The sequence below is a fragment of the Eulemur rufifrons genome, chromosome 7 (assembly GCF_041146395.1).
Source record: "Eulemur rufifrons isolate Redbay chromosome 7, OSU_ERuf_1, whole genome shotgun sequence".
Lineage (NCBI taxonomy): Eukaryota > Metazoa > Chordata > Mammalia > Primates > Lemuridae > Eulemur > Eulemur rufifrons.
Genome location: NC_090989.1, coordinates 99607793 through 99679881, shown reverse-complemented (window position 1 = coordinate 99679881; position 72089 = coordinate 99607793).

Genomic DNA, 72089 nt, shown 5'->3' with positions numbered 1-72089 from the left:
TGGCCAATGAGATAAACTCAGGGAGATAAGGCCATACCTTAAGGCAAGTGGTATGTATCAGGGAGATTAGGGCAGGGCCAGGAGACTAAAACATAAGACGAAGTGGCTATGGTCAGGGGCAAAAAGGGGGACAGGTGACACGGTCATGGGGGTAAGCCGGAATGCACGTCATCCACAGATAAGGCCAATGGAAAAAGATCATGGGAATGAGACCCCAACCAGTGGTCAGGGAGCTAAGGCCAAGGCGCTGAAGTCAGGGGATTTGGCCAGTGGGACAGGGAAAGGGGCATATGGCCATTGGCCTAAGGTTAGCTGATAAGGACAATGGGATATGGGCAGGGGATAAGGGCAACGGGATTGGGTCAAGGGGACACGGCCAATGGGCTAAGGGTTCATAATAAGACCACGGGGAACATGGTCAGGGGGATATCGCTGATGAGATAGGATTAGCGATAAGGCCAATGCAATAGGGTCATGGGGTAAGAGTAATGCAATGAGCCCGTGAGTATACGGCCTATGGGATACTGTCAGCTAGATGGCCAACGCCAGTCTGCTAATAGGAGGGGACAAATACAACGGGAGATGGGCAGGCAGTTAAAGCCAGGACATAACACATGGGGTTAAGGAAAGGAAAAGAAGTGCCTGAGGTAATGGCAATGACATAGGGTCAGGGGATAAGGCATGGGGAGCTAAACATATTGGGATAAGGCCAAAAGTTAAGGTCAATGGAATAGGGCCAGAAGGATTAGGCATGGGGACAATAAGGAGAGGGGCATAGGTCATGAGCAAAGGCCGCTGGTGTATGGTCAAGGGAAAGGCCACCGGGGTTAAGGGCAAGGGGATGGGGCCAAAAGTTAATGTCAATGGTATATTGTCAGGGGGATAAGGCCGATAAAATACGTTCAGGGGGGATATATCCAATGGGCTGAGGGAAAGGGATAAGGCCGTGGGATAGGGTCAGGGGATGTGGCCGACGGGGTAAGGGTAGGCAATGAAGCCAATGCGATGAAATCAGGGGGATGAGTGTAATGGGATATGGTCAGGTCAATGTCAATCCAATAGGATCATGGGCACAGAGCCTTTAGGATACCGTGGGGTGGAAAATAGCAATGGTATATGGTCAGGGGGATAAGGGCGATCGGATACCATCAGGGGATAATGCCATTGCAATACGGTCACGGGGAAAGGAACGATGGAATGAGGTCATGGGGATAACGTCTACGGGATATTGCCAGCAAGACTGCTGAGGCCAAAGGGCTAATGGGACAGGACAAGGCCAATGGGAGATGGGCAGGGAGCTAAGGCCAGGGCATAACACATGGGGGATAAGGGCAGGCAAAAAGGGAAGTGGTTAGGGTAACCAGATACAGTCAGAAGATAAGGAATGGGGAGGTATAAATATGGGGATGAGGCCAAAAGTCAAGGCCAGTGGGATAGGGTCACGGGCATTAAGCATGGGGCAATAATGACAAGGCCCTAAAGCCATAAGTTAAGGCCAGTGGGACACGGTCCAGGGAAGAGCCACGGGGATAGCGGTAAGGGGATGGGGCCAGAAGTTAACATCAAAGGGATATGGCCAAGTTGATAAGGCCAATGAAATATGGTCACGGTGATTGATATGTCCAGTGGGCTGAGGGAAGTGGATAAGGCCATGAGATATGGTCATTGGGATAAGGCAAACAGCATAACGCCAAGGGATGTGGCCAATGAGATAAACTCAGGGAGATAAGGCCATACCTTAAGGCAAGTGGTATGTATCAGGGAGATTAGGGCAGGGCCAGGAGACTAAAACATAAGACGAAGTGGCTATGGTCAGGGGCAAAAAGGGGGACAGGTGACACGGTCATGGGGGTAAGCCGGAATGCACGTCATCCACAGATAAGGCCAATGGAAAAAGATCATGGGAATGAGACCCCAACCAGTGGTCAGGGAGCTAAGGCCAAGGCGCTGAAGTCAGGGGATTTGGCCAGTGGGACAGGGAAAGGGGCATATGGCCATTGGCCTAAGGTTAGCTGATAAGGACAATGGGATATGGGCAGGGGATAAGGGCAACGGGATTGGGTCAAGGGGACACGGCGAATGGGCTAAGGGTTCATAATAAGACCACGGGGAACATGGTCAGGGGGATATCGCTGATGAGATAGGATTAGCGATAAGGCCAATGCAATAGGGTCATGGGGTAAGAGTAATGCAATGAGCCCGTGAGTATACGGCGTATGGGATACTGTCAGCTAGATGGCCAACGCCAGTCTGCTAATAGGAGGGGACAAATACAACGGGAGATGGGCAGGCAGTTAAAGCCAGGACATAACACATGGGGTTAAGGAAAGGAAAAGAAGTGCCTGAGGTAATGGCAATGACATAGGGTCAGGGGATAAGGCATGGGGAGCTAAACATATTGGGATAAGGCCAAAAGTTAAGGTCAATGGAATAGGGCCAGAAGGATTAGGCATGGGGACAATAAGGACAGGGGCATAGGTCATGAGCAAAGGCCGGTGGTGTATGGTCAAGGGAAAGGCCACCGGGGTTAAGGGCAAGGGGATGGGGCCAAAAGTTAATGTCAATGGTATATTGTCAGGGGGATAAGGCCGATAAAATACGTTCGGGGGGGATATATCCAATGGGCTGAGGGAAAGGGATAAGGCCGTGGGATATGGTCATTGGGATAAGGTCAAGGGATGTGGCCCATGAGACAAACTCAGGGAGATAGGGACATACGTTACGGCAAGTGGCGTATATCATGGGGATGAGGACAGGGCCATTAGACTAAAACGTAAGGCGAACCGGACACAGTCAGTGGGATGAGGCCAATGGGACACGGTCAGGGGAATAATGCCAACGCATGTCATCCACAGATAAGGCCAAAGGAAAAGAGTCATAGGGTTAGGACCACAGAAAATTGTCAGAGAGGTAAGGCCAAGGAGCTCAAGTCAAGGGATTTGGCCAATGGGACTGGGAAAGGGGCATTCGGCCATTGGCCTAAGGTTAGCTGGTAAGGACAACGGGATATGGTCAGGGGATAAGGCCAATGGGATTGGGTCAAGGGGACACGGCCAAGGGGCTAACGGTTGTTAATAAGGCCACTGGGACATGGTCAGGGGGATGTGGCTGATGGGGTATGGTTAGGAATAAGGCCAATGCAATAGGGTCATGAGGTAAGACTAATGGAATGAGCCCATGGGTATACGGCCTATGGGCTAGTGTTAGCAAGATGGACAAGGCCAGTCGGCTAAAGGGAGGGGACAAATCCAATGCGAGATGAGCAGGCAGCTAAAGCCAGGGCATAATACGTGGGTTTAGGACTGGGAAAGCAGGGCCTGAGGTAAGGGCAATGACATAGGGTCCGGGGATAGGGCATGGAGAGCTAAACTTACTGGCACGAGGCCAAAAGGTAAAGTCGTAGGGATAGGGTCAGAGGGATTAGGCACGGGAGCATGAAGGCCAGGGGCATAGGCCATAAGCGAAGGCCAGTGGGATACGGTCAAGGGAAAAGCCGTGGAGGTTAAGAGCAAGGGGATGAGGCCAAAAGTTAATGTCAATGGATTATGGTCAGGGGGATAAGGCTAATGAAACATGGTGAACGGGATATGTCCAACGGGCTGAGGGAATGGGATAAGTCAGTGGGATATGGTCTATGGGATAAGGCCAACGGCATAAGGCCAAGGGATGTGGCCAATGAGATAAACTCAAGGAGATATGGCCATACGTTAAGGCAAGCGGTGTATATCAGGGGGATGAGGCCAGGGCCATGAGACTAAAATGGAAGGCCAAACGGACTCTGTCAGAGGAATGAGGCCAATGGGACATAGAGGGATAAGGCCAATGTATGTCATCAAATGATAAGGCCAATTGGAAAGGGTCATGAGAATTAGGTTCAAAGGGAATGTCAGGGAGGTAAGGCCAATGAGCTCAGTTGAGGGGATAAGTACAGTGGGATAGGCACAGGGGCATATGTCCAATCGGCTAAACTTTGGGGATAAAGACAATGGGATATGCTCAGGGGATAAGGCCAGTGGGATAGGGTCAGGGGATATGGCCAACGGGGTAAGGGTAGGCAATGAAGCCAATGCGATGAAATCAGGGGGATGAGTGTAATGGGATATGGTCAGGTCAATGTCAATCCAATAGGATCATGGGCACAGAGCCTTTAGGACACCGTGGGGTGGAAAATAGCAATGGTATATGGTCAGGGGGATAAGGGCGATCGGATACCATCAGGGGATAATGCCATTGCAATACGGTCACGGGGAAAGGAACGATGGAATGAGGTCATGGGGATAACGTCTACGGGATATTGCCAGCAAGACTGCTGAGGCCAAAGGGCTAATGGGACAGGACAAGGCCAATGGGAGATGGGCAGGGAGCTAAGGCCAGGGCATAACACATGGGGGATAAGGGCAGGCAAAAAGGGAAGTGGTTAGGGTAACCAGATACGGTCAGAAGATAAGGAATGGGGAGGTATAAATATGGGGATGAGGCCAAAAGTCAAGGCCAGAGGGATAGGGTCACGGGCATTAAGCATGGGGCAATAATGACAAGGCCCTAAAGCCATAAGTTAAGGCCAGTGGGACACGGTCCAGGGAAGAGCCACGGGGATAGCGGTAAGGGGATGGGGCCAGAAGTTAACATCAAAGGGATATGGCCAAGTTGATAAGGCCAATGAAATATGGTCACGGTGATTGATATGTCCAGTGGGCTGAGGGAAGTGGATAAGGCCATGAGATATGGTCATTGGGATAAGGCAAACAGCATAACGCCAAGGGATGTGGCCAATGAGATAAACTCAGGGAGATAAGGCCATACCTTAAGGCAAGTGGTATGTATCAGGGAGATTAGGGCAGGGCCAGGAGACTAAAACATAAGACGAAGTGGCTATGGTCAGGGGCAAAAAGGGGGACAGGTGACACGGTCATGGGGGTAAGCCGGAATGCACGTCATCCACAGATAAGGCCAATGGAAAAAGATCATGGGAATGAGACCCCAACCAGTGGTCAGGGAGCTAAGGCCAAGGCGCTGAAGTCAGGGGATTTGGCCAGTGGGACAGGGAAAGGGGCATATGGCCATTGGCCTAAGGTTAGCTGATAAGGACAATGGGATATGGGCAGGGGATAAGGGCAACGGGATTGGGTCAAGGGGACACGGCCAATGGGCTAAGGGTTCATAATAAGACCACGGGGAACATGGTCAGGGGGATATCGCTGATGAGATAGGATTAGCGATAAGGCCAATGCAATAGGGTCATGGGGTAAGAGTAATGCAATGAGCCCGTGAGTATACGGCCTATGGGATACTGTCAGCTAGATGGCCAACGCCAGTCTGCTAATAGGAGGGGACAAATACAACGGGAGATGGGCAGGCAGTTAAAGCCAGGACATAACACATGGGGTTAAGGAAAGGAAAAGAAGTGCCTGAGGTAATGGCAATGACATAGGGTCAGGGGATAAGGCATGGGGAGCTAAACATATTGGGATAAGGCCAAAAGTTAAGGTCAATGGAATAGGGCCAGAAGGATTAGGCATGGGGACAATAAGGACAGGGGCATAGGTCATGAGCAAAGGCCGGTGGTGTATGGTCAAGGGAAAGGCCACCGGGGTTAAGGGCAAGGGGATGGGGCCAAAAGTTAATGTCAATGGTATATTGTCAGGGGGATAAGGCCGATAAAATACGTTCAGGGGGGATATATCCAATGGGCTGAGGGAAAGGGATAAGGCCGTGGGATAGGGTCAGGGGATGTGGCCGACGGGGTAAGGGTAGGCAATGAAGCCAATGCGATGAAATCAGGGGGATGAGTGTAATGGGATATGGTCAGGTCAATGTCAATCCAATAGGATCATGGGCACAGAGCCTTTAGGATACCGTGGGGTGGAAAATAGCAATGGTATATGGTCAGGGGGATAAGGGCGATCGGATACCATCAGGGGATAATGCCATTGCAATACGGTCACGGGGAAAGGAACGATGGAATGAGGTCATGGGGATAACGTCTACGGGATATTGCCAGCAAGACTGCTGAGGCCAAAGGGCTAATGGGACAGGACAAGGCCAATGGGAGATGGGCAGGGAGCTAAGGCCAGGGCATAACACATGGGGGATAAGGGCAGGCAAAAAGGGAAGTGGTTAGGGTAACCAGATACGGTCAGAAGATAAGGAATGGGGAGGTATAAATATGGGGATGAGGCCAAAAGTCAAGGCCAGTGGGATAGGGTCACGGGCATTAAGCATGGGGCAATAATGACAAGGCCCTAAAGCCATAAGTTAAGGCCAGTGGGACACGGTCCAGGGAAGAGCCACGGGGATAGCGGTAAGGGGATGGGGCCAGAAGTTAACATCAAAGGGATATGGCCAAGTTGATAAGGCCAATGAAATATGGTCACGGTGATTGATATGTCCAGTGGGCTGAGGGAAGTGGATAAGGCCATGAGATATGGTCATTGGGATAAGGCAAACAGCATAACGCCAAGGGATGTGGCCAATGAGATAAACTCAGGGAGATAAGGCCATACCTTAAGGCAAGTGGTATGTATCAGGGAGATTAGGGCAGGGCCAGGAGACTAAAACATAAGACGAAGTGGCTATGGTCAGGGGCAAAAAGGGGGACAGGTGACACGGTCATGGGGGTAAGCCGGAATGCACGTCATCCACAGATAAGGCCAATGGAAAAAGATCATGGGAATGAGACCCCAACCAGTGGTCAGGGAGCTAAGGCCAAGGCGCTGAAGTCAGGGGATTTGGCCAGTGGGACAGGGAAAGGGGCATATGGCCATTGGCCTAAGGTTAGCTGATAAGGACAATGGGATATGGGCAGGGGATAAGGGCAACGGGATTGGGTCAAGGGGACACGGCCAATGGGCTAAGGGTTCATAATAAGACCACGGGGAACATGGTCAGGGGGATATCGCTGATGAGATAGGATTAGCGATAAGGCCAATGCAATAGGGTCAAGGGGTAAGAGTAATGCAATGAGCCCGTGAGTATACGGCCTATGGGATACTGTCAGCTAGATGGCCAACGCCAGTCTGCTAATAGGAGGGGACAAATACAACGGGAGATGGGCAGGCAGTTAAAGCCAGGACATAACACATGGGGTTAAGGAAAGGAAAAGAAGTGCCTGAGGTAATGGCAATGACATAGGGTCAGGGGATAAGGCATGGGGAGCTAAACATATTGGGATAAGGCCAAAAGTTAAGGTCAATGGAATAGGGCCAGAAGGATTAGGCATGGGGACAATAAGGACAGGGGCATAGGTCATGAGCAAAGGCCGGTGGTGTATGGTCAAGGGAAAGGCCACCGGGGTTAAGGGCAAGGGGATGGGGCCAAAAGTTAATGTCAATGGTATATTGTCAGGGGGATAAGGCCGATAAAATACGTTCGGGGGGGATATATCCAATGGGCTGAGGGAAAGGGATAAGGCCGTGGGATATGGTCATTGGGATAAGGTCAAGGGATGTGGCCCATGAGACAAACTCAGGGAGATAGGGACATACGTTACGGCAAGTGGCGTATATCATGGGGATGAGGACAGGGCCATTAGACTAAAACGTAAGGCGAACCGGACACAGTCAGTGGGATGAGGCCAATGGGACACGGTCAGGGGAATAATGCCAACGCATGTCATCCACAGATAAGGCCAAAGGAAAAGAGTCATAGGGTTAGGACCACAGAAAATTGTCAGAGAGGTAAGGCCAAGGAGCTCAAGTCAAGGGATTTGGCCAATGGGACTGGGAAAGGGGCATTCGGCCATTGGCCTAAGGTTAGCTGGTAAGGACAACGGGATATGGTCAGGGGATAAGGCCAATGGGATTGGGTCAAGGGGACACGGCCAAGGGGCTAACGGTTGTTAATAAGGCCACTGGGACATGGTCAGGGGGATGTGGCTGATGGGGTATGGTTAGGAATAAGGCCAATGCAATAGGGTCATGAGGTAAGACTAATGGAATGAGCCCATGGGTATACGGCCTATGGGCTAGTGTTAGCAAGATGGACAAGGCCAGTCGGCTAAAGGGAGGGGACAAATCCAATGCGAGATGAGCAGGCAGCTAAAGCCAGGGCATAATACGTGGGTTTAGGACTGGGAAAGCAGGGCCTGAGGTAAGGGCAATGACATAGGGTCCGGGGATAGGGCATGGAGAGCTAAACTTACTGGCACGAGGCCAAAAGGTAAAGTCGTAGGGATAGGGTCAGAGGGATTAGGCACGGGGGCATGAAGGCCAGGGGCATAGGCCATAAGCAAAGGCCAGTGGGATACGGTCAAGGGAAAAGCCGTGGAGGTTAAGAGCAAGGGGATGAGGCCAAAAGTTAATGTCAATGGATTATGGTCAGGGGGATAAGGCTAATGAAACATGGTGAACGGGATATGTCCAATGGGCTGAGGGAATGGGATAAGTCAGTGGGATATGGTCTATGGGATAAGGCCAACGGCATAAGGCCAAGGGATGTGGCCAATGAGATAAACTCAAGGAGATATGGCCATACGTTAAGGCAAGCGGTGTATATCAGGGGGATGAGGCCAGGGCCATGAGACTAAAATGGAAGGCCAAACGGACTCTGTCAGAGGAATGAGGCCAATGGGACATAGAGGGATAAGGCCAATGTATGTCATCAAATGATAAGGCCAATTGGAAAGGGTCATGAGAATTAGGTTCAAAGGGAATGTCAGGGAGGTAAGGCCAATGAGCTCAGTTGAGGGGATAAGTACAGTGGGATAGGCACAGGGGCATATGTCCAATCGGCTAAACTTTGGGGATAAAGACAATGGGATATGCTCAGGGGATAAGGCCAGTGGGATAGGGTCAGGGGATATGGCCGACGGGGTAAGGGTAGGCAATGAAGCCAATGCGATGAAATCAGGGGGATGAGTGTAATGGGATATGGTCAGGTCAATGTCAATCCAATAGGATCATGGGCACAGAGCCTTTAGGACACCGTGGGGTGGAAAATAGCAATGGTATATGGTCAGGGGGATAAGGGCGATCGGATACCATCAGGGGATAATGCCATTGCAATACGGTCACGGGGAAAGGAACGATGGAATGAGGTCATGGGGATAACGTCTACGGGATATTGCCAGCAAGACTGCTGAGGCCAAAGGGCTAATGGGACAGGACAAGGCCAATGGGAGATGGGCAGGGAGCTAAGGCCAGGGCATAACACATGGGGGATAAGGGCAGGCAAAAAGGGAAGTGGTTAGGGTAACCAGATACGGTCAGAAGATAAGGAATGGGGAGGTATAAATATGGGGATGAGGCCAAAAGTCAAGGCCAGTGGGATAGGGTCACGGGCATTAAGCATGGGGCAATAATGACAAGGCCCTAAAGCCATAAGTTAAGGCCAGTGGGACACGGTCCAGGGAAGAGCCACGGGGATAGCGGTAAGGGGATGGGGCCAGAAGTTAACATCAAAGGGATATGGCCAAGTTGATAAGGCCAATGAAATATGGTCACGGTGATTGATATGTCCAGTGGGCTGAGGGAAGTGGATAAGGCCATGAGATATGGTCATTGGGATAAGGCAAACAGCATAACGCCAAGGGATGTGGCCAATGAGATAAACTCAGGGAGATAAGGCCATACCTTAAGGCAAGTGGTATGTATCAGGGAGATTAGGGCAGGGCCAGGAGACTAAAACATAAGACGAAGTGGCTATGGTCAGGGGCAAAAAGGGGGACAGGTGACACGGTCATGGGGGTAAGCCGGAATGCACGTCATCCACAGATAAGGCCAATGGAAAAAGATCATGGGAATGAGACCCCAACCAGTGGTCAGGGAGCTAAGGCCAAGGCGCTGAAGTCAGGGGATTTGGCCAGTGGGACAGGGAAAGGGGCATATGGCCATTGGCCTAAGGTTAGCTGATAAGGACAATGGGATATGGGCAGGGGATAAGGGCAACGGGATTGGGTCAAGGGGACACGGCCAATGGGCTAAGGGTTCATAATAAGACCACGGGGAACATGGTCAGGGGGATATCGCTGATGAGATAGGATTAGCGATAAGGCCAATGCAATAGGGTCAAGGGGTAAGAGTAATGCAATGAGCCCGTGAGTATACGGCCTATGGGATACTGTCAGCTAGATGGCCAACGCCAGTCTGCTAATAGGAGGGGACAAATACAACGGGAGATGGGCAGGCAGTTAAAGCCAGGACATAACACATGGGGTTAAGGAAAGGAAAAGAAGTGCCTGAGGTAATGGCAATGACATAGGGTCAGGGGATAAGGCATGGGGAGCTAAACATATTGGGATAAGGCCAAAAGTTAAGGTCAATGGAATAGGGCCAGAAGGATTAGGCATGGGGACAATAAGGACAGGGGCATAGGTCATGAGCAAAGGCCGGTGGTGTATGGTCAAGGGAAAGGCCACCGGGGTTAAGGGCAAGGGGATGGGGCCAAAAGTTAATGTCAATGGTATATTGTCAGGGGGATAAGGCCGATAAAATACGTTCGGGGGGGATATATCCAATGGGCTGAGGGAAAGGGATAAGGCCGTGGGATATGGTCATTGGGATAAGGTCAAGGGATGTGGCCCATGAGACAAACTCAGGGAGATAGGGACATACGTTACGGCAAGTGGCGTATATCATGGGGATGAGGACAGGGCCATTAGACTAAAACGTAAGGCGAACCGGACACAGTCAGTGGGATGAGGCCAATGGGACACGGTCAGGGGAATAATGCCAACGCATGTCATCCACAGATAAGGCCAAAGGAAAAGAGTCATAGGGTTAGGACCACAGAAAATTGTCAGAGAGGTAAGGCCAAGGAGCTCAAGTCAAGGGATTTGGCCAATGGGACTGGGAAAGGGGCATTCGGCCATTGGCCTAAGGTTAGCTGGTAAGGACAACGGGATATGGTCAGGGGATAAGGCCAATGGGATTGGGTCAAGGGGACACGGCCAAGGGGCTAACGGTTGTTAATAAGGCCACTGGGACATGGTCAGGGGGATGTGGCTGATGGGGTATGGTTAGGAATAAGGCCAATGCAATAGGGTCATGAGGTAAGACTAATGGAATGAGCCCATGGGTATACGGCCTATGGGCTAGTGTTAGCAAGATGGACAAGGCCAGTCGGCTAAAGGGAGGGGACAAATCCAATGCGAGATGAGCAGGCAGCTAAAGCCAGGGCATAATACGTGGGTTTAGGACTGGGAAAGCAGGGCCTGAGGTAAGGGCAATGACATAGGGTCCGGGGATAGGGCATGGAGAGCTAAACTTACTGGCACGAGGCCAAAAGGTAAAGTCGTAGGGATAGGGTCAGAGGGATTAGGCACGGGGGCATGAAGGCCAGGGGCATAGGCCATAAGCAAAGGCCAGTGGGATACGGTCAAGGGAAAAGCCGTGGAGGTTAAGAGCAAGGGGATGAGGCCAAAAGTTAATGTCAATGGATTATGGTCAGGGGGATAAGGCTAATGAAACATGGTGAACGGGATATGTCCAATGGGCTGAGGGAATGGGATAAGTCAGTGGGATATGGTCTATGGGATAAGGCCAACGGCATAAGGCCAAGGGATGTGGCCAATGAGATAAACTCAAGGAGATATGGCCATACGTTAAGGCAAGCGGTGTATATCAGGGGGATGAGGCCAGGGCCATGAGACTAAAATGGAAGGCCAAACGGACTCTGTCAGAGGAATGAGGCCAATGGGACATAGAGGGATAAGGCCAATGTATGTCATCAAATGATAAGGCCAATTGGAAAGGGTCATGAGAATTAGGTTCAAAGGGAATGTCAGGGAGGTAAGGCCAATGAGCTCAGTTGAGGGGATAAGTACAGTGGGATAGGCACAGGGGCATATGTCCAATCGGCTAAACTTTGGGGATAAAGACAATGGGATATGCTCAGGGGATAAGGCCAGTGGGATAGGGTCAGGGGATATGGCCGACGGGGTAAGGGTAGGCAATGAAGCCAATGCGATGAAATCAGGGGGATGAGTGTAATGGGATATGGTCAGGTCAATGTCAATCCAATAGGATCATGGGCACAGAGCCTTTAGGACACCGTGGGGTGGAAAATAGCAATGGTATATGGTCAGGGGGATAAGGGCGATCGGATACCATCAGGGGATAATGCCATTGCAATACGGTCACGGGGAAAGGAACGATGGAATGAGGTCATGGGGATAACGTCTACGGGATATTGCCAGCAAGACTGCTGAGGCCAAAGGGCTAATGGGACAGGACAAGGCCAATGGGAGATGGGCAGGGAGCTAAGGCCAGGGCATAACACATGGGGGATAAGGGCAGGCAAAAAGGGAAGTGGTTAGGGTAACCAGATACGGTCAGAAGATAAGGAATGGGGAGGTATAAATATGGGGATGAGGCCAAAAGTCAAGGCCAGAGGGATAGGGTCACGGGCATTAAGCATGGGGCAATAATGACAAGGCCCTAAAGCCATAAGTTAAGGCCAGTGGGACACGGTCCAGGGAAGAGCCACGGGGATAGCGGTAAGGGGATGGGGCCAGAAGTTAACATCAAAGGGATATGGCCAAGTTGATAAGGCCAATGAAATATGGTCACGGTGATTGATATGTCCAGTGGGCTGAGGGAAGTGGATAAGGCCATGAGATATGGTCATTGGGATAAGGCAAACAGCATAACGCCAAGGGATGTGGCCAATGAGATAAACTCAGGGAGATAAGGCCATACCTTAAGGCAAGTGGTATGTATCAGGGAGATTAGGGCAGGGCCAGGAGACTAAAACATAAGACGAAGTGGCTATGGTCAGGGGCAAAAAGGGGGACAGGTGACACGGTCATGGGGGTAAGCCGGAATGCACGTCATCCACAGATAAGGCCAATGGAAAAAGATCATGGGAATGAGACCCCAACCAGTGGTCAGGGAGCTAAGGCCAAGGCGCTGAAGTCAGGGGATTTGGCCAGTGGGACAGGGAAAGGGGCATATGGCCATTGGCCTAAGGTTAGCTGATAAGGACAATGGGATATGGGCAGGGGATAAGGGCAACGGGATTGGGTCAAGGGGACACGGCGAATGGGCTAAGGGTTCATAATAAGACCACGGGGAACATGGTCAGGGGGATATCGCTGATGAGATAGGATTAGCGATAAGGCCAATGCAATAGGGTCATGGGGTAAGAGTAATGCAATGAGCCCGTGAGTATACGGCCTATGGGATACTGTCAGCTAGATGGCCAACGCCAGTCTGCTAATAGGAGGGGACAAATACAACGGGAGATGGGCAGGCAGTTAAAGCCAGGACATAACACATGGGGTTAAGGAAAGGAAAAGAAGTGCCTGAGGTAATGGCAATGACATAGGGTCAGGGGATAAGGCATGGGGAGCTAAACATATTGGGATAAGGCCAAAAGTTAAGGTCAATGGAATAGGGCCAGAAGGATTAGGCATGGGGACAATAAGGACAGGGGCATAGGTCATGAGCAAAGGCCGGTGGTGTATGGTCAAGGGAAAGGCCACCGGGGTTAAGGGCAAGGGGATGGGGCCAAAAGTTAATGTCAATGGTATATTGTCAGGGGGATAAGGCCGATAAAATACGTTCAGGGGGGATATATCCAATGGGCTGAGGGAAAGGGATAAGGCCGTGGGATAGGGTCAGGGGATGTGGCCGACGGGGTAAGGGTAGGCAATGAAGCCAATGCGATGAAATCAGGGGGATGAGTGTAATGGGATATGGTCAGGTCAATGTCAATCCAATAGGATCATGGGCACAGAGCCTTTAGGATACCGTGGGGTGGAAAATAGCAATGGTATATGGTCAGGGGGATAAGGGCGATCGGATACCATCAGGGGATAATGCCATTGCAATACGGTCACGGGGAAAGGAACGATGGAATGAGGTCATGGGGATAACGTCTACGGGATATTGCCAGCAAGACTGCTGAGGCCAAAGGGCTAATGGGACAGGACAAGGCCAATGGGAGATGGGCAGGGAGCTAAGGCCAGGGCATAACACATGGGGGATAAGGGCAGGCAAAAAGGGAAGTGGTTAGGGTAACCAGATACGGTCAGAAGATAAGGAATGGGGAGGTATAAATATGGGGATGAGGCCAAAAGTCAAGGCCAGTGGGATAGGGTCACGGGCATTAAGCATGGGGCAATAATGACAAGGCCCTAAAGCCATAAGTTAAGGCCAGTGGGACACGGTCCAGGGAAGAGCCACGGGGATAGCGGTAAGGGGATGGGGCCAGAAGTTAACATCAAAGGGATATGGCCAAGTTGATAAGGCCAATGAAATATGGTCACGGTGATTGATATGTCCAGTGGGCTGAGGGAAGTGGATAAGGCCATGAGATATGGTCATTGGGATAAGGCAAACAGCATAACGCCAAGGGATGTGGCCAATGAGATAAACTCAGGGAGATAAGGCCATACCTTAAGGCAAGTGGTATGTATCAGGGAGATTAGGGCAGGGCCAGGAGACTAAAACATAAGACGAAGTGGCTATGGTCAGGGGCAAAAAGGGGGACAGGTGACACGGTCATGGGGGTAAGCCGGAATGCACGTCATCCACAGATAAGGCCAATGGAAAAAGATCATGGGAATGAGACCCCAACCAGTGGTCAGGGAGCTAAGGCCAAGGCGCTGAAGTCAGGGGATTTGGCCAGTGGGACAGGGAAAGGGGCATATGGCCATTGGCCTAAGGTTAGCTGATAAGGACAATGGGATATGGGCAGGGGATAAGGGCAACGGGATTGGGTCAAGGGGACACGGCCAATGGGCTAAGGGTTCATAATAAGACCACGGGGAACATGGTCAGGGGGATATCGCTGATGAGATAGGATTAGCGATAAGGCCAATGCAATAGGGTCAAGGGGTAAGAGTAATGCAATGAGCCCGTGAGTATACGGCCTATGGGATACTGTCAGCTAGATGGCCAACGCCAGTCTGCTAATAGGAGGGGACAAATACAACGGGAGATGGGCAGGCAGTTAAAGCCAGGACATAACACATGGGGTTAAGGAAAGGAAAAGAAGTGCCTGAGGTAATGGCAATGACATAGGGTCAGGGGATAAGGCATGGGGAGCTAAACATATTGGGATAAGGCCAAAAGTTAAGGTCAATGGAATAGGGCCAGAAGGATTAGGCATGGGGACAATAAGGACAGGGGCATAGGTCATGAGCAAAGGCCGGTGGTGTATGGTCAAGGGAAAGGCCACCGGGGTTAAGGGCAAGGGGATGGGGCCAAAAGTTAATGTCAATGGTATATTGTCAGGGGGATAAGGCCGATAAAATACGTTCGGGGGGGATATATCCAATGGGCTGAGGGAAAGGGATAAGGCCGTGGGATATGGTCATTGGGATAAGGTCAAGGGATGTGGCCCATGAGACAAACTCAGGGAGATAGGGACATACGTTACGGCAAGTGGCGTATATCATGGGGATGAGGACAGGGCCATTAGACTAAAACGTAAGGCGAACCGGACACAGTCAGTGGGATGAGGCCAATGGGACACGGTCAGGGGAATAATGCCAACGCATGTCATCCACAGATAAGGCCAAAGGAAAAGAGTCATAGGGTTAGGACCACAGAAAATTGTCAGAGAGGTAAGGCCAAGGAGCTCAAGTCAAGGGATTTGGCCAATGGGACTGGGAAAGGGGCATTCGGCCATTGGCCTAAGGTTAGCTGGTAAGGACAACGGGATATGGTCAGGGGATAAGGCCAATGGGATTGGGTCAAGGGGACACGGCCAAGGGGCTAACGGTTGTTAATAAGGCCACTGGGACATGGTCAGGGGGATGTGGCTGATGGGGTATGGTTAGGAATAAGGCCAATGCAATAGGGTCATGAGGTAAGACTAATGGAATGAGCCCATGGGTATACGGCCTATGGGCTAGTGTTAGCAAGATGGACAAGGCCAGTCGGCTAAAGGGAGGGGACAAATCCAATGCGAGATGAGCAGGCAGCTAAAGCCAGGGCATAATACATGGGTTTAGGACTGGGAAAGCAGGGCCTGAGGTAAGGGCAATGACATAGGGTCCGGGGATAGGGCATGGAGAGCTAAACTTACTGGCACGAGGCCAAAAGGTAAAGTCGTAGGGATAGGGTCAGAGGGATTAGGCACGGGAGCATGAAGGCCAGGGGCATAGGCCATAAGCGAAGGCCAGTGGGATACGGTCAAGGGAAAAGCCGTGGAGGTTAAGAGCAAGGGGATGAGGCCAAAAGTTAATGTCAATGGATTATGGTCAGGGGGATAAGGCTAATGAAACATGGTGAACGGGATATGTCCAACGGGCTGAGGGAATGGGATAAGTCAGTGGGATATGGTCTATGGGATAAGGCCAACGGCATAAGGCCAAGGGATGTGGCCAATGAGATAAACTCAAGGAGATATGGCCATACGTTAAGGCAAGCGGTGTATATCAGGGGGATGAGGCCAGGGCCATGAGACTAAAATGGAAGGCCAAACGGACTCTGTCAGAGGAATGAGGCCAATGGGACATAGAGGGATAAGGCCAATGTATGTCATCAAATGATAAGGCCAATTGGAAAGGGTCATGAGAATTAGGTTCAAAGGGAATGTCAGGGAGGTAAGGCCAATGAGCTCAGTTGAGGGGATAAGTACAGTGGGATAGGCACAGGGGCATATGTCCAATCGGCTAAACTTTGGGGATAAAGACAATGGGATATGCTCAGGGGATAAGGCCAGTGGGATAGGGTCAGGGGATATGGCCGACGGGGTAAGGGTAGGCAATGAAGCCAATGCGATGAAATCAGGGGGATGAGTGTAATGGGATATGGTCAGGTCAATGTCAATCCAATAGGATCATGGGCACAGAGCCTTTAGGACACCGTGGGGTGGAAAATAGCAATGGTATATGGTCAGGGGGATAAGGGCGATCGGATACCATCAGGGGATAATGCCATTGCAATACGGTCACGGGGAAAGGAACGATGGAATGAGGTCATGGGGATAACGTCTACGGGATATTGCCAGCAAGACTGCTGAGGCCAAAGGGCTAATGGGACAGGACAAGGCCAATGGGAGATGGGCAGGGAGCTAAGGCCAGGGCATAACACATGGGGGATAAGGGCAGGCAAAAAGGGAAGTGGTTAGGGTAACCAGATACGGTCAGAAGATAAGGAATGGGGAGGTATAAATATGGGGATGAGGCCAAAAGTCAAGGCCAGTGGGATAGGGTCACGGGCATTAAGCATGGGGCAATAATGACAAGGCCCTAAAGCCATAAGTTAAGGCCAGTGGGACACGGTCCAGGGAAGAGCCACGGGGATAGCGGTAAGGGGATGGGGCCAGAAGTTAACATCAAAGGGATATGGCCAAGTTGATAAGGCCAATGAAATATGGTCACGGTGATTGATATGTCCAGTGGGCTGAGGGAAGTGGATAAGGCCATGAGATATGGTCATTGGGATAAGGCAAACAGCATAACGCCAAGGGATGTGGCCAATGAGATAAACTCAGGGAGATAAGGCCATACCTTAAGGCAAGTGGTATGTATCAGGGAGATTAGGGCAGGGCCAGGAGACTAAAACATAAGACGAAGTGGCTATGGTCAGGGGCAAAAAGGGGGACAGGTGACACGGTCATGGGGGTAAGCCGGAATGCACGTCATCCACAGATAAGGCCAATGGAAAAAGATCATGGGAATGAGACCCCAACCAGTGGTCAGGGAGCTAAGGCCAAGGCGCTGAAGTCAGGGGATTTGGCCAGTGGGACAGGGAAAGGGGCATATGGCCATTGGCCTAAGGTTAGCTGATAAGGACAATGGGATATGGGCAGGGGATAAGGGCAACGGGATTGGGTCAAGGGGACACGGCCAATGGGCTAAGGGTTCATAATAAGACCACGGGGAACATGGTCAGGGGGATATCGCTGATGAGATAGGATTAGCGATAAGGCCAATGCAATAGGGTCATGGGGTAAGAGTAATGCAATGAGCCCGTGAGTATACGGCCTATGGGATACTGTCAGCTAGATGGCCAACGCCAGTCTGCTAATAGGAGGGGACAAATACAACGGGAGATGGGCAGGCAGTTAAAGCCAGGACATAACACATGGGGTTAAGGAAAGGAAAAGAAGTGCCTGAGGTAATGGCAATGACATAGGGTCAGGGGATAAGGCATGGGGAGCTAAACATATTGGGATAAGGCCAAAAGTTAAGGTCAATGGAATAGGGCCAGAAGGATTAGGCATGGGGACAATAAGGAGAGGGGCATAGGTCATGAGCAGAGGCCGGTGGTGTATGGTCAAGGGAAAGGCCACCGGGGTTAAGGGCAAGGGGATGGGGCCAAAAGTTAATGTCAATGGTATATTGTCAGGGGGATAAGGCCGATAAAATACGCTCGGGGGGGATATATCCAATGGGCTGAGGGAAAGGGATAAGGCCGTGGGATAGGGTCAGGGGATGTGGCCGACGGGGTAAGGGTAGGCAATGAAGCCAATGCGATGAAATCAGGGGGATGAGTGTAATGGGATATGGTCAGGTCAATGTCAATCCAATAGGATCATGGGCACAGAGCCTTTAGGATACCGTGGGGTGGAAAATAGCAATGGTATATGGTCAGGGGGATAAGGGCGATCGGATACCATCAGGGGATAATGCCATTGCAATACGGTCACGGGGAAAGGAACGATGGAATGAGGTCATGGGGATAACGTCTACGGGATATTGCCAGCAAGACTGCTGAGGCCAAAGGGCTAATGGGACAGGACAAGGCCAATGGGAGATGGGCAGGGAGCTAAGGCCAGGGCATAACACATGGGGGATAAGGGCAGGCAAAAAGGGAAGTGGTTAGGGTAACCAGATACGGTCAGAAGATAAGGAATGGGGAGGTATAAATATGGGGATGAGGCCAAAAGTCAAGGCCAGTGGGATAGGGTCACGGGCATTAAGCATGGGGCAATAATGACAAGGCCCTAAAGCCATAAGTTAAGGCCAGTGGGACACGGTCCAGGGAAGAGCCACGGGGATAGCGGTAAGGGGATGGGGCCAGAAGTTAACATCAAAGGGATATGGCCAAGTTGATAAGGCCAATGAAATATGGTCACGGTGATTGATATGTCCAGTGGGCTGAGGGAAGTGGATAAGGCCATGAGATATGGTCATTGGGATAAGGCAAACAGCATAACGCCAAGGGATGTGGCCAATGAGATAAACTCAGGGAGATAAGGCCATACCTTAAGGCAAGTGGTATGTATCAGGGAGATTAGGGCAGGGCCAGGAGACTAAAACATAAGACGAAGTGGCTATGGTCAGGGGCAAAAAGGGGGACAGGTGACACGGTCATGGGGGTAAGCCGGAATGCACGTCATCCACAGATAAGGCCAATGGAAAAAGATCATGGGAATGAGACCCCAACCAGTGGTCAGGGAGCTAAGGCCAAGGCGCTGAAGTCAGGGGATTTGGCCAGTGGGACAGGGAAAGGGGCATATGGCCATTGGCCTAAGGTTAGCTGATAAGGACAATGGGATATGGGCAGGGGATAAGGGCAACGGGATTGGGTCAAGGGGACACGGCCAATGGGCTAAGGGTTCATAATAAGACCACGGGGAACATGGTCAGGGGGATATCGCTGATGAGATAGGATTAGCGATAAGGCCAATGCAATAGGGTCAAGGGGTAAGAGTAATGCAATGAGCCCGTGAGTATACGGCCTATGGGATACTGTCAGCTAGATGGCCAACGCCAGTCTGCTAATAGGAGGGGACAAATACAACGGGAGATGGGCAGGCAGTTAAAGCCAGGACATAACACATGGGGTTAAGGAAAGGAAAAGAAGTGCCTGAGGTAATGGCAATGACATAGGGTCAGGGGATAAGGCATGGGGAGCTAAACATATTGGGATAAGGCCAAAAGTTAAGGTCAATGGAATAGGGCCAGAAGGATTAGGCATGGGGACAATAAGGACAGGGGCATAGGTCATGAGCAAAGGCCGGTGGTGTATGGTCAAGGGAAAGGCCACCGGGGTTAAGGGCAAGGGGATGGGGCCAAAAGTTAATGTCAATGGTATATTGTCAGGGGGATAAGGCCGATAAAATACGTTCGGGGGGGATATATCCAATGGGCTGAGGGAAAGGGATAAGGCCGTGGGATATGGTCATTGGGATAAGGTCAAGGGATGTGGCCCATGAGACAAACTCAGGGAGATAGGGACATACGTTACGGCAAGTGGCGTATATCATGGGGATGAGGACAGGGCCATTAGACTAAAACGTAAGGCGAACCGGACACAGTCAGTGGGATGAGGCCAATGGGACACGGTCAGGGGAATAATGCCAACGCATGTCATCCACAGATAAGGCCAAAGGAAAAGAGTCATAGGGTTAGGACCACAGAAAATTGTCAGAGAGGTAAGGCCAAGGAGCTCAAGTCAAGGGATTTGGCCAATGGGACTGGGAAAGGGGCATTCGGCCATTGGCCTAAGGTTAGCTGGTAAGGACAACGGGATATGGTCAGGGGATAAGGCCAATGGGATTGGGTCAAGGGGACACGGCCAAGGGGCTAACGGTTGTTAATAAGGCCACTGGGACATGGTCAGGGGGATGTGGCTGATGGGGTATGGTTAGGAATAAGGCCAATGCAATAGGGTCATGAGGTAAGACTAATGGAATGAGCCCATGGGTATACGGCCTATGGGCTAGTGTTAGCAAGATGGACAAGGCCAGTCGGCTAAAGGGAGGGGACAAATCCAATGCGAGATGAGCAGGCAGCTAAAGCCAGGGCATAATACATGGGTTTAGGACTGGGAAAGCAGGGCCTGAGGTAAGGGCAATGACATAGGGTCCGGGGATAGGGCATGGAGAGCTAAACTTACTGGCACGAGGCCAAAAGGTAAAGTCGTAGGGATAGGGTCAGAGGGATTAGGCACGGGAGCATGAAGGCCAGGGGCATAGGCCATAAGCGAAGGCCAGTGGGATACGGTCAAGGGAAAAGCCGTGGAGGTTAAGAGCAAGGGGATGAGGCCAAAAGTTAATGTCAATGGATTATGGTCAGGGGGATAAGGCTAATGAAACATGGTGAACGGGATATGTCCAATGGGCTGAGGGAATGGGATAAGTCAGTGGGATATGGTCTATGGGATAAGGCCAACGGCATAAGGCCAAGGGATGTGGCCAATGAGATAAACTCAAGGAGATATGGCCATACGTTAAGGCAAGCGGTGTATATCAGGGGGATGAGGCCAGGGCCATGAGACTAAAATGGAAGGCCAAACGGACTCTGTCAGAGGAATGAGGCCAATGGGACATAGAGGGATAAGGCCAATGTATGTCATCAAATGATAAGGCCAATTGGAAAGGGTCATGAGAATTAGGTTCAAAGGGAATGTCAGGGAGGTAAGGCCAATGAGCTCAGTTGAGGGGATAAGTACAGTGGGATAGGCACAGGGGCATATGTCCAATCGGCTAAACTTTGGGGATAAAGACAATGGGATATGCTCAGGGGATAAGGCCAGTGGGATAGGGTCAGGGGATATGGCCGACGGGGTAAGGGTAGGCAATGAAGCCAATGCGATGAAATCAGGGGGATGAGTGTAATGGGATATGGTCAGGTCAATGTCAATCCAATAGGATCATGGGCACAGAGCCTTTAGGACACCGTGGGGTGGAAAATAGCAATGGTATATGGTCAGGGGGATAAGGGCGATCGGATACCATCAGGGGATAATGCCATTGCAATACGGTCACGGGGAAAGGAACGATGGAATGAGGTCATGGGGATAACGTCTACGGGATATTGCCAGCAAGACTGCTGAGGCCAAAGGGCTAATGGGACAGGACAAGGCCAATGGGAGATGGGCAGGGAGCTAAGGCCAGGGCATAACACATGGGGGATAAGGGCAGGCAAAAAGGGAAGTGGTTAGGGTAACCAGATACGGTCAGAAGATAAGGAATGGGGAGGTATAAATATGGGGATGAGGCCAAAAGTCAAGGCCAGAGGGATAGGGTCACGGGCATTAAGCATGGGGCAATAATGACAAGGCCCTAAAGCCATAAGTTAAGGCCAGTGGGACACGGTCCAGGGAAGAGCCACGGGGATAGCGGTAAGGGGATGGGGCCAGAAGTTAACATCAAAGGGATATGGCCAAGTTGATAAGGCCAATGAAATATGGTCACGGTGATTGATATGTCCAGTGGGCTGAGGGAAGTGGATAAGGCCATGAGATATGGTCATTGGGATAAGGCAAACAGCATAACGCCAAGGGATGTGGCCAATGAGATAAACTCAGGGAGATAAGGCCATACCTTAAGGCAAGTGGTATGTATCAGGGAGATTAGGGCAGGGCCAGGAGACTAAAACATAAGACGAAGTGGCTATGGTCAGGGGCAAAAAGGGGGACAGGTGACACGGTCATGGGGGTAAGCCGGAATGCACGTCATCCACAGATAAGGCCAATGGAAAAAGATCATGGGAATGAGACCCCAACCAGTGGTCAGGGAGCTAAGGCCAAGGCGCTGAAGTCAGGGGATTTGGCCAGTGGGACAGGGAAAGGGGCATATGGCCATTGGCCTAAGGTTAGCTGATAAGGACAATGGGATATGGGCAGGGGATAAGGGCAACGGGATTGGGTCAAGGGGACACGGCCAATGGGCTAAGGGTTCATAATAAGACCACGGGGAACATGGTCAGGGGGATATCGCTGATGAGATAGGATTAGCGATAAGGCCAATGCAATAGGGTCATGGGGTAAGAGTAATGCAATGAGCCCGTGAGTATACGGCCTATGGGATACTGTCAGCTAGATGGCCAACGCCAGTCTGCTAATAGGAGGGGACAAATACAACGGGAGATGGGCAGGCAGTTAAAGCCAGGACATAACACATGGGGTTAAGGAAAGGAAAAGAAGTGCCTGAGGTAATGGCAATGACATAGGGTCAGGGGATAAGGCATGGGGAGCTAAACATATTGGGATAAGGCCAAAAGTTAAGGTCAATGGAATAGGGCCAGAAGGATTAGGCATGGGGACAATAAGGACAGGGGCATAGGTCATGAGCAAAGGCCGGTGGTGTATGGTCAAGGGAAAGGCCACCGGGGTTAAGGGCAAGGGGATGGGGCCAAAAGTTAATGTCAATGGTATATTGTCAGGGGGATAAGGCCGATAAAATACGTTCAGGGGGGATATATCCAATGGGCTGAGGGAAAGGGATAAGGCCGTGGGATAGGGTCAGGGGATGTGGCCGACGGGGTAAGGGTAGGCAATGAAGCCAATGCGATGAAATCAGGGGGATGAGTGTAATGGGATATGGTCAGGTCAATGTCAATCCAATAGGATCATGGGCACAGAGCCTTTAGGATACCGTGGGGTGGAAAATAGCAATGGTATATGGTCAGGGGGATAAGGGCGATCGGATACCATCAGGGGATAATGCCATTGCAATACGGTCACGGGGAAAGGAACGATGGAATGAGGTCATGGGGATAACGTCTACGGGATATTGCCAGCAAGACTGCTGAGGCCAAAGGGCTAATGGGACAGGACAAGGCCAATGGGAGATGGGCAGGGAGCTAAGGCCAGGGCATAACACATGGGGGATAAGGGCAGGCAAAAAGGGAAGTGGTTAGGGTAACCAGATACGGTCAGAAGATAAGGAATGGGGAGGTATAAATATGGGGATGAGGCCAAAAGTCAAGGCCAGTGGGATAGGGTCACGGGCATTAAGCATGGGGCAATAATGACAAGGCCCTAAAGCCATAAGTTAAGGCCAGTGGGACACGGTCCAGGGAAGAGCCACGGGGATAGCGGTAAGGGGATGGGGCCAGAAGTTAACATCAAAGGGATATGGCCAAGTTGATAAGGCCAATGAAATATGGTCACGGTGATTGATATGTCCAGTGGGCTGAGGGAAGTGGATAAGGCCATGAGATATGGTCATTGGGATAAGGCAAACAGCATAACGCCAAGGGATGTGGCCAATGAGATAAACTCAGGGAGATAAGGCCATACCTTAAGGCAAGTGGTATGTATCAGGGAGATTAGGGCAGGGCCAGGAGACTAAAACATAAGACGAAGTGGCTATGGTCAGGGGCAAAAAGGGGGACAGGTGACACGGTCATGGGGGTAAGCCGGAATGCACGTCATCCACAGATAAGGCCAATGGAAAAAGATCATGGGAATGAGACCCCAACCAGTGGTCAGGGAGCTAAGGCCAAGGCGCTGAAGTCAGGGGATTTGGCCAGTGGGACAGGGAAAGGGGCATATGGCCATTGGCCTAAGGTTAGCTGATAAGGACAATGGGATATGGGCAGGGGATAAGGGCAACGGGATTGGGTCAAGGGGACACGGCCAATGGGCTAAGGGTTCATAATAAGACCACGGGGAACATGGTCAGGGGGATATCGCTGATGAGATAGGATTAGCGATAAGGCCAATGCAATAGGGTCAAGGGGTAAGAGTAATGCAATGAGCCCGTGAGTATACGGCCTATGGGATACTGTCAGCTAGATGGCCAACGCCAGTCTGCTAATAGGAGGGGACAAATACAACGGGAGATGGGCAGGCAGTTAAAGCCAGGACATAACACATGGGGTTAAGGAAAGGAAAAGAAGTGCCTGAGGTAATGGCAATGACATAGGGTCAGGGGATAAGGCATGGGGAGCTAAACATATTGGGATAAGGCCAAAAGTTAAGGTCAATGGAATAGGGCCAGAAGGATTAGGCATGGGGACAATAAGGACAGGGGCATAGGTCATGAGCAAAGGCCGGTGGTGTATGGTCAAGGGAAAGGCCACCGGGGTTAAGGGCAAGGGGATGGGGCCAAAAGTTAATGTCAATGGTATATTGTCAGGGGGATAAGGCCGATAAAATACGTTCGGGGGGGATATATCCAATGGGCTGAGGGAAAGGGATAAGGCCGTGGGATATGGTCATTGGGATAAGGTCAAGGGATGTGGCCCATGAGACAAACTCAGGGAGATAGGGACATACGTTACGGCAAGTGGCGTATATCATGGGGATGAGGACAGGGCCATTAGACTAAAACGTAAGGCGAACCGGACACAGTCAGTGGGATGAGGCCAATGGGACACGGTCAGGGGAATAATGCCAACGCATGTCATCCACAGATAAGGCCAAAGGAAAAGAGTCATAGGGTTAGGACCACAGAAAATTGTCAGAGAGGTAAGGCCAAGGAGCTCAAGTCAAGGGATTTGGCCAATGGGACTGGGAAAGGGGCATTCGGCCATTGGCCTAAGGTTAGCTGGTAAGGACAACGGGATATGGTCAGGGGATAAGGCCAATGGGATTGGGTCAAGGGGACACGGCCAAGGGGCTAACGGTTGTTAATAAGGCCACTGGGACATGGTCAGGGGGATGTGGCTGATGGGGTATGGTTAGGAATAAGGCCAATGCAATAGGGTCATGAGGTAAGACTAATGGAATGAGCCCATGGGTATACGGCCTATGGGCTAGTGTTAGCAAGATGGACAAGGCCAGTCGGCTAAAGGGAGGGGACAAATCCAATGCGAGATGAGCAGGCAGCTAAAGCCAGGGCATAATACATGGGTTTAGGACTGGGAAAGCAGGGCCTGAGGTAAGGGCAATGACATAGGGTCCGGGGATAGGGCATGGAGAGCTAAACTTACTGGCACGAGGCCAAAAGGTAAAGTCGTAGGGATAGGGTCAGAGGGATTAGGCACGGGAGCATGAAGGCCAGGGGCATAGGCCATAAGCGAAGGCCAGTGGGATACGGTCAAGGGAAAAGCCGTGGAGGTTAAGAGCAAGGGGATGAGGCCAAAAGTTAATGTCAATGGATTATGGTCAGGGGGATAAGGCTAATGAAACATGGTGAACGGGATATGTCCAACGGGCTGAGGGAATGGGATAAGTCAGTGGGATATGGTCTATGGGATAAGGCCAACGGCATAAGGCCAAGGGATGTGGCCAATGAGATAAACTCAAGGAGATATGGCCATACGTTAAGGCAAGCGGTGTATATCAGGGGGATGAGGCCAGGGCCATGAGACTAAAATGGAAGGCCAAACGGACTCTGTCAGAGGAATGAGGCCAATGGGACATAGAGGGATAAGGCCAATGTATGTCATCAAATGATAAGGCCAATTGGAAAGGGTCATGAGAATTAGGTTCAAAGGGAATGTCAGGGAGGTAAGGCCAATGAGCTCAGTTGAGGGGATAAGTACAGTGGGATAGGCACAGGGGCATATGTCCAATCGGCTAAACTTTGGGGATAAAGACAATGGGATATGCTCAGGGGATAAGGCCAGTGGGATAGGGTCAGGGGATATGGCCGACGGGGTAAGGGTAGGCAATGAAGCCAATGCGATGAAATCAGGGGGATGAGTGTAATGGGATATGGTCAGGTCAATGTCAATCCAATAGGATCATGGGCACAGAGCCTTTAGGACACCGTGGGGTGGAAAATAGCAATGGTATATGGTCAGGGGGATAAGGGCGATCGGATACCATCAGGGGATAATGCCATTGCAATACGGTCACGGGGAAAGGAACGATGGAATGAGGTCATGGGGATAACGTCTACGGGATATTGCCAGCAAGACTGCTGAGGCCAAAGGGCTAATGGGACAGGACAAGGCCAATGGGAGATGGGCAGGGAGCTAAGGCCAGGGCATAACACATGGGGGATAAGGGCAGGCAAAAAGGGAAGTGGTTAGGGTAACCAGATACGGTCAGAAGATAAGGAATGGGGAGGTATAAATATGGGGATGAGGCCAAAAGTCAAGGCCAGTGGGATAGGGTCACGGGCATTAAGCATGGGGCAATAATGACAAGGCCCTAAAGCCATAAGTTAAGGCCAGTGGGACACGGTCCAGGGAAGAGCCACGGGGATAGCGGTAAGGGGATGGGGCCAGAAGTTAACATCAAAGGGATATGGCCAAGTTGATAAGGCCAATGAAATATGGTCACGGTGATTGATATGTCCAGTGGGCTGAGGGAAGTGGATAAGGCCATGAGATATGGTCATTGGGATAAGGCAAACAGCATAACGCCAAGGGATGTGGCCAATGAGATAAACTCAGGGAGATAAGGCCATACCTTAAGGCAAGTGGTATGTATCAGGGAGATTAGGGCAGGGCCAGGAGACTAAAACATAAGACGAAGTGGCTATGGTCAGGGGCAAAAAGGGGGACAGGTGACACGGTCATGGGGGTAAGCCGGAATGCACGTCATCCACAGATAAGGCCAATGGAAAAAGATCATGGGAATGAGACCCCAACCAGTGGTCAGGGAGCTAAGGCCAAGGCGCTGAAGTCAGGGGATTTGGCCAGTGGGACAGGGAAAGGGGCATATGGCCATTGGCCTAAGGTTAGCTGATAAGGACAATGGGATATGGGCAGGGGATAAGGGCAACGGGATTGGGTCAAGGGGACACGGCCAATGGGCTAAGGGTTCATAATAAGACCACGGGGAACATGGTCAGGGGGATATCGCTGATGAGATAGGATTAGCGATAAGGCCAATGCAATAGGGTCAAGGGGTAAGAGTAATGCAATGAGCCCGTGAGTATACGGCCTATGGGATACTGTCAGCTAGATGGCCAACGCCAGTCTGCTAATAGGAGGGGACAAATACAACGGGAGATGGGCAGGCAGTTAAAGCCAGGACATAACACATGGGGTTAAGGAAAGGAAAAGAAGTGCCTGAGGTAATGGCAATGACATAGGGTCAGGGGATAAGGCATGGGGAGCTAAACATATTGGGATAAGGCCAAAAGTTAAGGTCAATGGAATAGGGCCAGAAGGATTAGGCATGGGGACAATAAGGACAGGGGCATAGGTCATGAGCAAAGGCCGGTGGTGTATGGTCAAGGGAAAGGCCACCGGGGTTAAGGGCAAGGGGATGGGGCCAAAAGTTAATGTCAATGGTATATTGTCAGGGGGATAAGGCCGATAAAATACGTTCGGGGGGGATATATCCAATGGGCTGAGGGAAAGGGATAAGGCCGTGGGATATGGTCATTGGGATAAGGTCAAGGGATGTGGCCCATGAGACAAACTCAGGGAGATAGGGACATACGTTACGGCAAGTGGCGTATATCATGGGGATGAGGACAGGGCCATTAGACTAAAACGTAAGGCGAACCGGACACAGTCAGTGGGATGAGGCCAATGGGACACGGTCAGGGGAATAATGCCAACGCATGTCATCCACAGATAAGGCCAAAGGAAAAGAGTCATAGGGTTAGGACCACAGAAAATTGTCAGAGAGGTAAGGCCAAGGAGCTCAAGTCAAGGGATTTGGCCAATGGGACTGGGAAAGGGGCATTCGGCCATTGGCCTAAGGTTAGCTGGTAAGGACAACGGGATATGGTCAGGGGATAAGGCCAATGGGATTGGGTCAAGGGGACACGGCCAAGGGGCTAACGGTTGTTAATAAGGCCACTGGGACATGGTCAGGGGGATGTGGCTGATGGGGTATGGTTAGGAATAAGGCCAATGCAATAGGGTCATGAGGTAAGACTAATGGAATGAGCCCATGGGTATACGGCCTATGGGCTAGTGTTAGCAAGATGGACAAGGCCAGTCGGCTAAAGGGAGGGGACAAATCCAATGCGAGATGAGCAGGCAGCTAAAGCCAGGGCATAATACATGGGTTTAGGACTGGGAAAGCAGGGCCTGAGGTAAGGGCAATGACATAGGGTCCGGGGATAGGGCATGGAGAGCTAAACTTACTGGCACGAGGCCAAAAGGTAAAGTCGTAGGGATAGGGTCAGAGGGATTAGGCACGGGAGCATGAAGGCCAGGGGCATAGGCCATAAGCGAAGGCCAGTGGGATACGGTCAAGGGAAAAGCCGTGGAGGTTAAGAGCAAGGGGATGAGGCCAAAAGTTAATGTCAATGGATTATGGTCAGGGGGATAAGGCTAATGAAACATGGTGAACGGGATATGTCCAATGGGCTGAGGGAATGGGATAAGTCAGTGGGATATGGTCTATGGGATAAGGCCAACGGCATAAGGCCAAGGGATGTGGCCAATGAGATAAACTCAAGGAGATATGGCCATACGTTAAGGCAAGCGGTGTATATCAGGGGGATGAGGCCAGGGCCATGAGACTAAAATGGAAGGCCAAACGGACTCTGTCAGAGGAATGAGGCCAATGGGACATAGAGGGATAAGGCCAATGTATGTCATCAAATGATAAGGCCAATTGGAAAGGGTCATGAGAATTAGGTTCAAAGGGAATGTCAGGGAGGTAAGGCCAATGAGCTCAGTTGAGGGGATAAGTACAGTGGGATAGGCACAGGGGCATATGTCCAATCGGCTAAACTTTGGGGATAAAGACAATGGGATATGCTCAGGGGATAAGGCCAGTGGGATAGGGTCAGGGGATATGGCCGACGGGGTAAGGGTAGGCAATGAAGCCAATGCGATGAAATCAGGGGGATGAGTGTAATGGGATATGGTCAGGTCAATGTCAATCCAATAGGATCATGGGCACAGAGCCTCTAGGACACCGTGGGGTGGAAAATAGCAATGGTATATGGTCAGGGGGATAAGGGCGATCGGATACCATCAGGGGATAATGCCATTGCAATACGGTCACGGGGAAAGGAACGATGGAATGAGGTCATGGGGATAACGTCTACGGGATATTGCCAGCAAGACTGCTGAGGCCAAAGGGCTAATGGGACAGGACAAGGCCAATGGGAGATGGGCAGGGAGCTAAGGCCAGGGCATAACACATGGGGGATAAGGGCAGGCAAAAAGGGAAGTGGTTAGGGTAACCAGATACGGTCAGAAGATAAGGAATGGGGAGGTATAAATATGGGGATGAGGCCAAAAGTCAAGGCCAGTGGGATAGGGTCACGGGCATTAAGCATGGGGCAATAATGACAAGGCCCTAAAGCCATAAGTTAAGGCCAGTGGGACACGGTCCAGGGAAGAGCCACGGGGATAGCGGTAAGGGGATGGGGCCAGAAGTTAACATCAAAGGGATATGGCCAAGTTGATAAGGCCAATGAAATATGGTCACGGTGATTGATATGTCCAGTGGGCTGAGGGAAGTGGATAAGGCCATGAGATATGGTCATTGGGATAAGGCAAACAGCATAACGCCAAGGGATGTGGCCAATGAGATAAACTCAGGGAGATAAGGCCATACCTTAAGGCAAGTGGTATGTATCAGGGAGATTAGGGCAGGGCCAGGAGACTAAAACATAAGACGAAGTGGCTATGGTCAGGGGCAAAAAGGGGGACAGGTGACACGGTCATGGGGGTAAGCCGGAATGCACGTCATCCACAGATAAGGCCAATGGAAAAAGATCATGGGAATGAGACCCCAACCAGTGGTCAGGGAGCTAAGGCCAAGGCGCTGAAGTCAGGGGATTTGGCCAGTGGGACAGGGAAAGGGGCATATGGCCATTGGCCTAAGGTTAGCTGATAAGGACAATGGGATATGGGCAGGGGATAAGGGCAACGGGATTGGGTCAAGGGGACACGGCCAATGGGCTAAGGGTTCATAATAAGACCACGGGGAACATGGTCAGGGGGACATCGCTGATGAGATAGGATTAGCGATAAGGCCAATGCAATAGGGTCAAGGGGTAAGAGTAATGCAATGAGCCCGTGAGTATACGGCCTATGGGATACTGTCAGCTAGATGGCCAACGCCAGTCTGCTAATAGGAGGGGACAAATACAACGGGAGATGGGCAGGCAGTTAAAGCCAGGACATAACACATGGGGTTAAGGAAAGGAAAAGAAGTGCCTGAGGTAATGGCAATGACATAGGGTCAGGGGATAAGGCATGGGGAGCTAAACATATTGGGATAAGGCCAAAAGTTAAGGTCAATGGAATAGGGCCAGAAGGATTAGGCATGGGGACAATAAGGACAGGGGCATAGGTCATGAGCAAAGGCCGGTGGTGTATGGTCAAGGGAAAGGCCACCGGGGTTAAGGGCAAGGGGATGGGGCCAAAAGTTAATGTCAATGGTATATTGTCAGGGGGATAAGGCCGATAAAATACGTTCAGGGGGGATATATCCAATAGGCTGAGGGAAAGGGATAAGGCCGTGGGATATGGTCATTGGGATAAGGTCAAGGGATGTGGCCCATGAGACAAACTCAGGGAGATAGGGACATACGTTACGGCAAGTGGCGTATATCATGGGGATGAGGACAGGGCCATTAGACTAAAACGTAAGGCGAACCGGACACAGTCAGTGGGATGAGGCCAATGGGACACGGTCAGGGGAATAATGCCAACGCATGTCATCCACAGATAAGGCCAAAGGAAAAGAGTCATAGGGTTAGGACCACAGAAAATTGTCAGAGAGGTAAGGCCAAGGAGCTCAAGTCAAGGGATTTGGCCAATGGGACTGGGAAAGGGGCATTCGGCCATTGGCCTAAGGTTAGCTGGTAAGGACAACGGGATATGGTCAGGGGATAAGGCCAATGGGATTGGGTCAAGGGGACACGGCCAAGGGGCTAACGGTTGTTAATAAGGCCACTGGGACATGGTCAGGGGGATGTGGCTGATGGGGTATGGTTAGGAATAAGGCCAATGCAATAGGGTCATGAGGTAAGACTAATGGAATGAGCCCATGGGTATACGGCCTATGGGCTAGTGTTAGCAAGATGGACAAGGCCAGTCGGCTAAAGGGAGGGGACAAATCCAATGCGAGATGAGCAGGCAGCTAAAGCCAGGGCATAATACATGGGTTTAGGACTGGGAAAGCAGGGCCTGAGGTAAGGGCAATGACATAGGGTCCGGGGATAGGGCATGGAGAGCTAAACTTACTGGCACGAGGCCAAAAGGTAAAGTCGTAGGGATAGGGTCAGAGGGATTAGGCATGGGGGCATGAAGGCCAGGGGCATAGGCCATAAGCGAAGGCCAGTGGGATACGGTCAAGGGAAAAGCCGTGGAGGTTAAGAGCAAGGGGATGAGGCCAAAAGTTAATGTCAATGGATTATGGTCAGGGGGATAAGGCTAATGAAACATGGTGAACGGGATATGTCCAATGGGCTGAGGGAATGGGATAAGTCAGTGGGATATGGTCTATGGGATAAGGCCAACGGCATAAGGCCAAGGGATGTGGCCAATGAGATAAACTCAAGGAGATATGGCCATACGTTAAGGCAAGCGGTGTATATCAGGGGGATGAGGCCAGGGCCATGAGACTAAAATGGAAGGCCAAACGGACTCTGTCAGAGGAATGAGGCCAATGGGACATAGAGGGATAAGGCCAATGTATGTCATCAAATGATAAGGCCAATTGGAAAGGGTCATGAGAATTAGGTTCAAAGGGAATGTCAGGGAGGTAAGGCCAATGAGCTCAGTTGAGGGGATAAGTACAGTGGGATAGGCACAGGGGCATATGTCCAATCGGCTAAACTTTGGGGATAAAGACAATGGGATATGCTCAGGGGATAAGGCCAGTGGGATAGGGTCAGGGGATATGGCCGACGGGGTAAGGGTAGGCAATGAAGCCAATGCGATGAAATCAGGGGGATGAGTGTAATGGGATATGGTCAGGTCAATGTCAATCCAATAGGATCATGGGCACAGAGCCTTTAGGACACCGTGGGGTGGAAAATAGCAATGGTATATGGTCAGGGGGATAAGGGCGATCGGATACCATCAGGGGATAATGCCATTGCAATACGGTCACGGGGAAAGGAACGATGGAATGAGGTCATGGGGATAACGTCTACGGGATATTGCCAGCAAGACTGCTGAGGCCAAAGGGCTAATGGGACAGGACAAGGCCAATGGGAGATGGGCAGGGAGCTAAGGCCAGGGCATAACACATGGGGGATAAGGGCAGGCAAAAAGGGAAGTGGTTAGGGTAACCAGATACGGTCAGAAGATAAGGAATGGGGAGGTATAAATATGGGGATGAGGCCAAAAGTCAAGGCCAGTGGGATAGGGTCACGGGCATTAAGCATGGGGCAATAATGACAAGGCCCTAAAGCCATAAGTTAAGGCCAGTGGGACACGGTCCAGGGAAGAGCCACGGGGATAGCGGTAAGGGGATGGGGCCAGAAGTTAACATCAAAGGGATATGGCCAAGTTGATAAGGCCAATGAAATATGGTCACGGTGATTGATATGTCCAGTGGGCTGAGGGAAGTGGATAAGGCCATGAGATATGGTCATTGGGATAAGGCAAACAGCATAACGCCAAGGGATGTGGCCAATGAGATAAACTCAGGGAGATAAGGCCATACCTTAAGGCAAGTGGTATGTATCAGGGAGATTAGGGCAGGGCCAGGAGACTAAAACATAAGACGAAGTGGCTATGGTCAGGGGCAAAAAGGGGGACAGGTGACACGGTCATGGGGGTAAGCCGGAATGCACGTCATCCACAGATAAGGCCAATGGAAAAAGATCATGGGAATGAGACCCCAACCAGTGGTCAGGGAGCTAAGGCCAAGGCGCTGAAGTCAGGGGATTTGGCCAGTGGGACAGGGAAAGGGGCATATGGCCATTGGCCTAAGGTTAGCTGATAAGGACAATGGGATATGGGCAGGGGATAAGGGCAACGGGATTGGGTCAAGGGGACACGGCCAATGGGCTAAGGGTTCATAATAAGACCACGGGGAACATGGTCAGGGGGACATCGCTGATGAGATAGGATTAGCGATAAGGCCAATGCAATAGGGTCAAGGGGTAAGAGTAATGCAATGAGCCCGTGAGTATACGGCCTATGGGATACTGTCAGCTAGATGGCCAACGCCAGTCTGCTAATAGGAGGGGACAAATACAACGGGAGATGGGCAGGCAGTTAAAGCCAGGACATAACACATGGGGTTAAGGAAAGGAAAAGAAGTGCCTGAGGTAATGGCAATGACATAGGGTCAGGGGATAAGGCATGGGGAGCTAAACATATTGGGATAAGGCCAAAAGTTAAGGTCAATGGAATAGGGCCAGAAGGATTAGGCATGGGGACAATAAGGACAGGGGCATAGGTCATGAGCAAAGGCCGGTGGTGTATGGTCAAGGGAAAGGCCACCGGGGTTAAGGGCAAGGGGATGGGGCCAAAAGTTAATGTCAATGGTATATTGTCAGGGGGATAAGGCCGATAAAATACGTTCGGGGGGGATATATCCAATGGGCTGAGGGAAAGGGATAAGGCCGTGGATATGGTCATTGGGATAAGGTCAAGGGATGTGGCCCATGAGACAAACTCAGGGAGATAGGGACATACGTTACGGCAAGTGGCGTATATCATGGGGATGAGGACAGGGCCATTAGACTAAAACGTAAGGCGAACCGGACACAGTCAGTGGGATGAGGCCAATGGGACACGGTCAGGGGAATAATGCCAACGCATGTCATCCACAGATAAGGCCAAAGGAAAAGAGTCATAGGGTTAGGACCACAGAAAATTGTCAGAGAGGTAAGGCCAAGGAGCTCAAGTCAAGGGATTTGGCCAATGGGACTGGGAAAGGGGCATTCGGCCATTGGCCTAAGGTTAGCTGGTAAGGACAACGGGATATGGTCAGGGGATAAGGCCAATGGGATTGGGTCAAGGGGACACGGCCAAGGGGCTAACGGTTGTTAATAAGGCCACTGGGACATGGTCAGGGGGATGTGGCTGATGGGGTATGGTTAGGAATAAGGCCAATGCAATAGGGTCATGAGGTAAGACTAATGGAATGAGCCCATGGGTATACGGCCTATGGGCTAGTGTTAGCAAGATGGACAAGGCCAGTCGGCTAAAGGGAGGGGACAAATCCAATGCGAGATGAGCAGGCAGCTAAAGCCAGGGCATAATACATGGGTTTAGGACTGGGAAAGCAGGGCCTGAGGTAAGGGCAATGACATAGGGTCCGGGGATAGGGCATGGAGAGCTAAACTTACTGGCACGAGGCCAAAAGGTAAAGTCGTAGGGATAGGGTCAGAGGGATTAGGCACGGGGGCATGAAGGCCAGGGGCATAGGCCATAAGCGAAGGCCAGTGGGATACGGTCAAGGGAAAAGCCGTGGAGGTTAAGAGCAAGGGGATGAGGCCAAAAGTTAATGTCAATGGATTATGGTCAGGGGGATAAGGCTAATGAAACATGGTGAACGGGATATGTCCAACGGGCTGAGGGAATGGGATAAGTCAGTGGGATATGGTCTATGGGATAAGGCCAACGGCATAAGGCCAAGGGATGTGGCCAATGAGATAAACTCAAGGAGATATGGCCATACGTTAAGGCAAGCGGTGTATATCAGGGGGATGAGGCCAGGGCCATGAGACTAAAATGGAAGGCCAAACGGACTCTGTCAGAGGAATGAGGCCAATGGGACATAGAGGGATAAGGCCAATGTATGTCATCAAATGATAAGGCCAATTGGAAAGGGTCATGAGAATTAGGTTCAAAGGGAATGTCAGGGAGGTAAGGCCAATGAGCTCAGTTGAGGGGATAAGTACAGTGGGATAGGCACAGGGGCATATGTCCAATCGGCTAAACTTTGGGGATAAAGACAATGGGATATGCTCAGGGGATAAGGCCAGTGGGATAGGGTCAGGGGATATGGCCGACGGGGTAAGGGTAGGCAATGAAGCCAATGCGATGAAATCAGGGGGATGAGTGTAATGGGATATGGTCAGGTCAATGTCAATCCAATAGGATCATGGGCACAGAGCCTTTAGGATACCGTGGGGTGGAAAATAGCAATGGTATATGGTCAGGGGGATAAGGGCGATCGGATACCATCAGGGGATAATGCCATTGCAATACGGTCACGGGGAAAGGAACGATGGAATGAGGTCATGGGGATAACGTCTACGGGATATTGCCAGCAAGACTGCTGAGGCCAAAGGGCTAATGGGACAGGACAAGGCCAATGGGAGATGGGCAGGGAGCTAAGGCCAGGGCATAACACATGGGGGATAAGGGCAGGCAAAAAGGGAAGTGGTTAGGGTAACCAGATACGGTCAGAAGATAAGGAATGGGGAGGTATAAATATGGGGATGAGGCCAAAAGTCAAGGCCAGTGGGATAGGGTCACGGGCATTAAGCATGGGGCAATAATGACAAGGCCCTAAAGCCATAAGTTAAGGCCAGTGGGACACGGTCCAGGGAAGAGCCACGGGGATAGCGGTAAGGGGATGGGGCCAGAAGTTAACATCAAAGGGATATGGCCAAGTTGATAAGGCCAATGAAATATGGTCACGGTGATTGATATGTCCAGTGGGCTGAGGGAAGTGGATAAGGCCATGAGATATGGTCATTGGGATAAGGCAAACAGCATAACGCCAAGGGATGTGGCCAATGAGATAAACTCAGGGAGATAAGGCCATACCTTAAGGCAAGTGGTATGTATCAGGGAGATTAGGGCAGGGCCAGGAGACTAAAACATAAGACGAAGTGGCTATGGTCAGGGGCAAAAAGGGGGACAGGTGACACGGTCATGGGGGTAAGCCGGAATGCACGTCATCCACAGATAAGGCCAATGGAAAAAGATCATGGGAATGAGACCCCAACCAGTGGTCAGGGAGCTAAGGCCAAGGCGCTGAAGTCAGGGGATTTGGCCAGTGGGACAGGGAAAGGGGCATATGGCCATTGGCCTAAGGTTAGCTGATAAGGACAATGGGATATGGGCAGGGGATAAGGGCAACGGGATTGGGTCAAGGGGACACGGCCAATGGGCTAAGGGTTCATAATAAGACCACGGGGAACATGGTCAGGGGGATATCGCTGATGAGATAGGATTAGCGATAAGGCCAATGCAATAGGGTCAAGGGGTAAGAGTAATGCAATGAGCCCGTGAGTATACGGCCTATGGGATACTGTCAGCTAGATGGCCAACGCCAGTCTGCTAATAGGAGGGGACAAATACAACGGGAGATGGGCAGGCAGTTAAAGCCAGGACATAACACATGGGGTTAAGGAAAGGAAAATAAGTGCCTGAGGTAATGGTAATGACATAGGGTCAGGGGATAAGGCATGGGGAGCTAAACATATTGGGATAAGGCCAAAAGTTAAGGTCAATGGAATAGGGCCAGAAGGATTAGGCATGGGGACAATAAGGACAGGGGCATAGGTCATGAGCAAAGGCCGGTGGTGTATGGTCAAGGGAAAGGCCACCGGGGTTAAGGGCAAGGGGATGGGGCCAAAAGTTAATGTCAATGGTATATTGTCAGGGGGATAAGGCCGATAAAATACGTTCAGGGGGGATATATCCAATGGGCTGAGGGAAAGGGATAAGGCCGTGGGATATGGTCATTGGGATAAGGTCAAGGGATGTGGCCCATGAGACAAACTCAGGGAGATAGGGACATACGTTACGGCAAGTGGCGTATATCATGGGGATGAGGACAGGGCCATTAGACTAAAACGTAAGGCGAACCGGACACAGTCAGTGGGATGAGGCCAATGGGACACGGTCAGGGGAATAATGCCAACGCATGTCATCCACAGATAAGGCCAAAGGAAAAGAGTCATAGGGTTAGGACCACAGAAAATTGTCAGAGAGGTAAGGCCAAGGAGCTCAAGTCAAGGGATTTGGCCAATGGGACTGGGAAAGGGGCATTCGGCCATTGGCCTAAGGTTAGCTGGTAAGGACAACGGGATATGGTCAGGGGATAAGGCCAATGGGATTGGGTCAAGGAGACACGGCCAAGGGGCTAACGGTTGTTAATAAGGCCACTGGGACATGGTCAGGGGGATGTGGCTGATGGGGTATGGTTAGGAATAAGGCCAATGCAATAGGGTCATGAGGTAAGACTAATGGAATGAGCCCATGGGTATACGGCCTATGGGCTAGTGTTAGCAAGATGGACAAGGCCAGTCGGCTAAAGGGAGGGAACAAATCCAATGCGAGATGAGCAGGCAGCTAAAGCCAGGGCATAATACGTGGGTTTAGGACTGGGAAAGCAGGGCCTGAGGTAAGGGCAATGACATAGGGTCCGGGGATAGGGCATGGAGAGCTAAACTTACTGGCACGAGGCCAAAAGGTAAAGTCGTAGGGATAGGGTCAGAGGGATTAGGCACGGGGGCATGAAGGCCAGGGGCATAGGCCATAAGCGAAGGCCAGTGGGATACGGTCAAGGGAAAAGCCGTGGAGGTTAAGAGCAAGGGGATGAGGCCAAAAGTTAATGTCAATGGATTATGGTCAGGGGGATAAGGCTAATGAAACATGGTGAACGGGATATGTCCAATGGGCTGAGGGAATGGGATAAGTCAGTGGGATATGGTCTATGGGATAAGGCCAACGGCATAAGGCCAAGGGATGTGGCCAATGAGATAAACTCAAGGAGATATGGCCATACGTTAAGGCAAGCGGTGTATATCAGGGGGATGAGGCCAGGGCCATGAGACTAAAATGGAAGGCCAAACGGACTCTGTCAGAGGAATGAGGCCAATGGGACATAGAGGGATAAGGCCAATGTATGTCATCAAATGATAAGGCCAATTGGAAAGGGTCATGAGAATTAGGTTCAAAGGGAATGTCAGGGAGGTAAGGCCAATGAGCTCAGTTGAGGGGATAAGTACAGTGGGATAGGCACAGGGGCATATGTCCAATCGGCTAAACTTTGGGGATAAAGACAATGGGATATGCTCAGGGGATAAGGCCAGTGGGATAGGGTCAGGGGATATGGCCGACGGGGTAAGGGTAGGCAATGAAGCCAATGCGATGAAATCAGGGGGATGAGTGTAATGGGATATGGTCAGGTCAATGTCAATCCAATAGGATCATGGGCACAGAGCCTTTAGGACACCGTGGGGTGGAAAATAGCAATGGTATATGGTCAGGGGGATAAGGGCGATCGGATACCATCAGGGGATAATGCCATTGCAATACGGTCACGGGGAAAGGAACGATGGAATGAGGTCATGGGGATAACGTCTACGGGATATTGCCAGCAAGACTGCTGAGGCCAAAGGGCTAATGGGACAGGACAAGGCCAATGGGAGATGGGCAGGGAGCTAAGGCCAGGGCATAACACATGGGGGATAAGGGCAGGCAAAAAGGGAAGTGGTTAGGGTAACCAGATACGGTCAGAAGATAAGGAATGGGGAGGTATAAATATGGGGATGAGGCCAAAAGTCAAGGCCAGAGGGATAGGGTCACGGGCATTAAGCATGGGGCAATAATGACAAGGCCCTAAAGCCATAAGTTAAGGCCAGTGGGACACGGTCCAGGGAAGAGCCACGGGGATAGCGGTAAGGGGATGGGGCCAGAAGTTAACATCAAAGGGATATGGCCAAGTTGATAAGGCCAATGAAATATGGTCACGGTGATTGATATGTCCAGTGGGCTGAGGGAAGTGGATAAGGCCATGAGATATGGTCATTGGGATAAGGCAAACAGCATAACGCCAAGGGATGTGGCCAATGAGATAAACTCAGGGAGATAAGGCCATACCTTAAGGCAAGTGGTATGTATCAGGGAGATTAGGGCAGGGCCAGGAGACTAAAACATAAGACGAAGTGGCTATGGTCAGGGGCAAAAAGGGGGACAGGTGACACGGTCATGGGGGTAAGCCGGAATGCACGTCATCCACAGATAAGGCCAATGGAAAAAGATCATGGGAATGAGACCCCAACCAGTGGTCAGGGAGCTAAGGCCAAGGCGCTGAAGTCAGGGGATTTGGCCAGTGGGACAGGGAAAGGGGCATATGGCCATTGGCCTAAGGTTAGCTGATAAGGACAATGGGATATGGGCAGGGGATAAGGGCAACGGGATTGGGTCAAGGGGACACGGCCAATGGGCTAAGGGTTCATAATAAGACCACGGGGAACATGGTCAGGGGGATATCGCTGATGAGATAGGATTAGCGATAAGGCCAATGCAATAGGGTCATGGGGTAAGAGTAATGCAATGAGCCCGTGAGTATACGGCCTATGGGATACTGTCAGCTAGATGGCCAACGCCAGTCTGCTAATAGGAGGGGACAAATACAACGGGAGATGGGCAGGCAGTTAAAGCCAGGACATAACACATGGGGTTAAGGAAAGGAAAAGAAGTGCCTGAGGTAATGGCAATGACATAGGGTCAGGGGATAAGGCATGGGGAGCTAAACATATTGGGATAAGGCCAAAAGTTAAGGTCAATGGAATAGGGCCAGAAGGATTAGGCATGGGGACAATAAGGACAGGGGCATAGGTCATGAGCAGAGGCCGGTGGTGTATGGTCAAGGGAAAGGCCACCGGGGTTAAGGGCAAGGGGATGGGGCCAAAAGTTAATGTCAATGGTATATTGTCAGGGGGATAAGGCCGATAAAATGCGTTCAGGGGGGATATATCCAATGGGCTGAGGGAAAGGGATAAGGCCGTGGGATATGGTCATTGGGATAAGGTCAAGGGATGTGGCCCATGAGACAAACTCAGGGAGATAGGGACATACGTTACGGCAAGTGGCGTATATCATGGGGATGAGGACAGGGCCATTAGACTAAAACGTAAGGCGAACCGGACACAGTCAGTGGGATGAGGCCAATGGGACACGGTCAGGGGAATAATGCCAACGCATGTCATCCACAGATAAGGCCAAAGGAAAAGAGTCATAGGGTTAGGACCACAGAAAATTGTCAGAGAGGTAAGGCCAAGGAGCTCAAGTCAAGGGATTTGGCCAATGGGACTGGGAAAGGGGCATTCGGCCATTGGCCTAAGGTTAGCTGGTAAGGACAACGGGATATGGTCAGGGGATAAGGCCAATGGGATTGGGTCAAGGAGACACGGCCAAGGGGCTAACGGTTGTTAATAAGGCCACTGGGACATGGTCAGGGGGATGTGGCTGATGGGGTATGGTTAGGAATAAGGCCAATGCAATAGGGTCATGAGGTAAGACTAATGGAATGAGCCCATGGGTATACGGCCTATGGGATAGTGTTAGCAAGATGGACAAGGCCAGTCGGCTAAATGGAGGGGACAAATCCAATGCGAGATGAGCAGGCAGCTAAAGCCAGGGCATAATACATGGGTTTAGGACTGGGAAAGCAGGGCCTGAGGTAAGGGCAATGACATAGGGTCCGGAGATAGGGCATGGAGAGCTAAATTTACTGGCACGAGGCCAAAAGGTAAAGTCGTAGGGATAGGGTCAGAGGGATTAGGCACGGGGGCATGAAGGCCAGGGGCATAGGCCATAAGCGAAGGCCAGTGGGATACGGTCAAGGGAAAAGCCGTGGAGGTTAAGAGCAAGGGGAAGAGGCCAAAAGTTAATGTCAATGGATTATGGTCAGGGGGATAAGGCTAATGAAACATGGTGAACGGGATATGTCCAATGGGCTGAGGGAATGGGATAAGTCAGTGGGATATGGTCTATGGGATAAGGCCAACGGCATAAGGCCAAGGGATGTGGCCAATGAGATAAACTCAAGGAGATATGGCCATACGTTAAGGCAAGCGGTGTATATCAGGGGGATGAGGCCAGGGCCATGAGACTAAAATGGAAGGCCAAACGGACTCTGTCAGAGGAATGAGGCCAATGGGACATAGAGGGATAAGGCCAATGTATGTCATCAAATGATAAGGCCAATTGGAAAGGGTCATGAGAATTAGGTTCAAAGGGAATGTCAGGGAGGTAAGGCCAATGAGCTCAGTTGAGGGGATAAGTACAGTGGGATAGGCACAGGGGCATATGTCCAATCGGCTAAACTTTGGGGATAAAGACAATGGGATATGCTCAGGGGATAAGGCCAGTGGGATAGGGTCAGGGGATATGGCCGACGGGGTAAGGGTAGGCAATGAAGCCAATGCGATGAAATCAGGGGGATGAGTGTAATGGGATATGGTCAGGTCAATGTCAATCCAATAGGATCATGGGCACAGAGCCTCTAGGACACCGTGGGGTGGAAAATAGCAATGGTATATGGTCAGGGGGATAAGGGCGATCGGATACCATCAGGGGATAATGCCATTGCAATACGGTCACGGGGAAAGGAACGATGGAATGAGGTCATGGGGATAACGTCTACGGGATATTGCCAGCAAGACTGCTGAGGCCAAAGGGCTAATGGGACAGGACAAGGCCAATGGGAGATGGGCAGGGAGCTAAGGCCAGGGCATAACACATGGGGGATAAGGGCAGGCAAAAAGGGAAGTGGTTAGGGTAACCAGATACGGTCAGAAGATAAGGAATGGGGAGGTATAAATATGGGGATGAGGCCAAAAGTCAAGGCCAGTGGGATAGGGTCACGGGCATTAAGCATGGGGCAATAATGACAAGGCCCTAAAGCCATAAGTTAAGGCCAGTGGGACACGGTCCAGGGAAGAGCCACGGGGATAGCGGTAAGGGGATGGGGCCAGAAGTTAACATCAAAGGGATATGGCCAAGTTGATAAGGCCAATGAAATATGGTCACGGTGATTGATATGTCCAGTGGGCTGAGGGAAGTGGATAAGGCCATGAGATATGGTCATTGGGATAAGGCAAACAGCATAACGCCAAGGGATGTGGCCAATGAGATAAACTCAGGGAGATAAGGCCATACCTTAAGGCAAGTGGTATGTATCAGGGAGATTAGGGCAGGGCCAGGAGACTAAAACATAAGACGAAGTGGCTATGGTCAGGGGCAAAAAGGGGGACAGGTGACACGGTCATGGGGGTAAGCCGGAATGCACGTCATCCACAGATAAGGCCAATGGAAAAAGATCATGGGAATGAGACCCCAACCAGTGGTCAGGGAGCTAAGGCCAAGGCGCTGAAGTCAGGGGATTTGGCCAGTGGGACAGGGAAAGGGGCATATGGCCATTGGCCTAAGGTTAGCTGATAAGGACAATGGGATATGGGCAGGGGATAAGGGCAACGGGATTGGGTCAAGGGGACACGGCCAATGGGCTAAGGGTTCATAATAAGACCACGGGGAACATGGTCAGGGGGATATCGCTGATGAGATAGGATTAGCGATAAGGCCAATGCAATAGGGTCATGGGGTAAGAGTAATGCAATGAGCCCGTGAGTATACGGCCTATGGGATACTGTCAGCTAGATGGCCAACGCCAGTCTGCTAATAGGAGGGGACAAATACAACGGGAGATGGGCAGGCAGTTAAAGCCAGGACATAACACATGGGGTTAAGGAAAGGAAAAGAAGTGCCTGAGGTAATGGCAATGACATAGGGTCAGGGGATAAGGCATGGGGAGCTAAACATATTGGGATAAGGCCAAAAGTTAAGGTCAATGGAATAGGGCCAGAAGGATTAGGCATGGGGACAATAAGGACAGGGGCATAGGTCATGAGCAAAGGCCGGTGGTGTATGGTCAAGGGAAAGGCCACCGGGGTTAAGGGCAAGGGGATGGGGCCAAAAGTTAATGTCAATGGTATATTGTCAGGGGGATAAGGCCGATAAAATACGTTCAGGGGGGATATATCCAATGGGCTGAGGGAAAGGGATAAGGCCGTGGATATGGTCATTGGGATAAGGTCAAGGGATGTGGCCCATGAGACAAACTCAGGGAGATAGGGACATACATTACGGCAAGTGGCGTATATCATGGGGATGAGGACAGGGCCATTAGACTAAAACGTAAGGCGAACCGGACACAGTCAGTGGGATGAGGCCAATGGGACACGGTCAGGGGAATAATGCCAACGCATGTCATCCACAGATAAGGCCAAAGGAAAAGAGTCATAGGGTTAGGACCACAGAAAATTGTCAGAGAGGTAAGGCCAAGGAGCTCAAGTCAAGGGATTTGGCCAATGGGACTGGGAAAGGGGCATTCGGCCATTGGCCTAAGGTTAGCTGGTAAGGACAACGGGATATGGTCAGGGGATAAGGCCAATGGGATTGGGTCAAGGGGACACGGCCAAGGGGCTAACGGTTGTTAATAAGGCTACTGGGACATGGTCAGGGGCATATGGCTGATGGGGTATGGTTAGGAATAAGGCCAATGCAATAGGGTCATGAGGTAAGACTAATGGAATGAGCCCATGGGTATACGGCCTATGGGCTAGTGTTAGCAAGATGGACAAGGCCAGTCGGCTAAAGGGAGGGGACAAACCCAATGTGAGATGAGCAGGCAGCTAAAGCCAGGGCATAATACATGGGTTTAGGACTGGGAAAGCAGGGCCTGAGGTAAGGGCAATGACATAGGGTCCGGGGATAGGGCATGGAGAGCTAAACTTACTGGCACGAGGCCAAAAGGTAAAGTCGTAGGGATAGGGTCAGAGGGATTAGGCACGGGGGCATGAAGGCCAGGGGCATAGGCCATAAGCGAAGGCCAGTGGGATACGGTCAAGGGAAAAGCCGTGGAGGTTAAGAGCAAGGGGATGAGGCCAAAAGTTAATGTCAATGGATTATGGTCAGGGGGATAAGGCTAATGAAACATGGTGAACGGGATATGTCCAATGGGCTGAGGGAATGGGATAAGTCAGTGGGATATGGTCTATGGGATAAGGCCAACGGCATAAGGCCAAGGGATGTGGCCAATGAGATAAACTCAAGGAGATATGGCCGTACGTTAAGGCAAGTGGTGTATATCAGGGGTATGAGGACAGGGCCATGAGACTAAAACAAAGGGCAAAATGGATATGTTCGGGGTGAAAAAGGGAGACAAGGGCACACAGTAATTGGGATAAGCCAAATGCTAGTTATCCACAGACATGGCCAATGGTAAACAGTCATGGGAATTAGGCCTAAATTCAATGGTCAGGGAGGTAAGGCCAATGAGCTCATGTCAGGGGCATATGGCAAATGGACTAAGGCTAGGATATTAGGACAGTGGGATATGGTCAGGGATAAAGCCTATGAGATAGCATCAGGGAGATATCGCCAATGGGCTAAGGGTAGGCAATAAGGCAGTTGGGACATTTTTAGGGGGATAAGACTAATGGCATATGGTCAGGGGTAAGGCCAATGCAATAGGGTCATGGGCATACAGTCATTGGGATATGCTGGTGTAGAAAAGGCCAATGGGATATGGTCAGGGGGAAATAGATGATTGGATATAGTCCAGGAATAAGGCCAAAACAATTGGGTCATGTGGGTAAGATCAATGGAATCAGGTCATGGGAATAAGGCCTATGGGATAATGTCAACGAGACGGATAAGGCCAATGGGGTAACTGTAGTGGACAAGGCTAACTGGAGATGGACAGGCAGCAATGGTCAGGGCATAGGACATGGGGGATAAGGACAGGAAAGGAAGGGCCAGAGGTAAGGGCAATGGAATAGGGTCAAGGGATAAGGCCTGGGGAATCTAAAGATGTTAGCATAACCACAAATGTTATAGTCAAAGGGATAGCGTGAGGGGGATGAGGCAGGGGCAAAATGGACAGGGGCATAAGTTCAGGACAGTGGGATATGGTAAAGGGAAAAACCATGGAACTTCAGGACAAGGGGATGAGGCCAGAAGTTAAGGTCAGTGGGATACGGCCAATGAAATATGGTCACAGGGATATGTCCAGTGGACTGAGGTAAAGGGATAAGGCCATGGGATAAGATCATTGCAATAAAGCCAATGGCATAATGTCAAGGGATGGGTCAGTGTGATGAACTCAAGGAGACAAGGCCATACGTAAGGCAAGTGGTATATATCAGGGGGTTGAGGACAGGGCGATGAGACTAAAACGTAAGGCCTACCGGGTACAGTCAGGGGGATAAGGCCACTGGAACATGATCACAGGGATATGCCAGATGGAATATGGTTAGGGATAAAGCCAATGCAATAGGGTCATGAGGTAAGATTAAAGGAAGGAGCTCATAGGGATAAGGCCTATGAGATATTGTCAGCGAGATGGCTAAGGCCAGTCACCTAATGGGATGCGACAAATCCAATGGGATATGGGCAGGGGCTAAAGAAAGGGCATAACACATGGGGTTTAGGACAGGAAAAGAAGAGTCTGAGGTAACAGCAATGACATAAGGTCCAGAGATAAGGCAACGTATTGGGATAAGGCCAAAAGTTAAGGTCAATGAGATAGGGTCAGAAGGATTAGGCATGGGGGCAACATGGACAAGGGCCTAGGCCATAAGTGAAGGCCAGTGGGGTATGGTCAAGGGAAAAGCCATGGGGGTTAAGGGCAAGGGGATGTGGCCAGAAGTTAATGTCAATGGGATATTGTCAGGGGGATAAGGCCAATAAAATATGGTCAGGGGGATATGTTCAATGGGCTGAGGGAAAGGGATAAGGCCATGGGATATGGTCATTGGGATAAGGCCAATGGCATAAAGTCAAGGGATGTGGCCAATGAGATAAACTCAGAGAGATAAGGACATACGTTAGAGCAAGTGGTATATATCAGGGGGATGAGGACAGGACCATTAGACTGAAATGTAAGGCGAACTGGACACAGTTACTGGCATGAGGGCAATGGGGCACGGTCAGGGGGATAGGGCCAATGCATGTCATCCACAGATAAGGCCAATGGAAAAAAGTCATGGGGTTACGGTCAAAGAAAATGGTCAAGGAGTTAAGGCCTAGGAGCTCAAGCAGGCGATTTGGCCAATGGGACAGCTAAAGGGGCATACGGCCATTGGCCTAAAGTTAGCTGATAAGGACGATGGGATATGGTCAGGGGATAAGGCCAATGGGATTGGGTCAAGGGGACACGGCCAACGGGCTAAAGGTTGATAATAAGGCCACTGGGACATGGTAAGTGGGATATGGCTGATGGGATATGGTTAGGGAAAAGGCCAATCCAATAAGGTTATTGGGTAAGACTAAGGGAATGAGCTCATGGGGATAAGGCCTATGGGATATTGTCAGCGAGATGGCTAAGGCCATCGGCCAATGGGAGGGGACAAATACAATGGGAGATGGGCAGGGAGCTAAAGCCAGGCCATAACTCATGGGGTTAAGGACAGGAAAAGAAGAGCTTGAGGTAGGGGCAATGAGATAGGGTCTGGGGGTAAGGCATGGGGAGCTAAACATATTGGCATAGAGCCAAAAATTAAGGTCAGTGGGATAGTGTCAGAGGGATTAGGCATGGGGGCAATAAGGACAGGAGCATAGGCCATAAGTGAAGGCCACTGAGATATGATCAAGGGAAAAGCCATGGGGGTTAAGGGCAAGGAGATGTGGCCAGAAGTTAAGGTCAATGGGATGTAGTGAGGGTGATAAGGCCAATGAAATATGATCAGGGGGATATGTCCAATGGGCTGAGCTAAAGGGATAGGGCCGTGGGTTATGGTGATTGGGATAAGGCCAATGGCATAAGGTCAAAGGATGTGGCCAATGTGATAAACTCAAGGATATAAAGCCATACTTTAAAGCAAGTGGTATATATCAGGGGGATGACAGGCCCATGATATTAAAACGTAAGGCCAATTGGGTACAGTCAGTGAGATGAGATCAATGGGACACGGTCGGGGGATAAGGCCAATGCATGCCATCCACAGATTAGGCCAATGGAAAAAAGTTAGGAAGTTTAGTTCCAAAGGAAATGTCAGGATTGTCAGGCTAATGAGCTCAGGTCAGGGGATAAGTTCAGTGGGATAGGGCAAGGGCCATATGTCCAATCACCTAAACTTTGGGGATAAAGGCAATGGGATATGGTCACGGGATAAGGCCAATGGGATAGGGTCAAGGGATATAGCCAACAGGGTAAGGGTAGGCAATAAAGCCCATGTGATAAAATCAGGGGGATAAGTGTAATGGGATATGGTCAGGACAATGCCGGTCCTTAGGTTCATGGGCACAGGGCCTTTAGGATATGGTGAGGTAGAAAGTAACAATAGTATACCGTCAGGGGGATAAGGCCAATCAGATATGATCCGGGGATAACAATGCAATACGGTCATGGGGATAAGGCTTATGGCACGTTGCCCTCGAGACTGCTGAGGCCAAAGGGCTAATGGGACAGGACAAGGCCAATGGGAGATGGGCAGGGAGCTAAGGCCAGGGCATAACACATGGGGGTAAAGGGCAGGAAAAAAGGGCAAGAGGTTAGGGTAACCAGATAGGGTCAGGAGATAAGGAACGGGGAGGTATAAATATGGGGATAAGGCCAAAAGTTAAGGCCAGTGGGATAGGGTCATGGGCATTAAGCATGGGGTAATAATGACAAGGCCATAATGCCATAAGTTAAGGACAGTGGGATACGGTCAAGGGAAAAGCCATGGGGGTTCACAGCAAGGGGATGGGGCCAGAAGTTAACCTCAATGTGATATGGCCAAGTTGATAAGGCCAATGAAATATGATCATGGTGATATGTCCAGTAGGCTGAGGTAAATGAATAAGGCCATGGGATATGGTCACTGGGATAAGGCAAACAGCATAATGCCAAGGGATGTGGCCAATGGGATAAACTCAAGGAGATAAGGCCATACATTAAGGCAAGTGGTATATATCAGGGGGATGAGGACAGAGCCATGAGACTAAAACATAGGGCAAAATGGATACGGTCAGGGGAAAAGAGGGGACAGGGGACACGGTCATTGGGATAAGCCGAATGCTTGTCATCCCCAGATAAAGCCAATGGAAAACAGTCATGGGAATTAGGCCCAAACCAGTGGTCAGGGAGGTAAGGCCAAGGCACTCAGTTCAGGGGATAAGGCCAATGGGATGGGGCCAGGGGCATATGACTAATGGCCTAAGGTTAGAAGATAAGGCCATGGGATAAGGTCCCTGGGATAAGGCCAATGGCATAAGGTTAAGGGATGAGGCCAATGAGATAAACTCAAGTTGATAAGGCCATACCTTAAGGCATGTGATATATATCAGGGCGATGAGGACAGGCCCATGAGACTAAAACATAAGGCCAATTGGATACGGTAAGGAGGATAGGGCCAGTGGGACACGGTCAGGGGGTAAGGCCAATGCATGTCATCCACAGATAAGAAATGGGACATGATCAGGGATAAGGCCAATGGGAATGGGTCAAGGTGATAAGGCCAATGCAATAAGGTCATGGAGTAAGACTAATGCAATGAGGTCATGGCGATAAGGCCTATGGGATATTGTCAGCGAGATGTCTAAAGTCAATCGGCTAATTTGAGGGGATAAATCCAATGGGATATGGGCAAGGAGCTAAGGCCAATGCATAACACATGGGAGATAATGATAGGAAAACAAGGGCAAGAGGTAAGGGCAATGATATAGTGTCAGGAGGAAAGACATGGGGAGCTAAAGATATTGGCATAAGGCCAAAAGTTAAGGTCAATTAGATAGGATTACGGGGCTTTGGCATGGGGTAGTAAGGTCAGGGGTGCAAGGCCATAAGTTAAGGCCAGTGGGATATGGTCAAGGGAAAATCATGCCAGGTTAAGGACAATAGGATTAGGCCATAATGTAAGGTCAACAGGATAGGCCAGAGGGATTAGGGCGATAAAATATGGTCAGGGGTATATGGCCAATGGGCTAATATAAAGGGATAAGTCCAGGGGATATGGTCAAGGGGATAAGGCCAATGTCTGGGTCAAGGGATCAGCCCAGTGAGATAAACTCAGGGAGATATGGCTATTTTTTAAATCCTGTGGCATATGTCAGGGGAATAAGGACAAGGCCACGAGACTAAAACATAAGGCCAATCTGATACAGTAGGGGGATAAGACCATGAGGTAAGGGCAGAGGGATAAAGGCAATTGGATGATGTCAGTAGGAGAAGGCCATTTAAATAAGTCTTTATTGTGCCAAGTGTGTAACACCATCAGGACAATCTCCAGACATAAGGACAATGGGTTGTGTTCAGGAAGTTAAAGTTGTTCTGCTACTGCCATCGGGCAAATCCTGGTGAATAATATTGGTGCGTAGGTTAAGCACCACAAGGCCAAGGGAAAGGCCAATAGGATATGGTCAGGTGGATTAGGCATGGGGGATAAGGAGAGGATGATAAGGCCAAATGGTAAGGCCAATGGGTATGATCATGGAGATAAGGACAGGGATATAAAAGCAGGGGTATAACTCCATAAGTTCAGGCCAATGGGATATGGTCAGGTGAATTAGGCATGGGCGGATAAGGTGATGCACATAAGGCCAAGAGACTAGAGGGGAGAAAAGCAGGGGAGAAGGGCAAACTGTTAAGTACAGTGGGATATGGTCCGAGGGACAGGTTCAGCTGTATATGGCTGGGGTGCCAAGGCAGGAGGGCGAGACCAGGGGAACAATGCCATGGGGACAAGGCCAGTGGAACAAGGCCGATGGAGAACAGGCCGTGGGTGTACGGTCAGGAGGATGAAGTGGAAGAATAAGGTCATGTTGATAAGGCAAAGTGTATTAGGTCCTGCTGATGAGCCCAAGGAAATAAGGCAAAATTAAGGTCAATGAGATATGAATGGGACATGAAGACAGGTGAATAAGGCCAAAGAGAAGGCCAGGAGAATAAAGCCATGGTGAAAAGGCCAGGGTGATAAGGCCAGGGGAGTGAGTCCAGAGGAGTAAGACCAGGGAAGCAATTGCAGGGTAACAAGCCAACAGGTACAAGGCAAGGGTGAAGAAGCCAGGGGCATAAAGCCAGGGAACAAAGGCAAAACATAAGGCCATTAGGATATCACCAGGGGGATCGGGCCTTGGGCTAGGGCCAGGTTAACAAGGCCAGTGAGATGAGGCCAGTGGGATAAAGCTACTGGGATATTGCCACAGAAATAAGACTTTAAAGGGCCAAGTGCATAATGCCATGCGGACAATTTCAAAATGTAAAGACAAACTGATGTGGTCATGGAGATAAGGTCAATGTGGTAATTCCAGGGACAAAACCATGGGAATAATCTGGGATATGGCCAGGCCAGGAATGCCAGGGGGATAAGGCCAATTGGATATGGTCAGGGAGGTAATGCTAGAGGATAAGGCATGGTGGATTAGTCCAGGGAGAGAAGGCCAAAAGGTAAAGCCAATGAGATGTGGTCAGGGGTTAGGCATGGGGAGATAAAGACATGGGGATAAGACCAAAACTTAAGGTAAAGGGATAAGGCCAGGGGGTTAATCCATGGGGCAGTAAGGAATGGCGCATAAGGTCAAAATTAAGGCCAATCGCATATGGTCAAGGGGATAGTCATGGTTAGATAAGGACAGGCGGATAAGGCCAAAAGTTAAGGCCAATGGGATATATCAGAGTAATAAGGATAGGACCATAAGGCTAAAACATAAAGCCAACGGAATATTGTCAGGGGGATAAGTTCAATGGGATATGATCTGGGGATAAGGCCAATGGAAAAGGCTCATGGGGATTAGGCCAAAGGGGTCTGGTATGGGAGATTAGGCCAATGGATTAAGGTAAGCGGATAAGGCCAATGGGATAAGGTCAAGGGATGAGGCCAGTGAGATAAGCTCAGGGAGATGTGTTCAAAAGTTTAGGCCAATGGGATTTGTCAGAAGTTAAGGACAGTGGAACAAGGCTAAAACATAAGGGCATGAGATATGGTCAGGGGAATAAGCCATGGGGAGATAAAGATAGGGAAATTAGGAATGGGTGGATAAGGACAGAGCAATAAGGCCTCAGGGGATAAGGACAGTTGGATGAGGCCACTCGGACTTGGTCAGGGGAATAAGTCCAATGGAATAGGGTCATCTGGACGAGGCCATTCGATATGGTCAGGCAGATATCCAGATAATCCTGGGGGGTACGTCCAGGGCAACAAGGCCAGGGGAAAAGACTAAAGGGATATAGTCAGCAGGATAAGGTATAGAGGTATAAGCATGGGGGATAAGGATAGGGGAAAAGGTCAAAAGTTAAAGCAAATGGAATATGGTCCAGGGATAAGGCATGGGGCGATAGGGCATGGGGACATAAAGGCAGGGGGACAAGGCCAAAAGTTAAGGCACTTAGGATATGGTCAGGAAAATAAGGCCAGTAAGATAAGGTTAGGGGGATAAGGCTAACGGGACGTGGATAGAGGGATAAAGTAAAAACATAAGTTCAATGGAATATGGGCAGGAGGATATGGCCAGGAGGGTGAGATCAGGCAGGGGGAATGATGAGGCTGAGAGGAAGGAGAAAATGTGAGGGTGGGATGGGAGGTGGACATAACCCCAGGTGATGGAATAACAGGGCAGGGGATAATGCCAAGGGGGATAAGGACAATGGATTTTGTCAGCAGGATAAAATCTTGGGATCAGACCAGGGGAATAAGGTCCCGGGGTTAAAGCCCAGGGAATAAGAGCAAAAGATATGGTCAATATCTTGGAAGGATAAAGCTAGGGGGTAAGGCCTGGGGGATAAGGCCAGGGAGAGGAGGCCAGAATATATGGCCACTGGGATTAGGGCACAGGCATAAGACAATGGGGATAAGGCCAGAGGCATAAGACAATGGGGATAAGGCCAGAGGCATAAGGCCAAATACCTGGGCCAATGGCATACAGTCAGGAGTACAAGGCCAGGAGGAAAAGCCACAGGAAGGAGGCCAAAACATTAGGACAATGGGATACGGTCAGGGGGATAAGGCCACTGGGATAAGACCAAGGGAATAAAGCAGGAGACAAGGTCGGGGGAATAAGGTCAATGGGTATTGTCAGTGGGATAAAGCCAGAATGATAACACCATGGGATATGGTCAAGGAAATAATTCCACAGGGATAAGGCCAAGAGGAAAAGGCCAAATGACAAGGGCAGTGGCACATGGTCAGGGGGATAATCCATGGGGATGGCCAGGAAGACAAGGCCAGGGGGATAAGGCCAATGGGATGTGGTGAAAGAAGTAACTCCAGGGGTTAAGGCGTGGGAGAATAAGGTCAGGGGATAAGAAAAAAAAGATAAGGCCAATGGGAAATGGGGAGGGCATAACGCAGCGGTGGAGGCACATCGAGGAGAGGGGCAACCAGGGAGGAAATAACATGGTGAGGGTAGAGGGTGGATAACGCATTGGGAAGGGGAGCTAACGTGGGAAGCGATGGTAACAATATGTTGTGTGAATCACATACGACAAGAATCAACTCAGGGTAGCAGGATATAATTGCAGTCTACTCCAAAACAGAAAATCAGTATGTTGCTGATTAAATTCTAATTTCTGTTCATCTAGGAAACCCACTATAAGGTTGATACCACCACAAAAACATTAGTCAGCCATCCTCTAGACCCAAACCTACACTTGCTTCTCATCCCCTATCACTGCTGTCCACCTCTATACAGGACTCCTGACTCCCCATATCAGCTTCACTTCATTCCCAGGAGGGAGCCAGGCAGAGCAGAGAAGGACAGAGACCCGGGCATCCATTCCTGCCTGAAGAACCACACAACAGCACTACCCCAGTTTCAGTCTAACACGGGAATGTTGAAAACTCTCTACCTGGGCTGACCCGACATCCGGGTTTGCGGGAGACTGAGAGTGGCTCTTACGATGCACAACTGCCAGGGCTCAAACCAGGGGAGTCTTGAGCTGGCTAGAAAACATCAGCTGGTGAAGAGGAACTGTCAATAGTAACACCATGCCACAGCTGTCTGCTAAGCAAGTGTCGGTGTCAACATTGTTTACACGTGGTACTTTCCAGCCTGCTGGGCACAGCCTCCTTCCTCCGTTCCCACGTCCTGCAGCAAAATGGTCTCAGCATCCAAATCCCTGCTCTGCTAAGCAAGGGGACAACACACCAGACCCTACTCTCTCTTCTCAAAACTAGAGGCTCCACGGTGACCCGAATAGTCCTGAGTGAGCCCTCAGTTTCCAAGGTAGCAGTCTGTAACCTCTCATGTCCTGTCCCACCCTTTGTGACTCTCCTTCTCCACTGTCACTTTACACATTCAGACACTCACGGGACATCCAACAACTTGCATCACTGAACACGGTTATTGAGACCAGACTATACTCAAACACGTCCACTTATACCTTCTTTGTGATTTTGTAATATGAAGTGCTTCTCACAGTCCCTGTTTATTCAATCACATAACCACAAATACGGACTTGACAAAACTATTAGTTGCACCCCCTGAAACATGCCATTTACGAGAGTCTTTCTTCCTGCCATTTCATATCACCTGCGGTATGACCTACAGGATCTTGATGACAAAACGTCATATTTAAAAACGTTTAAGTATCGTACTGAAATTGCTGTTAATTTAAAGATAAGTATACTGCACTGTTTTTCCTATGAAGAATTTATGCTAAAGACACAAAACTACCTCCCAGGAAGAAGAGGTCACGCTGCTAAACACATCAACATGTAAACCAATGACAAAGGTACTTCTTGGCTACGGTTAATCTTAATTTTTCTTAAACCATATTTACTGTTTGTGTTTGTAGTTACTAGAAATAAAAATTGATTATTCTCTTCTGTCTTATGTTAGATAAAACTGTACCACTAGTAGCAGCAATAACTTAAAAACATGTTCCCCTCAAAACATTGTGCTCCAAAATCAGACCAAATCAATTACAAATGAGAACTACAAAATTTAAGTCTATATTTTACTTCATTAACACATCTCCCTAGTGCTCACAAAGTGCCAGGCTTTACAAACATGACAAAATTAAGTTCAGTGAAGGCCAAGGAGGGGTCCTATGATTGCCATCTTATTTAAAAATGCACAAGTGACTGTAAGTTGAAAACCCTGCAGTTGTGCTCATCGCGCACACAAGTAAAAACACTGCATGGAAGGACACGCTACCCCTCCCAGTCCCCTCACACCAGTGCTTCCAGCTTCGATCCCAGCCCCTCCCAACCCCTGGATGCCTCAGAGGCCACACAGCCCCGCAGCCCTGGGAACCTCTATCGGCACACCCAGGCCACTTCCCCTGGGGATCCTGGAGTCCTGGAGACAAAAGAGGGCACCAAAGAAAGGAGTGTGAGAACAGTTCAGTGACACTCTCGATCCCTTCCAGCAAGGATGGAGACCTCACCACAACAGGGGAACAGTGGCCTGGCTGGGCATAAGGCCAGAAGGACCTCAGAGTGGCCTCTGCGCCCCTCTCACTGCCTCTCACCCCTCCTTGTTCCACTCTTCTCATTGCACTTTCTGATTTGCGGCACAATGTACTCATTTTCTATTGCCTGTCACTCCCCACTGCAGTACACATCCTGTGAGGGCAGGAGTTGTGCCTGCTAAGAAAACTGCTGAAGCACACGCCCCCCAGTCTAGACTGAGTGGTTTCACAAGCCAGGCCCAGGAGGGCCCAGGGAGGAAAATGCCCATGTTTGAAACTTGTCCAAGGGACATCCTCTTTAACAAGACCCCATGGGGACCCCACCTGCTCCACCACCCTGCACAGCCACACTGTTTAAATACTCAGTAGGAACACGTACACACACGGAAGCCAAATAAGACTTCTGCAAGATGTTCAAGCTACATAGTCATAATTGCCAAAAATAGAAAACAATCAAATGACCATCAATGGTAGAACAAAGGATCAACGTTGGTACATTCACAGAACAAAACATTGTTTTTAGCAGCAGAGTTGACTTCTCACAGGCTTCACAGTGAGCCAGACAAGCAAACGGCACCACAGAGGGAGGGACATGGCCCACAAGGGAGCGAGGGAGGCTCTTGCATGGGTAATATCGTCAGCTGGGTGGTAGGGACGCAGCTGTACAGGGTATTTAAAATACACTGAGCTATATGTCACCTGAGCATTTTATGGTATGTACTCATGCTCTAAGCTTTTTTTCTAAGTCATGGAATCTAGAAAAAAGTACATAAACACCTATATGCAATAAAAACCAATTAGAAAATACATGGCAAAAAAACACATTGACAACAGCAAACTTTAAAATTATATAATAACCTAGGACAAAACCTATATGCAAGCTCTATTTTTACAACACATTAAACTTTCCTGAATATCTATCAGAGTTTATTAAAAGTAAAAAAAAAAAAAGTTCCCCAAAGGGACAGTGAGACCTTGCTCGTGGAAAAGAACCCTAAGTTGACTAAAAGACAAACACCTCATAGGAAAATGCAGGAAAGACACAAAGTGGAGAAAACATAAGCCAAGCTGTCCCGTCACGTGCTGAGCACTGAGACAAAAGCAAAGAAAAACCTCCTCTGCTGCCCTGGCAGGAATGTGAGCACTGAGGAACCGGCCCTGGCCCCCAGCTCCTGTCCACTCCTCCCTGTGCTCCATCCCTGACCGGGAAACGCAACCCCAGGACCCCATCAGATTCTGGGGGCCCCTCAGTTCTCCCACTTTTTCTCTTGTCCTAACCACGAAATGCTCTCTGACTCGGAAGCTGTCTTTCCTTCCCCTGCAGGTTTGAACCTAGGCCTGGGCTTGAACATTCCTGGGCACTAAAAACGTGTTCAGGTTGTTACCCAAACGTGGAAGGAAACTGGCCATGGCCCCGGCCACATTTCTTAAGCTTTTGTATATCTCCATACCCTGACCCATGGGCACGGCGTACCCAGGTAGAACATCCCTTTCTCTCAATGTGTGTCCAAGGGTAGGCTATGACACTGCAATGACTTCACCACACACCTGACATCTACTGCTTCTCCCTTTGTAGTCCCACCAACCCCGTGTGGGGATGGATTAGGGCACTCCCTCGGGGAATTTCTCGGCTGCTGATATTGAGGCCACTCCAGCCTCAGGTGCAGCCCGAGGACACAGGAGGCAAACACAATTCCACAAATATATGTATCCCAGCTCTGCTGGAATCAAAGCAAACTTTTGCAAACAACTTAAACGTCCTTTGGGCTGCTGTAACAAACAGTGTAAGCAAGATTACTTACAAAGAACATTATTCTCACGGTTCTGGAGGGCACAAGTTGGCCATCAGGGCAGGCTTCCTGGTGGCAGAGAGCTGCCTCCTGCTGGGCCCTCCCAAGGCAGCAGGGAAACAAGCTGACTCTGGCACCTGCCGCATAGGGACATTCAGCCCATCTTGCAGGCTTCACCCTCACGACCTCATCCAACACTCTTCACCCACCAAAGTAACACCTTTGCTTTAGGGGTAGGGTTGCAACCAGTAAATGACACACGTTCAGTCCACGCTTCCCCACTAGAATGGAATAAACGAGGACATATCCAAGCACAACACCACACAGCCATTGAACATCATCTAGACCTCGAGGCAAAGAAACTTTGCAAATTTTGAGACAATGGGGAAATCTGAACTCTGCTTACCAGACAATAATAATGAATTACTGGCGTATTTGTAAACAGTTGTCTTTGAGGCATAGAAACTGTTATAGACTACGTAATGACTATTTAATGAAATGATCACCCTGGCCAAGCACAGAGAGTTCTCAAAGATGGTGACAGAAACACGGGCACCAGCACAATCTCTCCACTTTGTAGTAGCTCTGAAATGTTCCATAGACGTTTCAAAAATTATCTATCTTTATATTTATCAACATAAGAAGCCAGGCCATGCATGGTGGCTCATGCCTGTAAATCTAGCAGTCTGGGAGTAAGAGGCGGGCAGGATTGCTTGAGCTCAGGAATTCCAGACCAGCCTGAGCAAGAGCGAGACCCCGTCTCTACTAAAAATAGAAAGAAATTAGCCAAACAACTAAAACTAGAAAAAATTAGCTGGGCAAGGTGGCGCATGCCTGTAGTGCCAGCTACTTGGGGGGCTGAGGCAGGAGGATTGCTTGAGCCCAGGAATTTGACGATGCTGTGAGCTAGGCTGACGCCACAGCACTCTAGCCCAAGCAAAAAAGTGAGACCCTGTCTCAAAAAAAAAAAAAAAAACCAACTTAATAAGCGGAGGACAGATCCTTGAGTAAACTAGCAAGGAACAGAATGTGCATTCCTTTATATGTAAAACTGCATAATGTATAAACACGTTACAACATGCACATCTAGAGCTTTATCCACCAAAAGGTTCACCAAAATGTTAAGGAGAGAGCCACCTTGACTATGATGTCAGATGAGGGTTTACTGTCTTTTTCCTAGCTTTCTGTGCCATATGAATTTTTAAATGAATCCTCGATTTTCATAACTGTGTAAAGCAATCAAGCTACTTCATTTTCTAACCAAAGGAAAGAGAGTAGCAAGCACAACAAGATCTGGGGCGACCAGGGCTAAAGCCATCTACCTGAGGACAGGACCGGACAGGCACCCACACAAAAGAAACCAAGGGGGTGGCAAGAGTCAAGGCAAGCAGATGGGCCAGGCACACTGGCCACACCTGTAATCCTAGCAGCCTGGGAGGCTGAAGCAGGAGGATCGCTTGAGCTCAGGAGTTCCAGACCAGCCTGAGAAAGAGTGAGACTCAGTCTCTACTACAAATAGAAAAGTTAGCCGGACATAGTGGCACCCGCCTATAGTCCCAGCTACTCTGGAGGCTGAAGCAAGAACATTGCTTGAGCCCAGGAGTTGGAGGTTGCAAGGAGCTACTAGGACGCCACTGCACTCTAGCCAGGAGGCTAGAGCGGGACCCTGTTTCAACAAATGAAATAATAAAATAAAATAATAATTGACTCTGGTAAGAAGACATAGATGCAACACTTATTCTGGAGTCTTAAAATTCTCTGTAGTGCATCTGAATCCAGTCTGTGAATTGTGCAACAACTTATAAGCCATAATTAGCATCCACAGGTATAACCTCGAGCAGACTCAGGATTCTGCAGGAATCTCAGCCAGCCAGGAAATACTTACTAAAGGCTGACTCTTTCGGGCCATAGGCTATGAACCATGATATAGAATCACGCTGAGCACGGTGGCTCACTCCTATAATGTCAGCACTTTGGCAGGCAGCAGGATCACTTGAGCCCAAGAGTTCAAGGCAAGCCTGGGCAACACTGTAAGACCCCCTCATTTCAAAACAATTTAATACTTAGCTTAATGTGGTAGCATGTGCCTGTAGTCCCAGGTACTCAGGAAGCTGCACTGGAAGCATCGCTTGAGTCCGGTGCTGGAGGTTGCAGTGAACGAAGTTTGTGCCGCTGCACTCTACCCTGGGCGACACAAGGAGATAATGAGCGCGATGCGCACTGTCTGGGGAATGGACACGCCTGAAGCTCTGACTCGGGGTGAGCGGGAGGTCAGGGGGCATGGGCAATATACATGACCTAAACTTTTGTACCCCCATAATAAGCTGAAAAAAAAAAGGTCCGGACTCAAAGTTAATTTGTTGCCAATGCCCCACGAAGTAGGCGTGTTTTCCTAGGAGTGGCCTGGGGATGACACGTCACCTGAATCCAACCTCAAATTCTGACAATGCCCACCCACCCAGACTGTCTGGCGCCATCCCCAGATGCACACTGAAACATAACGTTGTCAGTTCTCCCTGAGCAACAGGAGAAATCTACACCCTTAAAACAAATGGCATAAGACTACACTTTAAATCAAAATTGCAGTTCGAGATAGGAATTTTCTAATGGTTCTCCAGTGGAAAAACCTAAAATTTTTTAAACACCAGGAAGGAAGATCTGGTAAAAACAGGTAAGGATGTGAGGAAAGTCACCTACAAGAGCATCCACAACTCATTTCTTTAAAGTCTAAAGGAACGTCATTCTCTAGGTTTGGTAAATCGTACTGGGTTCATGCAGTTCTAGGTCAGCTCAGTAGTCTCCTGTTGACATTAAACTAGGCCTCATCATAGCATCACTCAAAAACTTCATTGAGCAGACACACTTCCTTTTGTCTCCAGCTCTGGATGACAAAAGTCAGAAATTTTACCAAGAACTTGGGACACAAACTGGCAGCATAGGACATCGTTCATCTTTCAAGACCCAGGGACGTGAACACTGAGCAGTAACTTGCCCGGCCACTGTTCTCTGTTGGGGCAGCTGACCCAAAGCACACATCCCCTGGTGCAGTCCAAGAGCATATCACAATTCACTGTGTCTTTCTCCCCACAAACACCACCAGAGCTTGAGGGGGCAGGGCCAAAGAACAGCCCTCAGAGTGGGCTACACTTCAACATCCCTCAGCAAATGCATCCCTGTGACAGTTTATGAATTAACTATCCACCTCTCTTTCCACTTAGAAACCTTCATGATTTCCACATGTTCCACAACAGGATTTTCCCAGGGTGGGTGGTGGGGAATGGAAAGGAAGAGGCCACCGTGCTTGGCCACAACGAGGGGCTACTCTCTCTGGGCAGTGAGAATACTGCTACTGGAAGCTGGAGACTTGAGTGCCAGGCCACACTCCCTCAGCCAAGGCCCCTTGCAGCCCCAGCTCGAGAAGAACTTGGCCCAGTGCAGGGGGAGTGACACCAAGCCTGTGACATGCTGACACGTGCTCTACAGGAATGGTGAGAAACATTCCAAGATGTGCCTCTAAGGATGGTCCCTGAGGACCTGCTGCATCTGGAAGCCGAGGACAAGGTACATGTCACAGCCCTTCTGTCCATGAACAGAGTTACAGGATGTCATCTGAGGTCACTACCAGAGGACCCTGTAAAATTTCAATGACAGTTCCAGAACTGACCCAGACCGTGTACATCTCCCCCCAACAGTGTTTGTAAATGTCAATGCAAATGCATCCCAGGCTGTCACACACTGGGGGAGGGATCACAACCCAGGCGGTGACACACTGGGGGCGTAATACTGTCACTGTGTAAGTAAGGGTAGGTCAGGCATCAAGGACTCCCCACCGCTTGGAAATTCTAACCCAAAATGCCAATAGCAGGGGATGGGGGTGGTAAGGCCAGGGGGTTAAGGCTAATGGGATAAGGTTGTCCGGTTAAAAGCAGAGGGTCAGGGCAGGGAGTAAAGTCCAGTGTATAAGGGCAAAAGATAAGGCCAACGGAATATTCTGAAGGGAATAAAGCCAGGATGGTGAGGTCTGGGTAATAAAGCCAGGGGGACAAGGCCAAATGATAAGGCCAATGGCATATGGTCAGGAGGATAAGGCCAGAGGGACAAGGCCAGGGGGACAAGCCTAGGGGTATACAGTCAGGGCTGTAGGGGCAGAGAAATAAGGTCATGAAAATACAGCAAGTGAATAAGGCCAGGTAGAAAAGGCCAGGGCATCTGGCAAAAATATAAGGCTAATGGGATGTGGGAAGGACGTAAAGACTGGTGGGTAAAGCCATGGTCATAAGGCCAGGGAGTAAGGCCAGGGAGTCAGGCTAGGATAGTACAGCCAAGGGACAAGGCCAGAGAGACAACGGCAAGGGGACAACGCCAGGAGGATAAGGCCAATGGCATGCCGTCAGCGGGATAAAAGCAGGGTCAGGCCAGTGGGATAAGGCCAAGGGAAATAAGGCCGGGGAAGTAAAGTCAGGGTGATGCACCCAGGGTAATGTGGCCACAGTATATAGCCACTGGGATTAGGTCAGTGGCATAAGACCATTGGGATAAAGCCAGGTGGCTAAGGCCAGGAGGACAAGGCTAGGGGAATCAGTCCAATGTGTATGGTCAGGGGTTGAGGCCAGAATCATACACCAGAGGGATAAGGCAAGGGGGTTAAGGCCAGTGATAAGGGCAGTGGCATATGATCGGGGTGATATGGCTGGGGGACAAGGCCGGGGGACAAGACCAGAGGGACAAGGCCAATGGGATATTGTCAAAGGGATAAAAACAGGGTGTCAGGTAAGGGCAAAAGGCCAAGGGAGTAAGGCCAGAGAGTAAGAGCAGGGGAGTAAAGCCAGGGTGACATGGTCAGAGTATATGGCCACCAGGATTAGGCCGTTGGGATAACATCATTGGGACAAAGCCAGAGGGATAAAGCCAGGGGGAGAGGCCAAAACATAAGGCCAACGGGATAGGGCCAGGGGGATGAGGCCAAGGAGATAACCTTGGTGGCCAAAACCTGGGGAACAAGGGTGGGGAAATAAGGCTAATGGATACGGTGAGGGAGATAAGTCCAGAATGATGGCACTATGGGTTATGGTCAAGGAGACACTACCAGAGGGATAAGAAAGTGGCATAAGGCCAAATGACAAGGGCAGTGACATATGGTCAGGTGGATAAGGCCAGGGGGATGAGTCCAGGGGGACAAGGACAGAGCATGAGGCCAAAGGGCTATGGTCAGGGGGATAAAGCAAGGGGGTTCAGGTAATGGGGATAGGGCCAAGCAAAGAAGGCCAGACCAGTAAGCCCAGGGGCATAAGGCCAAAAGATAAGGCCTATGGGATAGGGTCAGGCCATAAAGACAGGTAGATGAGGCCAGGGAGATAAGGGCAAAGGGATAAGACCAGAGGTGTAAGGCCAGGGAAGCATGGCCACGGAGAAGGACCAGGGCAGTAAGGCCGGGGGACCAAGGCCAGGGCAGTGAGGCAAGGAGAATACGGCCAAGAGAATATGGCCAGGGGAATACAGCCAGGGGGACGAGGTCAGGGAAACGATGCCAGTGGGACATTGTCGGCAGGATAAAAACAGGGGGTCAGGCCAGGACGATAAGGCCAAGGGGATCAGGCCAGGGTAGAAAGGCCAGGGTGATAAGGCCACCATGATAAGGTTAGGGTAATTAAGGCCAGCATCCTACAGCCAGGGTCATACAGCCAGGGTCATAGGGACAGGGTCACATGGACAGGGTCACATGGCCAGGGTGATAAGGCCAGAGTATGTGGCCACTGGGGTTAGGCCGGTGGGATAAGACCATTGAGGTAAAGCCATGGGGATGGAGGCAGGGGAGAAGGCCAAAACATAAGGCCAATGGGATATGGTCACAGGGATAGGGCCAGGGGTCAGCCCAAGGGAATGAGGCCAGGAGGACAAGCTCAGGGACATAAACTTTAATAGGGCCCAATTCATAATGCCGTGGGGACAGTTTCAAAAATTAAGTCCAATGGGATGTGATCCGGGAGACGAGGCCAGTGTGGTGACAGTGGGCAAGGCCAGGGGAATAATCCTGGGGGATACAGAGAGTGTGACAAGGACACGGGGTTAAGGCAAATGGGATATGGTCAGGGAGATAAACCTAGGGGAGAAGGCAAAGAGGTAAGGCCAACGGGATACGATCAGAACATAAAGACATGTGGATAAGACTGGGGGATAAGGCCAAGGGCAAAAGGCCGGGAGAACAGGCCAGGGGTATAAGGTGCATGGGATATGGTCAGGAGGATAAGGCCGATGGGATAAGGCATAAGGCAAAAAGACAAAGCCAATATGATATAGTCAGGGGGTGAGGTGAGGAAGTCGGGATAACGGTGGGGGGTGTATAAAGCCCAGGGCTGGGGGGCAGCGGGGGATGGGATAACACAGTGTGGGGGATATCTCGGGCTTCGAGGGATACCTTGCGGGTGGGGAGATAACGCGTGGGTGGGGGATAATGCCCTGGGTGAGTCATGACACAGGGGGAGGGTGGTGAAGGCATAACGGGGGCAACAGGAGGGGAACGCCCAAGGGGGTAAGGCTGTGGTGGTTGGGGATGATAATGCTGGGGGTGGGTAGGGCCAGGGGGGTTAAGACCAGGGAGAGGATAAGGCCAGTAGGGGATAAGGCCCATGGGATATTGTCAGCAGGATAAAAACAGGCGGTCAGGACAAGGGGATAAGGACAAAACATATGGCCAATGGGATGCTATCAGGGGGACAAAGCCAGGGCAGTAAGTCTCGGGGGATAAGGCCAGGGGGACAAGGCCAGAGTATATGGCCACTGGGATTAGGCCCTTGGGAAAAGACCATTGGGATAAAGCCAGGGGGATATAGTCAGGGGGAGAAGCCAAAACATAAGGCCAATTAGATATGGTCAGGGGGATAGGGCCAGCGGGATAAGGCCAGGGGAGTGAAGCCAGGGGGCCAAGGCCAGGGAGATAAGCCTGCTGGCTAAGGCCAGGGGGAATAGGCCAGGTGGACAAGGCCGCAGGACAAGGTCAAGTGGATAAAGCCAGTGGTATAAGGTCATGGGATAAGGCAACAAGATAAGGCCGATGGGATATGGTCAGGGAGGGAAGGTGGGGAGGAGGGGAGAAGGCAGAGTATAAGGCCAGGCGGGGAGGGGGTAACACTGGGAGGTTGGGGATAGCGCCTGCGGCAGGGGTGTTGGTGGAGGGCATAATGCCTGGGGTGGGGCGACGCTGGGGGGGAACCCAGTGGAGGGTGACAACAGGGGAAGGATAACAGCATGAGCAGGGTGGGGGATAAGGCGGGGAGGGCAGGGATTATGCTGTGGAGGGGAATAACTCCTGGCGGGAGGATAACGTGGAGGGGATAACAATATGTTATATGAATCACACACAGCAAGAATCAACTCAGTGTAGCAGGAAATTATTGAAGTCTACTCCGAAGCAGAAAATCACAATGCTGCTGGTTGAATTCTAATTTCTGGTCATCTAGGAAACCCACTATAAGGTTGATACCACCACAAAAACATCAGTCAGCCGTTCTCCAGTCCCAAACCTACACTTGCTTCTCATCCCCTATCACTGCTGTCCACCTCGATATGGGACCCCTGGCTCCCCATATCAGCTTCACTTCATTCCCAGGAGGGAGCCAGGCAGAGCAGAGAAGGAGAGAGACCCGGGCATCCATTCCTGCCTGAAGCACCACACAACAGCACTACCCCAGTTTCAGTCTAACACGGGAATGTTGAAAACTCTCTACCTGGGCTGACCCGACATCCGGGTTTGCGGGAGACTGAGAGTGGCTCTTACGATGCACAACTGCCAGGGCTCAAACCAGGGGAGTCTTGAGCTGGCTAGAAAACATCAGCTGGTGAAGAGGAACTGTCAATAGTAACACCATGCCACAGCTGTCTGCTAAGCAAGTGTCGGTGTCAACATTGTTTACAAGTGGTACTTTCCAGCCTGCTGGGCACAGCCTCCTTCCTCCGTTCCCATGTCCTGCAGCAAAATGGTCTCAGCATCCAAACCTCTGCTCTGCTAGGCAAGGGGACAACACACCAGACCCTACTCTCTCTTCTCAAGAACTAGAGGCTCCACGGTGACCCGAATAGTCCTGAACAAGCCCTCAGTTTCCAAGGTACCAGTCTGTAACCTCTCATGTCCTACCCTGCCCTTTGTGACTCTCCTTCTACACTGTCACTTTACACATTCAGACAGTCACAGGACATCCAACAACTTGCATCACTGAACACGGTTATTGAGACTAGACTGTACTCAAACACGTCCACTTATACCTTCTTTGTGATTTTGTAATATGAAGTGCTTCTCACAGTCCATGTTTATTCAATCACATAACCACAAATACGGACTTCACAAAATTCTTAGTTGCACCCCCACAAACAGGCCATTCACAGGAGGCTTTCTTCCTGCCATTTCATATCACCGGCGGTATGAACTACAGGATCGTGACAACAAATATCAGAACAAAAATTGTTTAAAGATTGTACTGAAATTGATGTTAATTTAAAGATAAATACACTGCAATTTTTTTCCTATGAAGAATTCATACTAAAGACACAAAACTACCTCCCAGGAAGAAGAGGTCACACTGCTAAACACATTAATATGTAAACCAATGACAAATGTGCTCCTTGGCTACTATTAATCTTAATTTTTATTGAACTATATATAACCATTTGTGTTTACAGTTACTAGAAAGAAAAGTTGATCATCCTCTGCTATCTCATATTATAAAACTATGCCACTAGTAGCAGCAATAACTTAAACACATGTTCCCCTCAAAACATTGTGCTCCAAAATGAAACCAGACCAATTACAAATGAGAACTATAAAATTTAAGTTGATCATTTTACTTCATTAACACATCTCCCTAGTGCTCACAAAGTGCCAGGCTTTACAAACATGACTCATTTAAGTTCAGTGACAGCCAAGGAGGGGTCCTATGACTGCCATCATATTTCAACAAAGTCACATAACCCTGCAGTTGTGCTCCTCGCCCACACAGGTAAAAACACTGCATGCCTGCGAAGGACACGCTACCCACCCAGTCCCCTCACACCAGCGCTTCCAGCTCCTCTCCCAGCCACTCCCACCCCTCGACACCCCAGAGGTCACACAGCCCTGCAGCCCTGGGAACCTCTAGCTGCACACCCAGGACTCAGCCCAGGGCTGGGTCCCCTGGGGACCAGGGGTCCGGGAGACGAAGGGGAGCTCCAAAGAAAGGAGTGTGAGACAGTTCAGTGACACTCTCGATCCCTTCCAGCAGGGATGGAGACCTCACCACAAGAGGGGAACAGCGGCCTGGCTGGGCACACAGCCAGAAGGACCTCAGAGTGGCCTCTGCGCCCCTCTCACTGCCTCTCACCCCTTCTTGCTCCACCCTTCGCATTGCACTTTGTGATTTAGGGCACAATGTACTCATTTTCTATTGCCTGTCACTCCCCACTGCAGTACATATCCTGTGAGGGCAGGAGTTGTGCCTGCTAAGAAAACTGCTGAAGCACACGCCCCCCCCAGTCCAGACTGAATGGTTTCACAAGCCAGGCCCAGGAGGGCCCAGGGAGGAAAATGCCCATGTTTGAAACTTGTCCAAGGGACACCCTCTTTAAGAAGACCCCGTGGGGACCCCACCTGCTCCACCACCCTGCACAGCCACCCTGTTTAAATGCTCAATAGGAACACACACATGTAAACCAAATAAGACTTCTGCAAGATGTTCAAGCTACATAGTCATGATTGCCAAAAATAGAAAACAATCAAATGACCATCAGTGGCAGAACAAAGGAGCAATGTTGGTATGTTCAGAGAAAAAACATTGCTCTTAGCAGCAGAGTTTACTTCTCACAGGCTTCACAGTGAGCCAGACAAGCAAATGGCCCCGCAGAGGGAGGGACATGGCCCACAAGGGAGTGAGGGAGGCTCTTGCATGGCTGATATCATCAGCTGGGTGGTAGGGACACAGCTGTACAGGGTATTTAAAATACACTGAGCTATATGTCACCTGAGCATTTTATGGTATGTACTCATGCTCTAAGGTTTTTTTCTAAGTCATAGTATCTAGAAAAAAGTACATAAACACCTATATGCAATAAAAACCAATTAGAAAATACATGGCAAAAAAACACATTGACAACAGCAAACTTTAAAATTATATAATAACCTTGGACGAAACCTATATGCAAGCTCTATTTTTACAACACATTAAACTTTCCTGAATATTTATCAGAGTTTATTAAAGTAAAAAAAAAAAGTTCCCCAAAGGGACAGTGTGACCTTGCTCGTGGAAAAGAACCCAAAGTTGACTAAAAGACAAACACCTCATAGGAAAATGCAGGAAAGACAAGAAGTGGAGAAAACATAAGCCAAGCTGTCCCGTCACGTGCTGAGCACTGAGACAAAAGCACAGAAAAACCTCCTCTGCTGCCCTGGCAGGAATGTGAGCACTGAGGAACCGGCCCTGGCCCCCAGCTCCTGTCCACTCCTCCCTGTGCTCCATCCCTGACCGGGAAACGCAGCTCCAGGACCCCATCAGATTCTGGGGGCCCCTCAGTTCTCCCACTTTTTCTCCTGTCCTATCCACGAAATGCTCTCTGACTCGGAAGCTGTCTTTCCTCCCCCTGCAGGTTTGAACCTAGGCCTGGGCTTTGAACATTCCTGGGCACTAAAAACGTGTTCAGGTTGTTACCCAAACGTGGACGGAAACTGGCCATGGCCCCGGCCACATTTCATAAGCTTTGGTATATCTCCATACCCTGACCCATGGGCACGGCGTACCCAGGTAGAACATCCCTTTCTCTCAATGTGTGTCCAAGGGTAGGCTATGACACTCTGCAATGACTTCACCACACACCTGACGTCTACTGCTTCTCCCTTTGCAGTCCCACCAACCCCATGTGGGGATGGATTAGGGCACTGCTGGGAATTCCTCTGCTGCTGATTTTGGGGACATTCCTGCCTCCTGAGGACACAGGAGGCAAAGACAATTCCACAAGTATATTTATCCCAGCTCTGCTGGAATCAAAGCAAACTTTTGCAAACAACTTAAACGTCCCTTTGAATGCTGTAACAAACACTGTAACTAAGAAAACTTTCAAAGAAGACATTATTCTCACGGTTCTGGAGGGCACAAGTTGGCCATCAGGGCAGGCTTCCTGGTGGCAGAGAGCTGCCTCCTGCTCGGCCTTCCCAAGGCAGCAGGGAAACAAGCTGACTCTGGCACCTGCCGCATAGGGACATTCAGCCCATCTTGCAGACTTCACCCCCACGACCTCATCCAACACTCTTCACCCACCAAAATAACACCTTTGCTTTAGGGGTAGGGTTGCAACCAGTAAATGACACACGTTCAGTCCACGCTTCCCCACTAGAATGGAATAAACGAGGACATGTCCAAGCACAACACCACACAGCCATTGAACATCATCTAGACCCTGAGGCAAAGAAACTTTGCAAATTTTGAGACAATGGGAAAATCTGAACTCTGCTTACCAGACAATAATAATGAATTACTGGCGTATTTGTAAACAGTTGTCTTTGAGGCATAGAAACTGTTATAGACTACGTAATGACTATTTAATGAAATGATCACCCTGGCCAAGCACAGATAGTTCTCAAAGATGGTGACAGAAACACGGACACCAGCACAATCTCCCCACTTTGTAGTAGCTCTGAAATGTTCCATAGACGTTTCAAAAATTATCTATCTTTATATTTATCAACATAAGAAGCCAGCCCAGCCGTGGTGGCTCATGCCTGTAAATCTAGCAGTCTGTGAGTAAGAGCCGGGAGGATTGCTTGAGCTCAGGAATTCCAGACCAGCCTGAGCAAGAGCGAGACCCCGTCTCTACTAAAAATAGAAAGAAATTAGTCAAACAACTAAAACTAGAAAAAACTAGGTGGGCATGGTGGCGCATGCCTGTAGTCCCAGCTACTTGGGAGGCTGAGGCAGGAGGATCGCTTGAGCCCAGGAGTTTGACGTTGCTGTGAGCTAGGCTGACGCCACAGCACTCTACCCCAGGCAAGAAAGTGAGACCCTGTCTCAAAAAAAAAAAAAAAAAAAAAAAAAAAAAAACAACTTAATAAGCAGAGGACAGATCCTTGAGTAAACTAGCAAGGAACAGAATGTGTGTTCCTTTACATGTAAAACTGCATAATGTATAAACACGTTAAAACACACACATCTAGAACTTTATCCACCAAAACGTTCACCAAAATGTTAAGGAGAGAGCCACCTTGACTGTGATGTCACATGAGGGTTTACTGTCTTTTTCCTAGCTTTCTGTGCCACATGAATTTTTAAATAAATCCTCCATTTTCATAATTGTTTAAAGCAATCAGGCTATTTCATTTTCTAACCAAAGGAAAGAGAGTAGCAAGCACAAGATCTGGGGCGACCAGGGCTAAAGCCATCCACCTGAGGACAGTACCCGACAAGCACCCACACAAAAGAAACCAAGGGGGTGGCAAGAGTCAAGGCAAGCAGATGGGCCAGGCGCACTGGCCACACCTGTAATCCTGGCAGCCTGGGAGGCTGAAGCAGGAGGATCGCTTGAGCTCAGGAGTTCCAGACCAGCCTGAGAAAGAGTGAGACCCAGTCTCTACTACAAATAGAAAAGTTAGCCGGACATAGTGGCACCCGCCTGTATTCCCAGCTACTCTGGAGGCTGAAGCAAGAACATTGCTTGAGCCCAGGAGTTGGAGGTTGCAAGGAGCTACTAGGACGCCACTGCACTCTAGCCAGGGGGCTGGAGCGGGACCCTGTTTCAACAAATGAAATAATAAATTAAAATATTAATAGACTCTGGTAAGAAGGCATAGATACAGCACTCATTCTGGAGTCTTAAAATTATCTGTATCCCATCTGAATCCAGTCTGTGAACTGTGGGACAACTTGTAAGTCGTAATTAGCATCCACAGGTATAACACCGAGCAGACTCAGGATTCTGCAGGAATCTCAGCCAGCCAGGAAATACGTACTAAAGGCTGACTCTTTCGGGCCATAGGCTATGTACCATGATATAGAATCAGACTGAGCACGGTGGCTCACTCCTATAATGTCAGCACTTTGGCAGGCAGCAGGATCACTTGAGCCCAAGAGTTCAAGGCAAGCCTGGGCAACACTGTAAGACCCCCTCATTAGAAAACAATTTAATACTTACCTTAATGTGGTAGCATGTGCCTATAGTCCCAGGTACTCGGGAAGCTGCAGTGGAAGCATCGCTTGAGTCCGGTGCTCGAGGTTGCAGTGAACAAAGTTTGTGCCGCTGCACTCTACCCTGGGCAACACAAGGAGATAATGAGTGCGATGCGCACTGTCTGGGGAATGGACACGCCTGAAGCTCTGACTCGGGGTGAGCGGGAGGTCAGGGGGCATGGGCAATATACATGACCTAAACTTTTGTACCCCCATAATAAGCTGAAAAAAGAAAAGTCCGGACTCAAAGTTAATTTGTTGCCAATGCCCCACGAAGTAGGCGTGTTTTCCTAGGAGTGGCCTGGGGATGACACGTCACCTGAATCCAACCTCAAATTCTGACAATGCCCACCCACCCAGACTGTCTGGCGCCATCCCCAGATGCACACTGAAACATAACGTTGTCAGTTCTCCCTGAGCAACAGGAGAAATCTACACCCTTAGAACAAATGGCATAAGACTACACTTTAAATCAAAATTTCAGTTATAGATAGGAATTTCCTAATGGTTCTCCAGTGGAAAAACCTAAAATTTTTTAAATACCAGGAAGGAAGATCTGGTAGAAACAGGTAAGGATGTGAGGAAAGTCACCTACAAGAGCATCCACAACTCATTTCTTCAAAGTCTAAAGGAACGTCATTCTCTAGGTTTGGTAAATCGTACTGGATTCATGCAGTTCTAGGTCAGCTCAGTAGTCTCCTGTTGACATTAAACTAGGTCTCATCATAGCATCACTCAAAAACTTCATTGAGCAGACACACTTCCTTTTGTCTCCAGCTCTGGATGACAAAAGTCAGAAATTTTACCAAGAACTTGGGACACAAACTGGCAGCATAGGACATCTTTCGTCTCTCAAGACCCAGGGACCGGAACACTGAGCAGTAACTTGCCCGGCCACTGTTCTCTATTGGGGCAGCTGACCCAAAGCACACGTCCCCTGGTGCAGTCCAAGAGCATATCACAATTCACTGTGTCTTTCTCCCCACAAACACCAAGCAGAGCTTGAGGGGGCTGGGCCAAAGAACAGCCCTCAAAGTGGGCTACACCGCAACATCCCTCAGCAAATGCATCCCTGTGACAGTTTATGAATTAACTATCCGCCTCTCTTTCCACTTAGAAACCTTCATGATTTCCACATGTTCCACAACAGGATTTTCCCAGGGTGGGTGGCAGGGAATGGAAAGGAAGAGGCCACCGTGCTTGGCCACAACGAGGGGCTACTCTCTCTGGGCAGTGAGAATACTGCTACTGGAAGCTGGAGACTCGAGTGCCAGGCCACACTCCCTCAGCCAAGGCCCCTTGCAGCCCCAGCTCGAGAAGGACTTGGCCCAGTGCAGGGGGAGTGACACCAAGCCTGTGACATGCTGACACGTGCTCTACAGGAATGGCTGAGAAACATTCCAAGATGTGCCTCTAAGGATGGTCCCTGAGGACCAGCTGCATCTGGAAGCCGAGGACAAGGTACATGTCACAGCCCTTCTGTCCATGAACAGAGTTATAGGTTGTCCTCTGAGGGCACTACCAGAGCACCCTCTAAAGTTTCGATGACAGTTTTAGAACCCAACCAGAGGGTATACCTCTCCCCCCGCACCGTAGTGTGTGTAAATGGAAGGAGGGGGCTGCGTGCAGACTGTCACACACTGGAGAAGGGGCTGCATCCCAGGCTGTCACACATAGGGGGAGGAGCTCTATCCCAGGTTGGCACACATAGGGGGAGGGGCAGCATCCCTGGCGGTCACAGACTGGGGGAGGGTCTCCACTGTCACTGTTTAATGGTAGCTTGGGCGTCAAGAAGGACTGCCCCACAGCATGGAAAATCTTTCCCCAAACGTCAAGAGCAGGGGATAATTCTCCTATGTCTCACTGCTGGAAGTAACCCAGAAACTTTTGCTGGGAGGCCCTTTGGTGTGCGAGGCAGCATGGGATCTCTCTAAGTTTCTCTGGACGGGCTTCCACGGGCTTGGCCCTGTACTAGCCTTCTGCCCCTCAACACGGTGCATGAAGAGAAACATTCCATTTGAATTTTTGACCTTGAGCATTTATCCATTTAATTCAATAAACAAAATTTAAAGACAGAAGCCAAAGCTCTGTCTTTAGGCTTCAGAGGAACAGAGACTGCACCCTGCCATCTCTGCCGCCCCAGGGGCAGGCTGGCCTGAGGCTGCACCACAGGGATCTGTGCAGAGACCTCAGGTTCTTTGTAGGCTCCTCTTCCTCCTTATCTTCCTCCCCTTCCTCTTCTTCTTCCTCCTCCTTCTCCTCCTCTGTCCCCAGTACCGATCTCTCCACTCAGTCTGATGCCAAAGGAAGCAAAAGCATGGGAGACTCACTCCAGGAGTAGCCATTCCCAGTAGCTGGCTAGAGTTGTGCATGGACTCAGTAACACACTACAGCTGAAGAGAGAGAAGCATTTGCATTTTTAAATGAAACATTAGCTATTAATCACAAGGGAATTAAAGTTACTTCACAAATGGCTGGAAAACACAGGCTATGTTTTAATTACAGTGTTTTCTGTGGATAAAAAAGTATGAAAATATTGAATTTATGTGTGTTTTAGAAAGAGAAGAGAAGGCGTAATATTTACACTCAATGCCAGAGACCACACACCCCTGCCCACATCCGCCAAG